Below are 72089 nucleotides of genomic sequence, written 5' to 3'. Positions count from 1 at the left end.
GATTTATGATTGGTGGATTAGAGGTTTCGAACCCAGGAGGGAAGCTTGGGCTGTCTTCCTCCATTTTTCCGTTGCTAGATTAGTTTTTGGAGTACGGATGGCGCCACTTGTTTAAGCAAGTTTATAAGCTTAAGTTCAAAGGGAGTTAATCTAGCTTAGGAAGGGTTGAAAGGTTGAATAAGGCTTGTTGGCGGTTCCCAACTAGTGTGAGATTAGTGAGATAATCGCACGCCACCAAGCTTATATGAGGGTGTTTGTGTGTGTTTCATTCTGCCTTGAATGAGATTCAAGGCGAGGTATTTATAGGGGTTTAAGGAAGGATCTAGACCTGGTCCCCAAAACCATGACGCCATAGCTGCAAGAATCCGTCGCTTAGTGTAACAAACTCTTGTCTTCATGTAGTCAGTGTAAGAGAAGTACGGAGTGTCAGATAGACGTCATGTTGTCCTAGCCTACGGTCTAAGTTCCTAGTCCGTAGCCTAAGAGAAGGTTGTTACTTAAATAGGTTGGTAGCCTAAGGATTAAGTTGCGTAAATCCTTAGCCTAAACGTATCCGTAGGTATACGTTATCATATATGTATTCATTACTATAAACTTTTAGAAGCGTTTGTTGTTTGACTTCAGGCAAATTTGAGTTTCACATGTCAAACATTTTAGCTAACATATATAGAAACACATCATTAATAGCAAAACCTAATCACAATAAGTGAAACCACACAATGCATAGAAGTAACTTGATCATGGTTTTTGCCTTTAAATAAATATATATTTGAAAAAACTCTATTAATGACATAATGATTTTTAATTAGATGGTAAAGATTTCAACACAGTTAAACTAGAATAATATAGTTATTTCAATAGGACGTTGAAGCAACGCGGGACCGAATTTGACTAGTTTCTTATGTAAGGGGAGTTTGATTTCACAAACAAGCTAGAATGACTATCTATATTGACATAGATGTTTAACAAAAGTTTGGCCACAAAATTACTTCATACTATCAGGTAACGAAAAACAATAACTTGAGCGGTTGTGCTCATTTACCTAAACAGGCTCTCCAATATGTTGATAACTGATATATTGATAATTGGTGTAAATGAGATATTGGTTACAGATTGTGATAACTGATATATTGATAATTGGTGTAAATGAGATAGAAGTAGTGTAATTATTTTAGAAGTTAAAAAATAAATAATATAAATATATAAAACCAAAATAGTTATATCCAGTAGAGACATTAAAACAAACCAACATATGCAACCAAAAACAACATAATAAGTAAAAGAGTAAAATACAACATTATATATATTTATACTATATTATAAAACAAACTACCACTCATCTCTTTTCAACTTTCGATCTTTGAAATACCTAAAATACCATTACTTTTCAACACGATCTCTACTCACACACTAAATTTTTCCAAAATATCCTTATAATTTTCCAACCATATTTATCCAAACTATCCCTACTTTATTCACTAATTTAAATATTTCCACAATATCTCTATAATACTCTTTATAAAATTATTTACAAAAGATACATATATTAACCATAAAATAACTATACTACCATTTACATCAATTACTTCTAAATTAATAACCACATCGTTACCACTACCACCACCAGTTACCGCCAATGTCGTCGCATTGCGCGAGTACCCATGTCATACCAACAAAATTAACTAAAAGAACAACCAAAATGGAAAACTTCATTAAACCATCATCAATTAATTACAACTTAAACCATAAAAAGCAAGTTAATTTTCTACAATTGGTCTCTATGCTTTCTTAACTTGTGGAATTGAGCCATTTGCTTCTTCAATTTCGACTCTAGCTAGTATTTTTTTCTTTCTACGGAACAAATTATACAATAGTTCAAAAACTCACCCTAATTCGATTAAGCATATCTAACTTCACAGGAAATAATGAAGATGGCTTTTATGTTTCAAAAGATCTTTTCACTTATCTAGAAAAAATAACAATATACTATATATATATGGGTGGGATAAATTGAGTCTAGTTAATTTGATTAAAAAAAAGTCCATGTAACTTACACATGTGTAAGTGAACTCCGGCCACCACCACCAATGCCATCATCATCTCCGGCCAACACCATAATCCTCCGGTGACGGCGACCATCTCTGGCGAGACTTACACATGTGTGTAAGTCAGCTTTCTGGTGATGATGGTGGCTGATGGTGGTTGTAAAAAATTATGATTCGGAGCGGGCTTCACCTTTAAAAATATTCATAAACCAAAGCTGGTGGGGGTGATAGGTCATTGAGGGTGATTGATCATAGTGTAATAGGTCATAGAGAGTGATAGGTCATAGGGGGAGATGAAAGAAAATCAATGGACTTTTTTTATACTCAAAATAAGCTGGACTCATTTTATCTATCCCCTATATAGGGGTGGGATAAATTGAGTATATATATATATATATATATATATATATATATATATATGGGAATATAAGGCTGTCAGGTATCTAAACTTAGGTGTAGAACACTCATATATTATTTTTTTAATCTATAAAAATCATGGGGACCCATGCATTTATTCATTAAAAAATAAATAATAAAATATTAGTATGTAAAGGGTTTCACATCTAAGCTTAGATGTCAGACAACCTTATATTCCCTTTTACCATATCTATATATATATATATATATATATATATATATAATAAACAAACTAAACCAGATCAGTTCTTAGTTGATGTATAAATATTTGAAATTTGACATTATAATTTTTCAAAGTTTGAGCTATTAGTGGAGTAACTGGAGTTTATTAAGCTTGAGCTCGGAGGCTAGTAACTCCAGTCTAGATTGAAATATTGTTAAATTGAAAAGGAATTCGCTGAACCTAATGCACAATTTTAAATTTTATTTGTAAACAGTGTATTCGATATTAAGGGATACCTCATCATACAATGATATAACCCTGCATATACTTTAGACTATGAGAAGAAAATCATAAATTGTTACAGGTGATTAAAAAGAAAAATCTTCAAGACGTGTCATTCTAGATAGTCGAACACACTAAAGCACATTTTTGAAATCTATTTTTATTTGATTCGAATAGAGTTATAGACCCTAACTGTTATGCTTGACTCAAAGAAACCTGTGCCGTTGTGAAAAACATAAAAGAAACCTGTGCCGTTGTGCGTCGACCAAAACCATCCGTTTTTAAGACTATCCGCATCAGTTCATGATATCCTTCTAACAAACATCCTAATCAACATGCTACGTCAGCTTTTCATTCATTCTTTCCACAAACACTTTTTACCCACAACAATAATATATCCATTCTTCTTACAAACAACCATTTCAAAGTAACTTTTGTCTTTTACCTTTATCTCTCATCATCCTTCCCCATCCTTCTCTACAAATAACCATGGATGGAATCCTTCATGTCACCACCCACATCAATAGTCTTCTTACAAACACCCTACATGTCACCACAAATTTCCTATGGACATCCTTGTTGTGGATGGTCTAACTTGCAAGTATAAGCTATTTGTTCGATAATTACCGACCGAGACTGTTCAATGTTTCTATTTGATTACGTCATATAAAGTAAAAATCTTGCACCTAACCTTATTGGCCTATTGGGTGATGTATCAAAATTTGTTGGCCCAAATCTTAGGGGTTGTTTAACAAATGCATAATAATGGGTTCTAAAAGAAAGCCCACAAGCTTCAACCTTTTATCAAGAGACAATACAATGTTTAGTTCCATAATTTCAGATCCAAATAAAATATGCATGAAATGATGAATTAGGGTTAGATCCAAGTCCAATGTAGTAAGTTTTCACTTTGACCGGCCAAAAGGACTTTTAAAACACTTGCTTATTGGCTTATTGTTTCAGCAACAGTCTATTCTTACTATTTTTCGAACGGCAATATGTATATGTATATATATACTAGAAGGAAGTAAAACGTAAGAGTACGAGTACAAGTACAAGTACAAAGAAATCTAGAATTACAACAAACACCCCATATTCTTCCCTAACCTTTAATTGGTAAGACTGTAAAATGGATACAAAAACTCACACCAATCTTTATATATAATAAAAGAAAATTGTATTACAAAACTATTTTTAGAAAACAACATTATGTGGCATGTTTATATTTTTTTTTAAAAATTTTATTTTATTTATGATGTCATATTTAATATTGAATATTTTTAAAGATAAATTGTTCATTAAATACTTATTTTAAGTTTCTATTTTTATTTAAAAATATTTTTATGTTTTGTTAATGCAATAGGTACCCATATATCTATAATCTCTTATAAAATATATTGGACTCCCTATTTTAAAAATTCAACAATCTATTCAATATCCTCATATTGTCCCTAATTCACACATTACCTCTAATTCTATATCTCTAAACACAATCAGATAAACACCTTACCAAGATCTAACACACAGTCACTTCTTTCTCTTCTTCCTACTTACACACACGCATATCGATTTCCTCACTGTTTTGTATTATTATCACTGTTTAACCATCGCAACGGGCGAACACCAACTTCTCGTATTTATATAAATTATGTTAGTCAATTTAATATCTCCAAACCAAGTTATAATATGTCAATAACAAAAATTACATATATTTTTTTTATAATTTTTTCGCTTTTAAAAGTTTTAGTTAAAATACCCGGGTTAAATCCGAATTTATTAGCTAGTTACAAATAAACTAAGATGTAAGAAAAATCCCCATGATCGTGGTATTTTTAATGCAGTCTCACACAAGGTCCGGGGTAACAGCGAAACCTACTAACAAAGAATCACAAAGATAAAACACAACATAGACATCAAAGTGAGAAACCAAAAGGCTCACGCTCCAACCAAAGCAAATATATTATTATTCTTTTAGCAAACGAAAAAATTTATTATCATACTGATTGAAAAGAATTCAATCAAAGAAAGAAAGAAACAAATTACACCTTTTTCTACCAAATGCCTCTAATATGCTTGTTTTAAGCAATAGTAACTATTGTTCTTGTTTTGTAACCATAAAAAAATATAGATTTTAACATATTTACTTATAATACTATATTATTGTAAATGGAGAAAGGTTAGGTAAAATATGCAGTATCTATTTTAGGTAAAGTAGGGGGACATTATGTAAAATTTAGGGGGATTATGTAAAATTCAAAGGGAGTTTTATATGTTTATTAAATTCAATGGTTTAATTTGTAATTTTTTTAACATGGCAGTACATAAGATAGGTAAAATGGTGCAGTACGGATCATTTTCCCATTGTAAATATGTATAAGATATATATATGTGTGTGTGTGTGTATTGTTATATACTTATATTGTATTTAATTGAGAAATGAGATCCACATTTACTAGTGAGATAGTTGAAATTTAGTAATGCATGATGTACAATAAATCTAAACCATATTAAATCAATAACTTGTACTACAACTACTTGCTGCCACCGGCGCCACCACTACCGTTCTAATTTTTCGAAAGAGGTGCACCCTGCTTGTCCCTCACTAATGAAGTACAACATCAATTCTGTAAAATTTTATAGTTAAAATCGTATTCGTTTTCTAGAAAGACAAATACGGAGTATACCTATATATATATATATATATATATAGAACCATAGTGAAAAGTTATTTTGAGAACCTTTTTTTTGCGAGAACCTTTGAAAACTTTTCAAATCAAGCCCAACCGATGATTATTCTTTACATGAAAATTGTTTTTTGATTGTTTTCTGAATACCTTATGTGTAATTTTGAAGTTTATAATTGTGTGGAGGCATAGATTATCATCCGTTATACAATTACGTGGAGATTTGGATTCTTGATCACATGTGCACGAATATTGCTATGATTACATGTTATCGACTTGCATAAATGTGAAGACAGTTAAAAAACATACATGGATTATCATCCGTTATACAATTACGTGGAGATTTGGATTCAGAAGACAGTCAAAAAACAATTTTCATATAAAGAACAATCATCGGTTGGGCTTAATTTGAAAAGTTTTCAAAAGTTCTCGCAGAAAAAAAGGGTCTCAAAATAACTTTACCCTAAAACCATAAATATTTATAGTTTTATCTACTAAATTGAGTTAGAGTATGATTATTAACAAACTATTGGTTTATGAGTTGTTTTAACGGTTTAATAAATGTCCCTCACTAATTAAGTACAACATCAATTCTGTAAAATTTTATTGTTAAAATTGTATTCGTTTTCTAGAAAGACAAATACCGAGTATACTTATATATATATATATATACCTATAGGGGAACAATCAAATAAGAAAAGTTTTAAAATAAGAACGATGAGAACACTTAAAAAACATAATTTTGATGCATTAAAAGTCCATAAAACTAACATCGTGCATAACAAATTATCATTATTTAAGTGTTTAACAATACATTGACCCGTCAAAATCGAAAAAATCACGTTTTTTGGTGGATGCATTGTTTTGAAGAATATGCATCCAAGATGGATGCACAAAACAAAAAACATGATTTTCTTGATTTTGACAAGCCAATGTGTTGTTAAACACTTAAATAATGATACTTAGTTATGCACTATATTACTTTTATGGACTTTTAATGCATCAAAACGATGTTTTTTAAGTGTTCTCAGCATTCTTATTTTAAGACTTTTGTCATCGGAGTGTTACCCTATACCTATATATATATATATATATATATATATATATATATATAGGAAAGTTATTTTTAGTACAAGGGTTTAAAAAAGTACAAAAAGTACAAGGTATTTCCTCCTTTTTCTTCATTCTTTCTTTATCTCCGACCACTACCATGATCCTCCGGCGACGACGAACATCTCCGGCGAGAGTTACACATGTGTAAGTAAAACTTTTTTTTAGCATTTTAGGGTCTAAAATTTCGAGGTTTTTTCCATCGCGAGATAACCACCACCAGCCACCATCATCTCCGACCACCCCAACCACGGCGCCGGCATCAAGGGCTTCGCCCGTACCGTAGCAAACCGTCACCATCTCTTGGATCGCCGCCCATCAAATCCATACGATTCCCATATGCGTCCCTTGACGGTCAGCTTAGAACGGATGAAGGCCTTTGGCCCGTACCGTATCCACCCGAAAACGAACCTGATTCTCGCCGGAAAGTTAAGTTACACATATGTAAGTTGTAGTTACACATCTGTCACTGTCGCCGGAGAATCATGGTGGTGGTCGGAGATGATCATGGTGGTGGTGGTGGTGGTCGGAGATGGAAGGAACAAGCATGTGTAAGTTAACTTAGACATGTACTTTTTGTACTTTTTTAAATGCTTGTACTATAAATAACCCATCCATATATATATATATAGAGAGAGAGAGGAAAGTTAGTTTGAGAACCATCAAAAAAAAAGAACGCGAGAACCAATCTTGACCATTGATTTTGATCTTGATGATATTTAATTTTTTCTCTCCTCATTTTCACCCAATTCATTCAAATGGTTTTATCTCACAAACCGTACATCGTTAAACGAAAAAAAAAAGCATGGGTAGTCTTAAAATTTCGTGCTCTTTCATTAGAGATGCGACTTGATATACTTTTGACAAACTTTTAAATTTCGATTTTTTTTTTAATTTGTTTTTTTAGCGATAATCCTACACATGTGCAGGACATGTGTAGGGTATACATCATACACATCCTACACATGTGCAAGTAAAAAAAAATTCAAAAAAAAAAAAATTCGAAATTTAAAAGTTTGTCAAAAGTATATCAAGTCGCATCTCTAATGAAAGAGGACGAAATTTTAAGACTACCCATGGTTTTTTTTTCGTCTAACGATGCACGGTTTGTGAGATAAAACGTTTTGAAAAATTTGGATGAAAGTGATGAGAGAGAAAAGAGGAGATGAGATGTGTGGCCCAGATTGGTTCTCGTGTTCTTTTTTTTTTTTTATGGTTCTCAAAATAACCCACCCCTATATATATAACCATAAATATTTATAGTTTTATTTACTAAATTGAGTTAGAGTATGATTATTAACAAACTATTGGTTTATGAGTTGTTTCAACGGTTTATAAATAAATCGTATATAAATTAGTCTTAGCAGGTTGATTTCATTATAACTTACGACAATGTGTTCACATAAAATATAGGAACGCACCCACCGGTTGGTTGGAAAAGCACAAAATAATGGGGACATTGGTATATAAGCTTTCTATTTGATATTGTAGCCATTAAAATATTAAAATCTATTACTCTTATAATAATATTGTTTTCAACATTCATACTCTAAGACATTGTCACTTTTGAGCCTAGGTATTTTGGCCTTGATCTTGAATTGTACAACATGCACTCTAACTCAAGTCAGAGCTTATATGATACTCGTAGTATTCAATTCATGCCTATATTTAATCGATATCCTTATGATTGCACTGGAGGGTTTTAATTAGTTGGGTCACTCGATTATTATATTCTATATCAAATTACCTCTTTTTTTTTTTTTTTTTAGTTTGAAAGTATTATTACCGCCAAGTTTAATGATATTTTTTAACTAGTAGCGTTGGGCTAAGCAATTGCTTTAGGCCCCACTATATTAGGCCCCCAAAATTTAAATATATTAAAGTATTAGACTGAAGATATACTAAATTATTTTTTTAAAACTTAGTTATTTGAAAACAACTAAAATAAAAGGTAAAATAACTGCTATTTATTTTTGATGCAACTGTAACTATTTATTTTTATGCACAAATGATTTCTTGAACCATGTAGTCACGACTCAAGTTTGAATTATATAAAAATTATTTTGACACTGAACCTTAAAAATTCTTACATTTATTTTATACATTAATAAATTGGATCCCTGAAGTTGATCTTATTTAAGATAAATAAATGTATCAAGCCAACTCTGATGATAATGTTTTAGTACATGAAATCTTACTTAGGTGATGTTATCGTGTTATTCTTAAACATCAATTATGGTTTCAAAGTTCTTTATCAAGATAACTCACTTTGATTTTGAATGTCTAAACCCGAGATTCTTAAACCTTAATAACCAACTCTAAATGACAACTCGACAAGCTTGGCTCTATTATACATTCAAAGGGGTCTAGTTGACCATTAATGAAATATAAGGGTATGAAATGTTGAGTTATCCATAATTGAAGAGTTTTCATATAATTAGTTTTACCAACTACTCATAATAAGGGTATGCTAACCACACTCTAAAATGTCCCCTCAAATGGTTGCTTTGATGTTTGTATGTGCCAATTAAAAATGGTCCCATTCTTCCTTGAGCCCCGTCCGTTCATCCAAATATAAAGTACAAAAAATTGGAAAAAATGATCAACACTTTTTAGTTTAATTTAATTAATTATTTGAAACAGTTTATTCACAAGAAAATATGTTCGAAATTTTCATACTTACAAGAAAAACTTCTCATGATTAAGAAAGAATCGATAAACGTAACTATGATGTATGTTAAGAAAAATCGTTAAACTTGATTTGAAAAAATTCAGTATCTCCCAATCTCATCTCATCACTTTTTTTTTCCTTCTAAAAATGAAGTTAAGAACCGCGAAAAAGTTTATCTTACCTTTGATTTCAATTTCAATATTACACAACTAAAAAATAGGTTAATTAGATAAAGTAAACTTGATATCAATATAACTAATACAATATAATAGTTTAGATAACATTTGAACGATATGTTGATTGTATGTTGTATTAATAGATTGTTAATTTTTGACCAATGGGGTATTAAAAGTGCATGTCATGATCCTGTAATGCGTGAAAGGAATTAGGAAAATGATAGAAGCGCCGTCGAGTGGATGCCCACCATGTGCTGTGTTTGTGTCCTCGAGTGATGTATTACCTATCTTTAAGAAGAATCATATATATATGCTTATGCTTAAATTTTCTTTTATATAGATATACACTTAATTAGTTTAGCTTTGTTTTTTTAGTTAAGATTCTAAATTCAAATTCGAACAATAAAGTAAACTCACTCGTTTAACAATTAATATGAAGAAAATTAACTATTGACGGAAGAAAATTAAATTCCAAGTTTGTCCATGAATTTCACTCATCGAGTCATTTCAATTATTCATTTCCTCATCTTCATCTCCAATATTATCATAGTTTTTGATTTTCTTTTTAGGCTTATAATAATTTTTGTTACATTTTTTTTTTTTTTTTATTGTCTCTAAACTTTTACTTAGTCAATCACTCAATATAGATTTATAGAATAGAATGTGGTGTGTGTCTATGTATTTATAATTGTTCTATCCAATCATAACTTAAGTTTTATTTTTTCCATATAAAGGTATAATAGCTTTTGGCTATGGATATGTTTTAAAATATTGAGCATTAGATTAATGATAAAATTTTATCTTTAGATCGAACAGTCTTCTTTAGTTTTTGTTCTTATTATTAATTAACTTACGTATTCTTGTGGAGAAACAATGGATGCTATTGGTATCATCAATCTTAGATACTTTCATATGTAAATGAAGGATTATATATATAAGTTTTTGATAAAATAAAATAAGTATTAAAGTAAAACAAATAAAATAATAGGTTTATTGTTAACTGATAATTAATATATACATCATGAAAATCATCGTACATTAATTATTTCGTGAATCTTCATGCATCAGTTTAACCATGATCTAAAGGTCAAGATCTTATTCTATTTGTTTTATTTTAACATTTGTTTTACAATACTCAACCCCTATATATATATATAGACGCTCTCAACGGCTAGGCGCTACTCTCTTTCTTAGTTATTCTAGCTTCTTCATGATTTCGTGTCGCGGTGAACAAACAAAACAAAAAAGAGGGCACAATCCAGACACAACGATGCAATTATCAAGGGCGCACTCTACCACTGAGCTAATAGCCCGTCGTGCGGGCCCCTACTGGGGGCCCACTATGCCAAAAGCGAGAGAAACCCCATCCCTCTTTCAATTCTCTTATGCCTGCTTGTAACACCCCGAGCTAGAGCTCGAAATATTACGGAAATCATATAGCACAAGGAGGGATTATCGTAGTCAACTAAATGAAATTAATGAATTCGGTGAATCCACAACAAGTCAAATATCAAACAATGCATAAGGAGCAAATGACCATCAAAGTTTACAAAAGAGAATTCTAGAAATGGCTATCGATCCTAAGCATTAATCAAAAGTGGGCGAATGAATCCTTGATCCATAAGTCCATGCCCGATTCCAAAAGCTACACTAGATCATGCATCACATCCTTGAACTACCTGATTACCTGAAAAGTATACTAACAAGTCAACACGGAGTTGGTGAGTTCGTACTGGTGGTCCAAGAGGAACCACCGACAATAACCACATATCATAAAGCAAGAACAATCATCGCATACAAGTAATCTTACACGTCATCCAACCAATGCATCACAATATAATATGCGTATAAGAATGACAAATGCAATGCCAATGCCATGATGCGAATGAAAAGCATGCCAACCCAAAATACGTATGATATGTGTAGCTATCATGCCATCTATGCAACGATACTCACATGTCATCACCATGACCAATGTGGCATCTCAAAAACGTCGGCGAATATATGTCTATAAACCCGGATGACCAACACCAGTGTATACGTCTATACCTGGATAAACACATTTGTCTCGACAGACAACCAAATCATCTCAAAGCAACCAACACAATGTAATCCCAACAATCCATCAACCCAACATCCAACAACCAACAATATGATCAAACTATACACACATACACTGGAGAGGGCTTGCTTTCAAAGAGTCTTCGATGTTTGTATACAAGGTGTACCAGCGGCTAACCCTCCACATCTCAAACCTTTTGAAAACGAAGTCGACTTCTATGTATGCACATCTAACCTAAGATATAACCTTTCTCAAACCAACTTACACGAAACAATTCAATTCAACCATCAATCATCAATCGATCAACAAACAACTAATGCAAACAATAAAACACACAATGTACGCTTTTCAGCCCGAATCTCAATAGAGTAGGGAGATACGAACTCACCTTGATCGGCTAAGAGAAGTTAATACAAGTTAAAATCAAATTAGAGTTGTCTTGCGATCACTTCACGTCCACCACCTATAATTATATCATCATCACATGTAATTATTAGCACAATTCATTTACGTCCTACTCATAACGAGTACAACCCTAGCTAGTTAACTATGAATGGTTACAACCCTAGCGACCCCGGAACATGATAAAGTTGTTAGAAAGTCTAGGTGAGGTCTAAATCAAGTTTAAGTCAAGCCACAACGTACTAATGTGCTAGCAACTTTCCCGAGTAAGGACTTAGACACAAAAGACTCGACCTTTTTAGAGATGGGGAAGGTTTCATCCCGAATGAGGGTTACTACAAGAAACTAGACTCTTAGACAAATCCAACGATAGGTCATGCATCTAAAACGGACTTACGGATCAAAAGATACATACATATATATGTATATCGTTGAGTTAATATCTCAAGTTTAGCTTCAAAAACAACTCACGACTTTGAACGAATGGTTTGTCTTGTGTAGGACACCAATAAGGTCATAAGAGGACATTCCGGAAAGGTCGGGACGATCCTAGGACATTAGAAGAGGAGCTAGGAAAGTATTTTGGCTGGAGGGGTCCCACTGTGTCGCATCTAGAAAACTGCGTCACAGTTTCCATTCCAAGGTTTCAGCTGCTTCGCAGCATATTCTTGCTGCATCGCAGTCCAAACAGCTCAGCCCACTGCGCCGCAGCTTAGCCACTGCGTCGCACTCTAGCCCAGATCAGTTCAGCAACAGATTTACGAGCCAAAACACACCCAAAACCCATATTTTGACTTTCAATTCGGCTAGGAAAGGCTTGAAACTTGTTTTAAAGCATACTTAAACATTATTGCACCTACTTACAACTTAACCCACACCACAATTTCGACCCATAACATCAAAATCACTTCCAAATCATTCCAAACTTGAGATATGATGGAGATAAAAGATAATGATGATGATTCTTGTATTAAATTAGCTTGAACCAACAATAAATGAAGATGAAAATCTAGAGATAGAGAGTTAAGAAGAAGAGTGTGTGTTCTTGAGAAGAATTAAAAGAGAGAGAGAGAGGGAGAGAGAGAAGAGAATGAGAGGTGAAAGGGATAAGGTGGGTGGGGGGTTGGGTTGACTAGATGGGTCATGGGTCAAGACCTTGATCCATGGGTCGACCCATCACTAACTAACTAATTCACAATCCACGACATATTACTTAGCATACCGACAATCGACCCAACGAGTACAAAGTTAGTCATTTAATCACAAAATAGACTCAACGATATCATTAATTTCATTAATTCATCAAATTACACATAGAGTCAACGGGTCAAGATTCACGGATGTTACACTGCTTTACCTCAAATTCCTTTTCTTTAGAATGATACCTTTGTCTATTGAATCCTCGGTCCTATCTTTCCTGTTTCAGATCCAAAGCTTGTACTTGTGAAGTGTTGTTGAGTCTATTTAAGGTAAAGTTATTTTGAGAACCTTTTTTTTGCGAGAACCTTTGAGAACTTTTCAAATCAAGCCCAACCGATGATTGTTCTTTACATGAAAATTATTTTCTGATTGTTTTCTGAATAACTTATGTGTAATTTTGAAGTTTATAATTGTGTGGAACATGGATTATCATCCGTCATACAATTATGTGGAGATTTGGATTCTTGATCACATATGCACGAATATTGCTATGATCACATGTATGCAAGTCAATCACATGTAATCATAGCAATATTCGTGCACATATGATCAAGAATCTAAATCTCCACATAATTGTATAACGGATGATAATCCATGCTTCCACACAATTATAAACTTCAAAATTACACATAAGTTATTCTGAAAAAAAATCAAAAAACAATTTTCATGTAAAGAATAATCATCGGTTGGACTTGATTTGAAAATTTCTCAAAGGTTCTCGCAAAAAAAATGGTTCTCAAAATAACTTTTCACTATGTATATATATATATATATATATATATATATTATATTACAAATTTAGCATAAAAACTAGAATAAGTTTTGTTTTAAATAATAATATCAATTAACATTAGGTTGCTAGTTTATGATTGTAACACTCCACCAGTGGCGGAAACATGAGATGCAAATGAATATTACTCAGAGAAACTGATTTCTCTTACACTTGAAAGATACTCAAAAACGTCAACACTAGGTTGGTGAGTTCGTAGAATCACATAACATATTCATACGATCAACGATTTACAACAACGATTCAACAATATACATACATACAGGGATATGTAAATAATAACGTCCACAATTCAATCATATCATGATCATAATTTCATAATCCAAACATTACACGATCATATATCCTTGGTTCGGTCATAACACGATCATATAAAGAATTTGTAACCTTGATTCAATACTTAAACGATCATATAACAAACTTGTAACCTTGATTCAATTATAAATGAACATATAACGAACTTTTAACCTTGATTCGATCATACACAATCATATAACGAACTTGTAACCTTGATTCGATCATATAATGAACTTGTAACCTTGATTCGATCATACACGATCATATAACGAACTTGTAACCTTGATTCGATCATACACGATCATATAACGAACTTGTAACCTTAATTCGATCATAAACGATCATATAACGAACATATAACCTCGATTTGATCAATAAACGATCATATAACCTTATTACATATAAACAACATTCATTCGTTCATAATACATCTATATAACATGGATTCAATAATCCGTACTGATTCCAATATACTGACAAATGTTTACAACAAGTATCATAGAATCCATTCTATTTAACTACATCACTGACGGGACCTAGCTTCTGATATGCCCTCAAAGTATTGACATGGTATGTATATAGGTGATACCGGATTACCAGCGGCTTTCCCTCCACCCGACCAACACCCATTAAGCATACCAAAACCTACAAATCTCTAATCAAGTACACACATCAATATCATATACCACATAAAGAGGTCATCCTATTATAGGCTACAATAATCTTATACAGGCAACTATATCCACACCGTTACCAATCACGATACATGTGTACCTATAACTTACACTAGCACGAAAACATATGCACGTAAGATTAACATAAGCTTAATCTACGGCATAACACATAACATATAATAGGGGCTACGAAACTCAGTTGACGCGGATCAAACAGTGACTGCCACTTCCAAAGATGTGTGAGCAAAGCCCAAAGCGCTACAACAATCACAACCTATTTAACAAGTATCGGTTGAACATATAATACCCAAAAAATAAGGCCTAGCTAGTGCAAGTCATGCCAAAACCCCACAGACGCTTTACCGGATTTCCCGAACAAAAACGAGGACACTTTAAACCAACATTTTTGAATATGAATTTGGATTCATCCCAAATGGATGAAGCCAAAAGAAAGTAGGCTCTCACATGATTCCAACGATAGCTCATTCGTTAAAAACGGACTTAAGGTTTAAAACTTATGATCGTTTCAAAAATTATTATGTTCTGCCTTTCGGATGCGACGTGACCATATGAGTCACGACATGCCTAATTTGGCTCTGAGCTACGGATGCGATGTGACCAACAATGGCCACGACATGACCATCACCAGATCAACTCAAAAACGAATTTTTACCTCAAAATCGACCAAGCTAAGCTCAAAATCAAAGCTTCACATTTTGACACAACCAAATACAGGTATAACCAAGCCATAAAAACATATCATTTCATAAACCCACTACTAAAATCAAAAACCCCTCTTTAAAAACCTAATTTTTAACATATATATTCAAAAACACCAATTTGGTTGTTTAAATAAGCTTTGGTCATATTATTTCAAATTTGAAAGAATTCATATTGTAGTTTATTGTTCAAGTGGGTTGTAGATAGATATTTGTTGGTTAATGACTTAATGTATATCTATGTAGTTCATTCTAATAAAGAATTATGTGAAAAATTATATTTGTGTGTTGAAGTTACTTTTTATTGCTTTACTGTTTTTATTTGTTTTTAAGAATGTGATTAGTGTACCGAAATGTATGTAATTAAGATCGAAAAGTTATAGTTGCAGGAACTATCAAAACCTCTATTGTATCCACGAACTTAGGAAAAATGTTTACATCGTGTAACATGATATACGTGACACCTCATATGAGAAATCACGTGCAAGTTTTTTATTGGTCGATTATAGTTAGTTACATCATATTGACATTTTTACAAAGTTCGTATATATAATAGAGGTTCTGATAGTTCGGACACACTATGAGGTTCTGATAGTTCGTATATATCAAATCCATTTCTTTCTAACTTTAAAAGTGGACACATCTAGTGGGACGGAAAGAGTATTTGCGTTCAAACAATCTAAACATAATATAATATAATATAATTATATATATTTGTAAATACGTGTTTTAATTCTCAATGACTACGAGCGAATGTAAAATATATCAAAGAAAATTCTTTAACGGATGTCATAATATCCAAATGAGCAAAACTATTTATAAGTATAACATTTTTAATAAAATTTCTTTTGATAAGTTTCACATTTGATGGATAACTTATCAATATCTAAATGAGTTATCCAGCAAAAACAATTGTGAAACTTACATATGAAATGATTTTGAAAAATGCCGCAATACCCAAATGAGCTGAACCATAGGTAAGTATTGATTAATGAATTTTTGAATGCATTTTTTGTACGAGTCTTTTTTATCTTTGTTGAGGTCACGGGTAGCATGTGACATCGCTTACACTCATTGTCTTGAATATCAGACCGGAATTGTCGGTCGGACAGTTCAATAACAAACCAGTGTCTTTGTTGGTTTATTGTAACCGATCTGGTTCAATTTAATCTGATAAATATTAAAATATGATTTAGGAGATAAAATCACACCCTTGATGTCCGACTTCAAGTTAGGGCAACATTGCCATCCTAACTACTATGTAGGTGTTATAAATCGATGTATTTCTTATTTAGGAGATGATATGTACTGTACCATATATATATATAAGGAAAAGGGAATATAAGGTTGTCCGGCACCTAAGCTTAGGTGTGGAACTCCTCACATACTAATATTTTATTATTTCTTGTTTAATGAATAAATGCATGGGCCCCCATTAATTTTATGGATTAAAAAAACAATATGTGGGTATTCCACACCTAAGCTTAGATACCCGACAACCTTATATTCCCATCCCCCATATATATATGTTACTATATTTGTTATATCTATACTATCTATTAAAGCAAACAATCTTTTCCCCACTTAAATTTTATGTCTTTGAAAAATCAAAAATACTATTTTCCTTTATTCACTAATTTAAACATCTCCATCTAATAACCCTAATATCCTTTAATGAAATAATTTACAGTATAGATTCCCAACACTTCAAATAATTACAATACCACCTTTAACATCAAATACATTTACATTCACCACCATCGGTACCCCATCACCGTCTCTCCACCGCCCCCACCACCGTCACCACCACCACCACCACCTCCGCCATCACTACCCCACCGCCGCCGTATTGCGCAGGCATAAGGCTAGTTTATATATTACTGCATTGAATAGTATGTTTTAAATGTGCATTGTGTGTGTTCTGAAATGTATATATGTTTGGGCTTTTAATAGTTTTGAGATGGCTTTTCCGGTTGAACTATTATTAGCTCCTTGATCCGGTCTATCCTGTAACCATTGATTTTTGATAAACAAGGTTTATTCGATATATAAAGTTCATACGATATGATTTATCAAGTACATAAGGTTTATTGGTACACAAGGTTCACCTAGTACATATTGTAAATTTGTAATTCACCCTATACATACATGCATTAATGTGGTACTTACAAATCTTCTTTGACATTTATCATATATCATCAGCAACTTATAAAATTTACAAAATGTAAATCATTTGGAAAATTTTTATGCATAGAAAAAGTTCGGCATGGCCTAATTGAAAAGATCATACAAATATATACATTAATTAGTTGACTAGTTATGAAAAAGATGTCTTCCAAACTTTACTGTGCGGGTAGGTTACGAAAAATGTAGACCTCAAGATTTAAGTTCCTACTTGACATGTTAGATTGTTAGTCCACCATGCATGCAATTGCACAATGCTTCCAACAAGAAATATATACACATTTACTACTCCATTAAAACAAATTAAAATGTGAACAAAAGTTAATGATAATATCGAGTGTTGACACATAAGAATAAACTTTAAATGTTTAATAAACAACAGTTATATTAGTACAACGTACAATTGATGCTAATGATAGACAAAACGAATTATGTATGTCATTTAGAATAAAGAAATAACTAATGTATATAATTTTTAATATTGTAGCAGGGGCGGACCGGCATACACCCGAGGGGTAGTCGGGGCTACCGGTTCGTCCGTGAAGTGTAAAATTTTTTAAATTTTTTTATGTTATATATTGGTGTTACGGGTCCAAAAGATATGGGATACCTGTCTTATAAGAAAACAATTATACTTTTACATGTTATTTAGGAAAAGAAGGTGGAAATCGATACCCATTTATTTAATTATAATCATTAAATAAAGAAAAAAAGAAAAAATTTTATCAGAATTTACCTTGTATGAAAATTTGGAGTTTAGTTAGAGTTTAATAGCTTCACATAGATTATCCAACTTTCGCTTCCTTTCTCCCGAATTCCAATCACATCATCAAGATTTTATTATTTTATTCTCATTAGTAAACTATATTGTTAGTATTGGAATCACTTGTGAGTGTTGATATCTCGGTTAGGAAGAAGGTTATGGACTTTTAGATAGAATAACTAAAATCTTAAAGGATTCGAGAAAATGGAGATTAGGATGAATTGATAAAATATCTATAATTGTGGAGCTAACTAAGTTTTAACTGTCATCTTTCCTTGCATGCCACGTACAAACTCTTTTAAATCATACTTATCCTTAATTAATTTATTAATTTATAAATACAAATAACATATACATAAATAATTTATTTATTTTTTATGTAATCATATAAATAAATCATTATTAATTATTATATTCTTCACCTTTTTAAATTACGGGTGTTACAAAAGACAACTCTATTTTGTATTCAAGTTATAAAACAAATTGAAAACAAAGTATATATTTTGTATATTTCATTCTTACTTTATGCAAATCTTCTATTTAATTAAGTCTTTATACGAGACAAGATACCAACACATTTTGTGTCGTGTTCAATTATGTGTAATGATTATTAATGATTTCTAAACATTTGTTGGTATTATCAAAAATGAATAGAAATTGTATAATTTGTAACAAGTCTAAATTTATTCCAAAACATAGCTAAATTTTGTATCATTCAAATTTGATTAATGTGGATGATTTAGCTAGATTCGCCATTGGTTAAAGAAATAGAGGACGTGACTTTAGTTTCGCACATGTTTTAGTAGTTTGTTTTACTCCGTAAAAATAGCATTTGCTTTTAGTTGTTTATGTACCCATTTATCATTAATTGAAAAATAGCTAATCAATTTAGGCATATGCCGGTCTCTACCTCGAAATCCCAAAAGGACCCCGATAATTGTCCCGAAACCCGACCCATGACCCGATACGCTTGCCCTGACCCAGCCCAAATTTTTCGGATGTCAGGTTTGCCTGTCATCCCTTAAAAAATTGTGTTACGGGTCCTTTAGGATCCTGGGTCCGCTATTGTATTGTAGTTAAAAATATCGTCGATCGGTATTCAAATAATGTTAACAAAATTTAGATAATTATTTTTTGTGTAGAAATAATAAAAAATCAATAGAACATCTCAATACATAACTTTTACATGTATTTGAGAAATAGTGTATTAAAATAGTAACCATAAAATTGTTCACATTGACATGTACGTATTTAAACACGACTAAAGTTAAACACTCGTATAAAGTTATTGAATAAGGTAAGTTATGAAATGGTTAATTAGTTTGGACATGGTAACACACTATCACTAGAAAAAGGTAACGAAAGTTTTATTTTGTATAGCTAAAACTTGCCAAGTCATTATAGATCAAATAATCCTGTCACCGTCTGAGTATCTGACCACATAGATCCGTAGAAACTCTGAAAATCACAAGTTCAAATATTATCAAAGGCAAAGGGGAATCTATATCTTGTGATCTATATGTTAGAATGATGAATCATCGGACATGAGTTATATACAATGTGCGTTTTAGGTTCCAAGACGGTACATAAGACAAAAAGGTTCTCACGTATTTAAAACTTGATGTCACCTTTCGTAATATCAAATGATTTATCCGCACAAAGTTTTAAAAACTATTGATGGTATAAATACAAACATTTTACATTAATGTTGTTTTGATAGATTGTACAACATGCACTAAATAGTGTATAGTAACAAGTTAAAAATAATTCTTACGTAAAATAAAAACTTAAATGCATTATAGGTAGTATCAAAAATAATTTTCCTCTAACATATAAATTTCATTATAATATTTTCGCATTATATATCACCAACGTTAAAGTTTACAAATGATATAGAAGTATGTCCAATCATTTGGAAATCTCTTTTATAACTATCTGGAAATTTCTTTAATGAGATTACTAAACGAACTTATAATTTGAAGAAAAAATGATGCAAATGTACCTTTGTTGACTAGTTGTATATGCATACACATATATGTCCTCTAACAAAAGAGATGTCTTCCAAACTTTCCTGTGCGGGTAGGTTACCAAAATGTAGACCTCAAGAAATTCCAACTTCATATGTTAGTGCAAATATGCATACATAATACCTCTAACAATAAGTATACATTTTTGTACTCCATTAAACACAAATTAAAATTAAATGTAAATATAACGATATTGCAAGAACCCTTAAGAAAGTATTTAGGTTAATTAGTGATTAAATTGCATGAACGTTTAAGAATATTCTTTAAATTAAAATTATTCACTACATAATTACTTATACTTGTTCATATAACTATATAATTTGTTACATCTGTTCCTAACACTATGTATGTATATTTAATCATTATATATATTCTCATGAAACATTTATTTAATATATACTTGCATACATATGCTCAATTTGTATACATATAGCCATATATATTCACTATTCATGCACATATATGTTTATAGAATCCATGTCTTCAACATAACTATATGGATGAAGATCCATGTCTTCACAACCGTAAAATTTAAAATTTCATCTAAATAACTCAAAAAAAAAAATCATCATGTAAATAATTATTAATAATATAGATTAATTCAGGAGTTTCTAAAGGTTTCTATAATTTTTTGGAGCCTAACCTAGCTTTTTGGCATAATATATAACATTTTTTCGTGCTCGTATCTTTCTTAGTGACGACATAACCCTACGGTGATTGTGGAATACATGGAGTTATGAGGCGTTTCCTTTTGACTTTGGTTGCATTGCCTAGCATTAGATAGAAAACAATTACACATTAAAGTAAAAATAATGCATATCGTGTTTAATTTATAGTGGGACTTCTTGTGGATATTTATAATTAAGATAGAAAAGATATAATCTTTTGGAACAATAATGGAGCATGATTGATTTCGCGGAAACTCCCGAGCCTAATTAATTATTGTTAATTATTGGTGCACTTTACCCTTTTATCTTTGTTTTCCCTTTTCTTATAGCATGGATATATTTGACTGTTATATGTGTTTTTTAATCCAACAAATGAAATTGAACTATAACGGACGTATTTCTTAGAATACTTATATTATTGTAAATAATCTTAACTATGTACATTCTGTTAAAGATTGAGTTTTGGACTTACAGAGGCAAGAATAATCTCTATTGATTAAATAAACTAACTAGATATTTACTAATGAAACTATATATTTACGAATGAAACTGAAGATGAAGCTTGATGTTGCATGAGTTGATATTGTACCATGAAAGAGTTTTGTCTAGAGAATAATAACTGATAGAAATATCAATTAAAAGAACTGTTATAATGAGTTTATATTTACAAACGTTCAATTTTTGGGCTTGAAATAATATACGATACCCATCTAAAGAATTTAGGGGAAAAAACCATGTCGAATCTAAAACCTGTTGATAAAAGCAATTCTTAGGTTTGACAACTCGTGAACAAATAGCAAATTAAACTAAATGAAGTCTTTAAATGAGATACTTCCTCCGTCCCACTAAAATTGTCCACTTTTAAATTTTTAAAGTCAAACTTTACGAATTTTGACCATAAATATTTTTATTTTTGTTATATAATATTTTATGAAAGTTATATGAATTGATTGTGTTTTTCATTGGTATAATTTTTATCAACTATCATATAACACAACTAAAAATATATATGGTCAAAGCTCGTAGAGTTTGACTTTGAAAATTCAAAAATATACAACTTTATTGGGATAGAGAGAGTAATAAATACGAATAAAAATTTATTTGTTTATTTCTGATGATAGATTTCATGTAAAAAGAGTTATGCGTTTGTAATATATACAAATTGATAGGCCAACACTATGATCCTTTGCGGGTGGAACATGTGATTACCAATACGTACGGTACCGTCCCGAGGATTAAAACTTTAAAAGGGGGTACCAAATGAAAGTACAAGGATACTTTTTGACTGATACAAGTCAACGGGAGGCAGCTTTGCCGTCGGCATATAATTAAAGGGTGTCCAATGAATATATGTATATGTATATATCCAATCCATAATATGAGCGTGCCTTTGTATAAACATTTTGTCAATTGATTTAGGGGACCGCTTTATGCATTTGCTATCAATCAAATCTAGGACCCAGGATGTATTTTATATAAGGTTGTCTACTAAATATTTTTTGGATAAAAATGTTAACATGACCTGGTTATTGGTTGTTCAAATGGCTTGGATTGAAACAGGTGATTATTTTATTTGTCGGTTTAGACACTTTAGTTGAATTGAATCGATGTGAGCTGAATTGCAAATATCTTCTTGCGTAATTAACATTATCACCAATGTAAAAAATGACGAAATTTACAAAACGTAAGAAGTGACGAAAAAGGTTAGCATCTGTCCAGTCAGACTCCTTAATCAACAATTTATCACGATTTGCTTGCATCCCTTGTAAGCAGATAGAATGGACTATAAAGTATATTTAAGATGATCGGACGAAATGGCCGAGTCAGAAAGGCTTTGATGACTCAAAGTTCATATTAGGGAAAGGAGAATGAGGGGAAGAGGGAGATAACATAATTTCTGTTAAAATCATCATATAAAATAAACTGAAAATAATTAATCAACCTAACTCATATGCCTAAAAGTCAACCTAAAACCTTGAGAATTTGACATTTGTATTTCACTATTTTTCTTTCCTAATCTTGCCCCTGATTTTTTCACATGTCAATATCTTACTATTAGGCATATCTTTAGGCACACCAATTAGGTTGATTTATCATTATCCAAAATAAACTCACTTATTTTCTTGCACAAGCACAACTAACACTAAAGCGCGCTGTCCACCACAGTGGCTTTCGCCACCGTACGCCCCCGCCCATACTTAAAGGCCGTACGTGTAACTTCTGTAATCACCGACATTAAAAGGTTTTATCTGAAGAAAGTAAAATGTTAAATAAAGCCTTTAAGGTTTTATTGTGCATAAAAAGACTGTACATATTCATAATAAAAGTCCACCTTCTGAATTTGTGGTAAGTGTACAACTATTTAATATATCTTAATAAAAACCCTCAAGGCTTCATTTAACGAAACTAAAAAAAAATAAAAAATTATTAACATATTAGTTTAATAGATTAAATTAGGTTTGAGTCGAGTCTATAGTGCTAGTAAAGTTTAATTAAAAACCACTATAGTGCTAGTAGAATTCTATTAAAACCAATTACAATGTTAAATTGAAACGACTCAACTCAATTTAAGAGATAAGAGATTTGAAATGACACAAACCCAAACCGAACAAACGACAAAAGTTATTTTTTTATACTGGCAGTAAGTTTACGGTGACTGCCGTAAAATTTTGGGCGTAAAATGCGTCTAGGTTTTTTTACACTCTGATCTGAGACCTTGTAAAATTTGTATTGACCATATTAGGCTTGAGTTTTTTTTGGTTAGGGTACCGAGGTATTTTCGAATGCTTTTATGATCGAAAAATCTTAAGCAATCGATTTCAGAGGTATTTCCGACGAAATATAATTTTGACATTAATCTTTCGATATTTTGTCGCCAATGTGTGTATTTTAAAGTCGAATTTCCGACGAAATTTAGCTTTTTGCAAATTCGTAGGAAATTTGTCACAAATGAGAGAGTATTCTGTTCATGTTCTTTTTGTTTAAAATTAGTCCGTAAATCCTGGGAAGTGTCCAATCAAAAAATTCATCGGAAATTTCGTCGGTCATGCCTAGTTTTGTAATAGTGCGAAAAGTTTAGAAGTAGAGGTATAATAGATTTGTCGTTAAAAAATAATAAAAAAAAAGTCATGGTTACATTTATTATGTTTTTTTTCCCCAATATTTCATTTTCATTTTTAATCGAAAATGATGATATTAAAAAAAATATATTTAAATATGTCTCCTATTTTTCATTTCTTATTTTAATTGTTATGGATTACACTCTAATGTTTTATGTTTTACGGTAAGAGATTGAGATATATAAATGAAATGAAGAATGGTCTTATGTTAACTTAATGAATAGAATCCAAAAAAATAAATAAATATCTAACAACCATGCATGTTTAAGTGATTATTGATCAAGTCTTATCCATCCATCCATCCACCAAATTATTCGTTAATATAAAGCTCCATCAAAAGCACTTAAAGAGTGCTTTGTAGACAAGACAACTCAACTCCCTCCCACTTTCTCTCTAAACACACACACACACACGCTATCTATCTTTAGATTTAGCATTGTTTTTTAATTTGAATGTAAATTAAGTAAACCTTGTTAATGGGCAAGCAGAATACTAATACAAGAAATTATGAAACAGTGGTGCAGCTACTTGTTCTTGCAGTTGCAATTTTAGCCCCATATTTTGCTTTCAACTTAATGGATTTGGAGCTTTTTTGTGTCTCCAAAACCATGTTTATTACCTTATGGTCATCAATCAAACCATGGTTATGTCCTCCATATGTCTATCTTCTCATCAACTTTATCATCTTTATTATCTTTGCATCATCTTTTATTAATTACAATACTATCTTTTTCAACCCTTCATCAAATGATCATAACCAATTACTCACAAACTCATTCGTCGAATCCTCCTCTCTTGTTAATCCTCAAAATCTTGAAATCGGGTCCTTTTTGGATGATGATCAATTAAAGTTTCATACATTGGAGGCAGACACATTTGAAGATTGTAAGGAGGAAGAAGATATAAAGTTTTCTAAATTAGAAAATTCAAGAAGTGATCATGATTTAAAGTGTAATAATAATTCGGATGACACTTTTGAAGATTTGATTGATTATGAAGTGGGAAATAGATTCAAAAAGGTGGTGCCCGATAGTGTGGTTCATGATAAGAGGGAGTTAAGGAAATCAAAGACGTTTCATGAGGGTGGATCAAGGCTTATAGGTCGGACCGAGAGGTACGTTAGGATACTAAGTCAAGACGAGTTGGATCGACAAGTTGAAGCCTTCATTCAAAAATGTAAAAACGTTCAAAAATCCGAATCAAATATGGGTTTGGAGCTTGGTAGTGTTTACTAGCTAAATTACCAACTATTCCATTGGTGGTTTACAAAATGGTTTTCTAATTTTTGGTACTTATTATAAGCTAATAAATATTCTATTTGATAAAGTATGAAGAATATTATAATCGTTATAGAGAGAAGCTTTAGAACTATATATATTAGTTCAAGTAATTCACTCTGGCATATGATTGTAGTATTTGTTTAATATTTTAACAAATACAATTATTAGCATGTAATAAACTATAAAACTATGGTTAGTTTGTGTTTTATGTGTTGTAGGATATAATCTAGAGCAATAGTGAGTTCATGTGTTTTTTTTGTTTGTTCTCATGAAGCTATTATAATTGTAATTGCCATTTTCATAATTTTGTATGTTTTGGAAATTTCAAATTTGTTTACAAGCATGGCCGGTATGAGTTTGTAATTTTTTATGGGCTTTTTAACCCAACAAAATGTGTCATGTTACAGAGCTATATTTTTTAAAGGACCAGTATATGTATGATAATGCGACTATGTGAGGCTTATTTAAGCCCAATTAAGTCCCTCTTCAGGAAAGCTATATTACATGTACTGTGTATACATGTTGCTAGTCCGAGTATAAAGGGATAAACTTATGGTCACAAAAAAGTAAAATAACAACTAGTTCTGTCTTTTTATGAGTTAGAGAGAGGTGAGTTATATACGGACTTACTCCTATCCGTAGGTAAAGGTTGTTTTCAGAAAGACATCCGACCATTTTGTAGGAAGTGATAACCGAATACCTGACCTTTATCTTCAAAGGTAAGAAATTTTTCACTTTATTTAACCCTACTTGTTTATGGTCACAAAATAGATGAAAGTTAAATTGCAATCTTATTATATATTTTAAATTACTGTACATTATAAATGCAAAATGCAAAATAATGTAAAGTAGCTTGTAATTGTGTTTAGTTATCTCAAAATAAACGAAAGACATTAGCGGCAATGTTACTAAACTGAGTTTATGACTTTATGTGTCATTTGTATGAGGTAAGCAGGATGGATCCAGGCCAAAAAGTAGCATGAGTTCACTTTTGAAGGCGAAGTGTGCCCAAAAAGCCCAATAGTCTCCCAAGGGCCATGCAACAACTACATTAAGATTATTAGAATGAAATCGACAGTCGTAGGGCTCTAAATGAACCGAATGAACACGAACGGAGCTTGTTAATGTTTGTTTGTTTAACTTAACGAACAGTTTATGAACGGATAAATGAATGTTGTGTTCACCAGATAAACGAACATAATGGCTTATTCATGTTCGTTCATTTGTGTTCATGAACGAATATTCACGAACACAAACAAACACTAATGAATAAACATATAACTAAAAATATTTACAAACATATAATTATAAATATTAGACTCATATTCTAGGTTACAGATCATTGATCGGCTAAAAAGTTTATAAAACTTTCCTACTTTAAAAAGTGGAAATCACTTACGGTTTGATATAAAATGAGTATTTATCTTTATAATTTGTATTTAATTTTCTTTTTAAGTATATAAATGATTATATATTAATGTTAATATATATATATAGCAAAATGATATGTTCGGAAACATAAATGAATGGTGTTCATGAACATAAATGAACGGATGTTCACGAACATATTAACGAACGTTCACGAACATAAGTGAACGAACGGGAGCTGTGTTCATGTTCGTTCGTTTAACTAAACGAAATAATTTTTGTTCATGTTCGTTCATTTAACTAAACGAACGAACACGAACGAATTTCCCGCTGAACAGTTCATGAACTGTTTGGTTCATTTACAGCCCTACATAGTCGTATCATTGATTAGTATTAAATCTTTCCCATAATAAAACAAACTAAAAAAAGTCTGATTTATTTGTATATGACTTTGACATATTTTAGTTTCTTACCTTGTAATAATGATTTGCGGATTCATCAAAGCTTAGCTAATACTAATTTGACAAAGTCGAACATTTTTCATTAGAAAACCAGAACCTAATCATATAACTTTACAAACTAAAATATGTCATATCATATAGCAGTATTTGGCTAACCAAACTTTATTGTTATTTCTCGATTTCAAAAATACAATTAGAACTTAATAAAAGAGTGATAATTTTACGATAAATTTTAGCTATCAACAACAATACATCTTTTATAAAATTTATACATTATGCAATAAAACATGTTCATTCATTTTGGGGAGCTTTTCTATAGAACGACAACTAATAGATGTTGGGTATTCCGTACGTAGCGGCTAAATGGCTAAAGGTACGCATTAGGGCCGACCCTGGTGCCGGGCTAAAGGGGCGAAGCCCATGGCATAAAATATAACCGGGCAACAAAACGCCAGTCTAAGTTATGCATGTTATACTATGGTTATTAGACTTCAAATCCTTGTTATATAATATTGAAAATAAAAAATTGCCATTTTAATGGTGAGCGGCGGCGAGGAAGAAAAAGCCACTATGATGCCTTTTTATTTCAATTTTTTACTTACATCCCATTGTTTTTAAAATCTTCAAAACGTAAAAGCTTTACCATCATAACCTCAATGCTATATGTTATATGTATTTAAGTTAACTTTAACACATGTCGTTACTATAAAATTGCATTACATTTGTAAATTGTGATATATGTTTATGATAGATGCAAAATTTATCACTTTGTTAATTATGTTTTCAATTTTTTGTCTAGCCACATTTTTTTGTAACAATATATTATGTTATTAATACGAATGACCGCTATTGATGCTCAGTCCAACTAATCAAAGAGACTTCTAAGTTTTACAAAAGGTTTTGAGTTCAATTATTAGGAACGACAAGTCTTATGTTACTATCAAATTTATGTTTGTATTTCTAACTTGACTAATTCATATTGTCCATTTTAGTTTCATACGAGGTGAGTTGATGGATATTCAATAGTAGTAACGGGGTTAGAGTTCCCCACATTACCTTTATATTAAGTCTTATTTACGAAGTACAATGAGTCAAGAGTGGTTATGAGTTAGCAGTTTTAACTTTTAAATATTATAATTAGTTTATATACATATACATATATATATATATATAATGTAGATCATGACGAAATATTTGATGTTTTTGCAACAAAAATTGCACGTAGACGTCATTTTACATGATTTATATGTTGTAATTTCAATTAAAGGTTTATATCCTCAATTTGTAAATTCATAGCTTCGTATTTATTGGATAAACCTAACCAAACTTTATTGTTATTTCTCGATTTCAAAAATACAATTAGAACTTGATAAAAGCGTGATAATTTTACGATAAATTTTAGCTATCAACAATAATACATCTTTTATAAAAATTTATACATAATGCAATAAAATATGTTCATTCATTTTGGGGAGTTTTTCTATAGAATGACAACTAATAGATGCTGGGTATTCCGTACGTAGCGGCTAAATGGCTAAAGGTACGCATTAAGGCCGACCCTGGTGCCGGACAAAATGGGCGAAGCCCATGGCATAAAATATAACCGGGCAACAAAACGCCAGTCCAAGTTATGCATGTTATACTATGGTCATTAGACTTCAAATCCTTGTTATATAATATTGAGAATAAAAAATTGCCATTTTAATGGTGAGCGGCGGCGCCGGCTAGTATGAGGAAGAAAAAGCGCCTTTTTATTTCAATTTTTTACTTACATCCCATTATTTTTAAAATCTTCAAAACGTAAAAGCTTTACCATCATAACCTCAATGCTATATGTTATATGTATTTAAGTTAACTTTAACACATGTCGTTACTATGAAATTGCATTACGTTTGTAAATTGTGATATATGTTTATGATAGATGCAACATTTATCACTTTGTTAATTATGTTTTCAATTTTTTGTCTAGCCACATTTTTTTGTAACAATATATTATGTTATTAATACGAATGACCGCTATCGATGCTCAGTCCAACTAATCAAAGAGACTTCTAAGTTTTATAAAAGGTTTTGAGTTCAATTATTAGGAACGACAAGTCTTATGTTACTATCAAATTTATGTTTGTATTTCTAACTTGACTAATTCATATTGTCCATTTTAGTTTCATACGAGGTGAGTTGATGGATATTCAATTGTAGTAACAGGGTTAGGGTTCCCCACATTACCTTTATATTAAGTCTTATTTACGAAGTACAATGAGTCAAGAGTAGTTATGAGTTAGTAGTTTTAACTTTTAAATATTATAATTAGTTTATATATATATATATAATGTAGATCTTGACGAAATAATTGATGTTTTTGCAACAACAATTGCACGTAGACGTCATTTTACATGATTTATATGTTGTAATTTCAATTAAAGGTTTATATCCTCAATTTGTAAATTCATAGCTTCGTATTAATAGGATAAACTTAACGTGGAGATAAGTCGTCTAGTTTTGGATTGTATAAAGTTTTTAATATGGGGCATATGTTTGATCATCTCGCCTTCAGCATTGGGATCCTCAGGACCGGCCCTAGTACACATCAACTGGTAAAACGCACCAAGCCCCTTAGATACGACAACGAACTAATAGTAAACAAAGTTGTCGACTCGTGGTTTTCGATTCGAATCGAATCAAAATCCTGATTTTTAACTCGTGACTCGAAACGTGACTCGAATCGTAAGAGTCAGGATATTTGATAATATATTTTTATAATTATATACAAGTAATTATTGTAAAAATTAAGTATTATATTTATATATTAAGTTAAAGATAAATTTTTAAAAAATAAAAAATATAATAAATTATTTTGTGACTCGTGACTCGGAACACGACTCGGACCACAAACACCGAGTCATGCTACGAGTTAGGAGCAAATCTGAGTCATCATCCGAGTTGGTTCGTTTTTACTTTATTTTGACTTGATTCGTACAAGTCGATTCGTGACTCGTTCGAGTTTAACAACTATGACAGTAAACCTTGATATAAGTCATGTAACTTTATAATTATACCGTGGCCGGTCTACCGAAGCCAAAGTTTTATGGCATGACCTATTGAATTGGCCGGTGCTGTAAATTTATCCCGAAACCAAACTAAAACATTAGAAAAAGAAAAAAAAAAAAAAAAAAAAAGTAACAACTGACGAGTATAACGGTGTTGAAGTGAAGTACGCGGGGTAGCCAAAATCGATTGATCGATCGATCGATCATCACCAAGGAAGGAAGTCGTGTTTTGCTTCTTCTTTTTATGAAAAATGTTTATTGAAATAAAACTCTCCCGTTCCAATCGAACTTATCGCCCAGATGTGCGTTTAACTCTTAAACCTAATCTAATCTTCTTTTTTCTTGTATGATTATTAATTGATTAGTTGTTTTCAGGAAGCAATTGAGGGAAAAATAATCACCAAATTCCCTTCTTCTGTTTCCCACCGTGGTATTCATCTTACTGCTAATGCTTCTGTTAATTTGCAGGTACTTCTTTTAATTATTTTTTTTAAGAAATAATTTCTACTAGTATATATATATGCAAAATATCTGATTTTATATAATGGTGGTGAGAGGAGATAGGTTCGTGGAGGTTCAGCTGGAATTATTGAATCAATTTATGGTGTTCTTAAGCCTATTCCTATTCTGTATGTCTCTCTCTATCTCTTTATATATATATATATAGAGTGATCAAATACCTATAGACACTTATATATATTGTATATATGTATATGTTTTTCTTGTACTCAATGTTCAATGTAATATACAAATACTTTTTTATCTCACACACCAAATACCTTTTATATCACACATCAAACTTCTCCCATCGAAATTCAAATATGACGACTGAAAAGTTAGGCGGGTGGTGCATATTAGAACAATATTTGAAAATTTTATGTGAAATAGAAAAGGGGCGTTGTTCATCTGTGCACATTACGCTGATATTTTATAACTTAGACCGTTATCGTAATGCAAAAAGTTGTAGTCAATGTAGAACTGTTGTACTTGATCAGGCTATTTTTGGTTATCACTTCTGCATGTCTTTTTAATGTTGAAAAAGTTGGTCGTATTAATTTTCTTCAGGAAGAGGAGCATGGAGGTTCAACCTTCGGGAAAGATCAGTGCAGGCACTTCTCAGGTATATAGTTTCAAAACAGCTTATACTTCAAAGATTAAAATAGAAATTTCGTATTTTCCTGATGTCTGTTATAAGTCATATTTCCATTTTGTTAAAAGTAAAAAATAATTTCATTTGGTAGCATTTTTTCCATTTGATACCATTTTTTGCATTTCTACACCTACCATGACGACCAAACTCTATGAAAACAAAATTGAGAAAGGGTTTTAGCCGCTTATTAACTTTCATTTAAGTGTTTAACCTGTCGATTTCATTGTAATATGTGAGTTTAAATTCTAGGAAATATCGGATTTTAAATTTGACAGATACCATTTTCTATGATTCTTAAAAATGGAGAAACAGAAGAGAAATTCTACGATACTTTCCATGGAGCAAACATTAGCATCCAGGTATGCATTCTTCAAAAGTTGATCTCCATTCCACATTTCACCACTTATGCGTACTTATAACTATTGGATTTCTACCATACTTGTGATAGTATCTGCTAAATGTAGATGTTGTGAGAGGATATCTACATAAAACATTGTCTGCTACGGTGGAGTTTATAATTGAAAGTGAATTAGGTAATTAGTTGCAGTCTCTCTGTATGAGTTATTTAGAAATAAAGACTTGCGTTTCTTAAATGTTTTTTTCTCTCTTAACAGCTGGTCTACCCGAGAAGCCCATTTCCCCCGAAATGGTCTTCTTTTATATCACTCAAGACACACAAAGGCACGCATTGCTTCCTGAACTGAGATCAGGTCTTTTCATGATTACTACTTTTCATGGAAGACCGTTGCACGCTACATTTGAACTTAATATGGATGTACTTTTTGTAATTGAGGGTTACAATATGTGACGTTCCACCAAAAATATCACTTTGGTCCATCCTTGTAAAATGCAAGAGATATATGTAGTTAAAGGACCCCAAGTGGTCAATTTCGGTGGGATCCCAATGGGATCTCTGTTTTCGGTCATTAACTGGGATCGCAGTCCAAATTTTGTTCCAAAATTTTCAGTAATATTTTGGTCCAAGTTCCGAAATTCAACTGATTACAGTCCAAAATTTCGGTGGGATTTCGGTTTTCCCAGTTCTTTTTTTTTTCTTAAATTTTTTATTGGTCCAAACTTAAACACAACATAATAAGCAATAACTTTAACAAGTATTATCACTAATCTATCAAATATTGACACTTTTAAGCTTGACTTTTGATATTTCTACCAAGTAAATGTTCTATTTTCTGAATATTAAATTTACCGAAATCCCCTGACAAAACCGATTTTTCATATCCCGGTCCTTGAATGAAACACTCAAATTTCGGTCCTTAACCACATAGAAAGGACCTTATAGAGCATAATGGACTCTAGTCATTGGGTAAAGGACACATGTTAGTATTTACTCTTGTAAATTAAACTTAGTTACTATACAGAGTAAGTTTAATGGGTGTAAATAAGTCACTTATATCACTTAGATTTATTGCACTTGTAATTTTGTTGTTAAGTTAATTATGATATTGTTATACCTGACATATTTTACTTTACGTAGGTGGCTTTAAGGTATCCGGTAGAATTTGTACTCAGTGCCTTCTATCAGATTCTTTAGTGGGAGAGCTAACAGTTGAAGCATCTGCAGTTCCTATTTACTCCATTGAAATTCACCTGCTCCGTGTAGAGTCAATTATGGTTGGGGAAAAGATAGCGACAGAAACATCTACAGTTCAGACTACTCAGGCACATACCTTTTTTCTTAATTAACTTATCATACATCATGTACCTTATGAATTTAGAAGTGACAAATCTTCACCTTTTCATAGATAGCAGATGGAGATGTCTGCCGTAATTTGTCTCTGCCTATTTATGTCATGCTTCCCCGACTTTTGACATGCCCAACTGTATTTGCTGGGTAAGTTGATAATATTCAGTGAAATTATTAACATGATAAGCCTTGATCTTTTCAGTATTAAGTAATTGACTCCATGAGTTCAGTGCCATAGTCTATTAAAAAAGTGTAAAACTAGAGGTGGCAGAGTGGCAGGCAACCTGGGCAGGTTGGATGGGTAACTTTTGGTACTCGTGAAACAGGCCATGTGACTAAAACTTTTTGGCTATTTTTTAAAGCTTCTTTGTATAACTGATTGGTGTGTTAATAATGCACAAACTATATAATATTACTCCAAAGTTTTTTACCGACAGCCAACAACTAGTGGTGCCCAGGGTGGTTCAACTCCCATTAGGAAAATGAGGTGGATATCGTGTGTATGTAATCTCTGTGGTTTTAAAAAATTTTCTACCAAGTTTTACAAATAGATATTTTGGAGGCTGTATGCATTATTAAGGCATCTGATGCGGCACTCACCATGGTGCATGGTTCACCTCCATGCTGTGATGCCATACCATTACCACCATGGTCTTGGCGTGGTGGAGGGAAGTAGGGAACCATGCTGTTCTTCTTGCCGTATATGTGTGTATGTGCAATTGTGCATTCGTAAATATCAGCGTCTTTTGGGTAAAAAGTGGTTCAGTGGGCTGCCCTTAATAGTTGATACACTTTTAGGCACTTTTTGAACCATTTGTTTTGTCTTCCTAACTAAATCTTTTGATTAGCCCATTGTGCCTTTTAGAGTTAGAAACAAAGCCAAAATGAGCCTTAGGTGAATTTAGGCACTATTTGACTTGCCTTAACTAAATCTTAAGACCAGCCCGTTGGATCATTTAGTGATAAATAACAAAGCTATAGTGAGCATTAGGTGAATGGGTTGAAATTGCCAGCACTTTAATATTAAGATTTCAGTGAAAGATAAAAGATGTTATCGAGTCGATAAAACTTTAAGTAGTATTTTGATGATGTATCTTAGACACGACAGACTTGTGCATTGGGTAACATAAAGTCTGTTATTAATTGTGACATACACAGTTCGTTCCTTATGAAATCATGGATTGTTCTTAGATGTTTATCTGAATTAAGATTATTGCGACCATCTTCATAGCTGATAAATTAACAACATATAAGAAATTTAGACCCTTGTATCCATGAATTGTTACTTAATGCTCCATATCTTTACTGCTACATACCTGTCTAGTCTTTGAAGCTATGCGTCATCTAAATGTTTGAAATTATCGGCATTGGGAATGGTGAAATGAGTAACTGTCTTCATTGAAAAGGTTATCTTTTTTGGGGAGTAAGTCAGGAAAACCCACTCGAGCCAACTTTGTTGACCTAGCAGGCAAACCCAGGGTTCCACTAGCACCCAGTAAAGCTGCGGAACCGGGAAACCAACCGCCATCAATGAATATGGCTTATTAGGCTGGGGTGGGGTGGCCATAATAAAAGCACTAACAAGTAAATGGCCAAATGGAATGAACCGGTTAAACTTGTTAAAAGTTATTTAAAGCACATCGCCCAAAAGAATATCCCAAGTGGCGTTCTTAGAATAGGTTAGACTATTTTGTTCTGCTATAGTTTAGATAGCTTACTGCACCATTCCTTTAAAGCACTAGTGATCTCAATATACTGCCGGAAAGGTTGATTGTTTCCCTCTGACTTTGTAATTGTCGCTTTTGAACTACACCCACATGGGATTTTATATCTATTTGTTTCCAGTCATTTCATAGTATCTCTCATGTACCTTGGTGACGCTAAAATGTATGTCATGCTTTGCAACCTTTTGTGCAGACCATTCTCAATTGAGTTCAAGGTCACCATCCTTATTACATTTCAGACTGAATTGTACAACGTGCAGCAAAAATCTGATCCAAAAGCTTTTAGAAAATGGGTACGTGTTGGTTTGTAAGTTTTCATCATTCACTATCTATTCTAAATTCTGAATAATTTGTTTGTTATTAAACTTTCAGGTTGCAATGGAAAGCCTTCCGTTGGAGCTGATTTAATCAACGGAAATGAATTTGTAATATCATAACTTACAATGTTGAGTTTTATATGGAAAATTTTATCGGAACAAATCAAACGGCTGCTGGTGAGGAGTGACCAAAATGGCGTTGTTTGTAATATTATAACTTACAATGTTCAGTTTTAGGGTTGTAGTGTAATTCAGCAAAACAGATGCACATATATCACACTGACGTCTTATCTGCATAGGTCATGTACAACAATTGTGTTTTTGAATCTTCTATTTTGTGTAAGTATTGTTCGGAAGGGTATCACTTTTATGAATGAAATAAAATTTGAGTTCAAGTGAAATGTACTCGTTGGTGTGTAAAAGTAATTGCGAAGAAATAACATGCACATTTCGCTTTGTTTCATAAATGTAGGTATTATAAGTTAATCAACCAGGAATTAAATTGCGTAGTAATCTACTAATCTTGTAACTTTGTGGCTAGAACATTTATCGTGTATGACTATATGGGCTCAAAGAAAAAAGACATAATTAAATTGGCATGTTTAGACATAGTGAATTGTTACTCCTTTAATTAATGTGTTCTAACTTATGTGTTACTCCTACATCTTATAAAATTAAAAATCTTTATTATAAGTGTCATTTTTGTGACACCCCAACTAAGACATAAACTCGAGGTATAATGATAAATACGCGTACCTATGGATATTACATGGGTATAACCTAAATGATTCCAATAAAACTATAAAGATAAATGATTCCAATAAAACTATAAAGATAAATAAATTATCATGAATTCAAAGAGCATAGGTCAAAGTGGTCAACCATCACATAATGAATAAAGAAAAGAGTTAAATGCAAGAATGGTCCATGCGGTTTGTCTTTTGTTGCAAATGTAGTCCCTGTCTTGAATTTTTAGCAACGATGGTCCCTGAAGACATGTTTCAGTTGCAACGGCAGTTCCTCTCTAACAGAACCGTTAAATAATGTCGTTAAGTTTTTCATGTGAGTAGCACGTGATGGGTATTAATGTCTTTCCACCTACACAAACCTAGGGATATTCAAAACTATCCATATGCGAACTTGTTATTTAAAAATCTGATCAGATTTTCTTCTTATAGCCGGATATCCTATATTTCAGAATTAAATTCGGATATTGACTTTTGAAAAAGTTTAAGAATTTCAATATTTTTTTTCTTAAATCCGAAAATGTCAAAAAAATATCGAAAAGAATTATTTTCAATATCCGAAAATATTTTAAACTTTATGAAAATATCTAAAACATAGTCTCAATACCAAAATATCTAGGATATTTTTTTTTTCTAAAATTCGAATACTTTGGATATCCGAAAACTTCGAATATCCAAAATTTTGATATGTTCGGATATTGAAATCCTTTGTCAGAAATGTTCAATATCCTAAATTTTTGGGGGACACCTCTGTATCGACTGAATCACTCTAAGGGTCTAATCGGTGGAACCGGTGAACCACGCAAACTGGTTATATGCGTGGGGCAGAGGGCTCGTAGTACCCCCTTTTCTTGATCCAGCCTTTTCTTATTTCTTGACTCCCGTTTACTACCTATTTCTACTGCCTTATACCCCTCACATGCTTTCCTTACCCGTTGAAATTGGTTTTGGTTGTCTCATGACCTCATTCACAAGTGTTCTTAATCCTAACTCTCTCTAGATGGAAAAGTTCAAAGTGGAATTGATCTGCACATCCCTCCATTCCAATAGAAAATGTTAGCCTTCATCCATGAGAGAGGGCTATCACTACCAGTGGGGCCCGCTTCCCTAATAGACTTTGAAACCTTTCGATGTCCGATCCCAACATTCAAGACTTGAAACCTTCACTTCAATCAAGTGAGGCTTGAAGACCTGTTATGAATCTGTTGATGCCTGTTGGGTAAAAAGACTTGTTCTCTCAGAAACACCTGTAATATCCTCTCCCGATAGACTTCAGTCCACTTTTAAGGAATAGGTAAATCCCCACTAACTTACAAAGAAAACTACCTGAAAGGGGTATGTAAAAAAATATACTTCTATATTCACGACTTGTCTCAAACAAGAGAGTTCAATTATTCGATTTTTTGAAATTTGAACTTTCACATAGTGAATTTTAATATCCAAACTTTTCGGATATTCTTGGATATTTTCGAATGCAGTAGATTTTCAAAAATCATTACCCGGATCCAAAATTTAGGATATCCGAAGTTCAAATATCCGAATTTTCAGATAAAATCAAATCGGATTTTCATTTTATAGGGTCGGATACAAATACTTTTGAAAACCTTATGTTTGTGTAGGTGAAAGGACATTAATACCCCTCACGTGCTACTCACATGTAAAACTTAACGACACTAATTAACGGCTCCATTTGAGAGGGACTGTCGTTGCAACTGAAACATGCCTTTATGGACCACCGTTGCTAAAAAATCATAAGAGGGACTGCCGTTGAAAAAACGACAAACCACGGGGACCGTTTTCGTATATAACTCTAATAAAAAAGAATACTTTTTGTGAGTCATGTTTGATGTGTTAAGTCAACATAAAAAGATGGGATTTTTCAAAGCTTGTTTTGACCATAAATCTTTATAAAACATATTGTTGTGCAAACAGTGATTAAATATAATTCGGATCATTGGCACTGAATTAAACAATCGAACTTATAACTCATTTACAAGTCTCATTCGGCCCAAACAGCCGATCTGTCCATAAGTGCAATATATATAGTAAACGTACAAGTGAAAGTACTTATATATTAGATATAAAGTTAACATTTAATGACATAACTAGTATTTCTACCCGGGCGTTGCCCCGGGAGAAAAATATAATTCTGGTGATAAAAGTTATAAAAACATTAAGCCGAAAAACAAAATTACTCGGGCGGTGCTCCGGGAGAAAAAAAAATTCTCGTGATAAAAGTTAAAAATCATTAAGCTGAAAACTAAATATTTGTGCAAAAAGTTAAGAAAATCAAAGTTGTAAGAAAAAATAAAGAAAATGAAACTTTGGTAACAAAAGTTTAAAACCAAAATCTGTGCGGTAAAAAGAAGAACAAAAAGAAAACTTTCATAGCGAGACTTTAAAAAATGAAAGTTACAGTGAAAAAAATACAAAAAAAATTAAAAGTTTTGTAGCAAAAGTTAAGAAAACCGGTTATACGTTAAAAACCAAAGAACATGAAACTTTGGTTGATAAAGTTAAAAAACTCGAAGTTATGTGAAAAGAAGTAGCGAAGATGAAACTTTTGAGGAAAAAGTTTAAAAACCAAAAGTTATGTGAAAAAAACAAAAGAAAAGAACAAAAACTTTAAAACAAAGCTTTCGTGACAAAATTTAAAAACTCAAAAGTTATGTGGCAAAAAGTAAAACGGAGAAAAGTAAGAAACAACGTTTCCGTGACGAAACTTTAAAAAATAAAAGTTACGTGGTAAAAATAACAAAGAAAAACACTTTTTTTGCAATATATTTGCTTTAGATGGGTTGTACCTAATGTTTAAGGAGTTGTAATTTAAATATGAAAGTTGATAGATGTTAAAAAAATGACCTGATTTGTTGTATCTTTTATGAGTATACTTAACGATCGTTAAACCTATTAATTGTTTTTGTTTTATGTATGCTTTGTGGTGGTTGTACCTTGTGTTGGACCACTTGTACTTTTAGCTACAGTAACTTTCCTCTCACAAAAGAAAGTTACTTTTTAGTATATATATATAATTTAAATATAAAAGTTGACAGACGTTAAAAAAAGGACCTGATTTGTTGTATTTTTTATGAGTATACTTAACGATCGTTAAACATATTAATTGTTTTTGTTTTATGTATGCTTTGGGGTGGTTGTAACTTGTGTTGGACCACTTGTACTTTTAGCTACAATAACTTTCCTCTCACAAAGGAAAGTTACTTTTTAGTATATTTATATAATATAATATATAATGACATTTCTAAAGAGCCATATGATGTTAAACTTAGGACTATCTACTACCAGACTCGAACCTTATGGTCGTGTGTATGATTAGGTTATTCGTTCGTGGACGTTGATTGTTTAGTTCTTGCTTAAGTTCTCTTTGGTACTTGGATGTACTTATGGTCTATCGTTGTAACAACCGCAATCCTTGACTCTTTGACTTGTGAAAAATTTAACTAACTACTAAGTTAACCAATATAGTTCAAGTGCAATTTGAGGTTCAATGGGGTGCAATGCGTTTATATGGGTCAATGTATTATTAAATTGATGGTTTATGTGTTAGTCGAGGTCATTAGTGGTGCTAATCGATTTTCATTTGGATGACATTTAACTAGTAAAATGAATGTGGATCCTACCCATGGGTCTAACCCTAACCCGTGACCCAACTCTTATTCCCCCCATTCCACCACCACCCTCTCATTCTTCATCTCTTTTCTCTCTCTAAACTCTCAAGAACACACACTTACACTCATATCCCTCTCTCTCTAGAAATTCATCACCATTATTGTCTTTTAAAGCAAGAATTATACAAGAAACATTATCATCTTCATTTTGTCTATAACATATCAAAAATTTGGGTTTCATAGTGCAAGAACACCTCTCATTTGGGTCAATTTTGAGTTTGAACACTTGTTGAAGGTTTTGGTAAGCTAAACTCATCCCAAAATCATCATTTATGTTTATTAACTTGTTTCTAGTTGATTTCAAGCAAATTTGGGTCATAAATTGGGTCAAAAGGGCATTTAGGGTTTCCTAGGGTTTCAAATGGGTCAAAACAATTTCTAACCTTGATTTGATGTTATGAATCAAAATTATGATATGGGTTATGTTCAGTGATGTTAAAATATGGTAATTTATGCATAAAAATGTGTCTTGGAGCTTCCTTAGTCGATCTTGAAGTCAAGAATCTGCCCAGTCGGAGCACGGCCGCTCAGACAGACGCACCGTGCTTGTGGCCGTGCTATGTGCCTAGTTCTTCCCGTACTGCAGACGCTCACACGGCCGACCGTGCGAGCGACCGCAGTATTTCTGTTCCTTCCCCAACTTTTTCGTTCGGTTATCGGTCGACTTTTAATGATCCAAAACTTGTTTATTGGTCTTATATTAACATACTAAGGTTAACAAAATTGGTTAAACACAATTCTAAACACTTTGATTTTCAAGTGGAATTTTGGTGCTAAGTCATTGAACCGTGTCTAACCAAAACTCTTCATTTGTCATTTAAACATTCTCGAATGACTTATAAAACATCTTTAGGGGAAATTGTGGTATAGTATAACTAGTATTGACCATGTCTTGTATTGTGACATATATTGTTAGGTTGTGGACTTTTGACGACCATTGGGCATTCGTAGCTTGATATTAACTTGCTATTGCCGATCAAGGTGAGTTCGTAGCTCCCTACTCGTTTGAGATTCGGGCTGAAAAGTGTACAACCTTTGTGGGATTACTTGTTTGTTTGTACAATTATGTGTTGCCTTGATTGATGACATAGTTCAATTGTGCATACGTTTGATTTCCTTGATGATGACATGACTTGATTGTGCATATGTTGAGTGTCTTGAGTGATGACATTATTTGATTGATGGAATTGTTAAAGTGTAAATACGTGGTTATTATATGATTATTGTATGTGCATGTTTGGTTGATTATCAGGTTAGTCGTGCATATATGGAAGACGGTAATACTTTCGAAAGGTTGGAGATGTGGTGGGAAGGCTGCGGGTGACCCTATATATAAGCATCAAAGGCCTTTCAAAAGTAGTATCGTACGAAGTATATACACATAGTGTTTGTTCCTGGGTGGGCATTGATGGTCATGGTGCAATTCAGTACAATGAAGTACATTACGCACAATTGAGTACAATGAAGTACATTACGCACAATTGAGTACAATCAGGTACATTACGTGTAGTTGAGTGCAATTGAGGGACGTTGATAGACATGTTGGGCGTTATAGAACTTGTTAGATACTTCTTGATATCATTATTACTTGTTCTTGTTTACTATGCGTATTCTAAATACCTTGCGTAGTTCATTATGTGAGTACATATGTGAGGGTCATTGATGGACATTGATTGATTATGTATTGTTTGAGTATGATTGATTTATTTATGATTAGGGTAGTTATACATACATGGAAGACGATGATACATTTAATGAGTTGGAGATGTGGTGGGAAGGCTACGGGTGACCCTGTATACAAACATCTAAGATTCCTTAAATGTAAAGTCGTATGAAATGTATGTGCGTTGTGCATGGTTGAGTTGATGGACATGATGACATTAACCGGGTACTTACGTATTCGATGACAATAAACGGGTACTTACGTACTTGATGACATTAAACGGGTACTTATGTACTTGATGACATTAAACGGGTACTTATGTACTTGATGACAATATCGATGACAATAGAGGGACAATGTGTGCATGTACAAATAAACGGGTACTTACGTACTTGACGACATTAAACGGGTACTTATGTACTTGATGACATTAAACGGGTACTTATGTACTTGATGACAATATCGATGACAATAGAGGGACAATGTGTGCATGTGCAATAAACGTGTGCTATACGTACTTGATGACAATTAGATGACATGAGAACAATTGAGGGACATTGATGGACATGTTTGACATTTTAGAACTTGATGGATATTTGTTGATGTCGACATTCTGTGTTCTTGTGCATCAGGTGTGTTCTAGCTATGGTATGATTGTGCAATGGATACATGTGGGTCCAGGTTGCGCTACGAGCCAACCTATATTAAGTACTCGTGCCTTTTAAGGGCTTACTGTAAGTGTGTTCCTTGTTCGTTAGCTTAGTTCATATTGTGAATGGCTTTGGCATTAGATCTTCGTCATTCGCCCCCACGAACTCACCAACCTAGTGTTGACCTTGTTTAGTACACTTTTCAGGTAACCTTGTGAATCCAAGACGTGATGGTTGATGGATGCTTGCGCTAGAGTTTGGGCTTAGTCTTACATGGATCAAGGATTCATTTGCCTCTATTTTCATTATGCTTTATGTATTTGTTTGTTAATGATGGATTCACCGAATCCCTTTATTTTCATATAGTTCATGTCCTACGATAATCCCATGCATACGCTATATCTTTTCGGTAGTATTTCGAGCCTAGCTCGGGGTGTTACAATCGTGCTATATTCTAGTACTTGGATGTACTTATGGTCTACCGTGCTATATTCTAGTACTTGGATGTACTTATGGTCTATCGTGCTATATTCTAAGGTGAATTCGCTGCCCCCAGCTATTTGTTTTATGTGGGGCTGGAATGCATGCATGAAATGACTGTTTTGATTAAACAAACTATTTTGAATTATTTCGAACGTATGAACTATTTTGTGAGCTATATTATGATCTTAATTATCCTTATTGTATGCATGTGAGTACTATCGCAAGTCTTTTCACTATTATTAATTCAATCCCACAGTCGTGAACGAATCGATAGAAGATAATTACATATAGCACTATATATTTAGGGTAGGCCAGCCCTCACTCGAGCCTCTGTCCTTCTCGAGTGCAAGTTACTTAATGATAGAGTATGGCTTTGTGGTTTTGTAGTTTGGGACTTTGGGTCGTAAGGTTTAGTAGTGGAAGCTGAGCACAAGCAATATATAAGTATATAAAACGTACTTTTGATAGACTTGTTTTAAAAAAAAGCGGTCAATGTTATGTAGATCATATCTGTTTAGGCCTTGTATGGGAAGGGGTTAAACAGATTTACATAAGATTACTCGGTTGGGTGTTACGTACTTAAGAACTAATGAACTTTTAATGAACTACGCACTATGATATAAACTATCTGTGAACTCACCAACTACTTTTGTAGTTGACTTTTCGAACTCACATGCTTTTCAGGTTGACAGTAATATGGTTAAGTGTTCTGAAGATCTACTTAGCGTTTTGTAGATCTTGAGTCGTATTGTTGTTCGTGCTATCGAAGGATGTACTAGTTGTTAGTTCTTGAAGAAAGGAGCGTACGTACCTTTCGGTTCATATGCACTTGTATAAGGGAATCTTCCTTGTTATAAAAGTCCTTATCCTTTGTTTGTTATTTGGGATTATTACAAGTGGATGTAATTAACTATGCAAAAATATCTATGTTATGTAAAGATCTTGTAAAATATTTATGTTATGTAATAAACTTTCAAATTCTAGTTATCGGATGTACTCGACCAACAAAAAACTTGCAAGTGACAACTTATATGGCTGCAACATATACCCGGGTATATCCAATAACCAAGATTTGAAAGTTCATTGCATAATATAGACATTTTACAAGATTTTTACATAACATGGACATTTGGTCATTGTTAATTACATCTCTAAATAATAATTCATTGTTAACCATATAATTTATATATTCATTTCTTAAAGATATCTATGTTATTTAAGAAGTATCATGAGTCAATAACGGTTTAATTGGTTAGCAATTTTTAAGTATTGAAAGTAAGTTTTTAGCTAATGTACATTATGACAAAATAATTGAAGATTTTACATCAATATATGCGCGTAGACATCATTTTAGGTGATTTGTATGTTGTAATTTCAATTCAAAGTTTAACTGTAACACCCCGAGCTAGGGCTCGAAATATTACGGAAATTATATAGCACACGGTGGAATTATCGTAGAACATAAACTACATGAAAATAAAGGATTCGGTGAATCCAAGCCAACATTTAAGGTGCAAGATACAAAGTAAACAAGAAGTCATTACAACTAATTTCATAAATACTAAACAAGAACCCTAAATGGACAACGGATCATGGATCCATGGGAGTCCCAATCCAAGCTCTAGCAGAAACGACAAGTAGCCAATCAATACTCCAACTTCACATAAATACCTGAAAAGTGCACTAAACAAAGTCAACACTAGGTTGGTGAGTTCGTAGTGATGGATCACAAGGAGCCATCGACAATAATCACAATACATATAAGGAAGATCAAGCATACAAGTAGCCTTCACGTACCACACTATCAACCCATCATGATTTCACAATATAAACAAGCGTGTGATGGTAAACACATAATATGCCAATGCCAAATAGGAATCGTATGCAAGTCAAAGTCATAATGCGTATGATATGCATGCCAATGTCGTGATGCGTATGATATGTATGGCCATCTATGCAACGATACCCACATGTCATCATGACCAATGTGGCATCTCAAAAATGCTTCGGCGTATATATGTCTATATACCCGATCAACACCGGTGCATACGTCTATACCCCCGGATAAACATTTGTCTTAACATACAATCATCTCATCAAATGCATGCTTACGTACCCCGGGGAGCGAACGGCCCCGCACACGATTCCCCGCAGGGGTGCGAACGTTCTCGCTAACGTTTCCCATTAGCGTGGGGCTACGTACATCTCAACAATAACCAACCAATGCAATCCCAAATGCATTTCCCCGAACAGCCCCAAGCCTTAGTTTACCACAAAGACCAACAAACTAGCCAATATCCATACCAAAACTTAAGTGTGTTGCCTCTATCACAATTCCATCAATAATCATCCATCAATCCAACCAACCGAAACCATGTGTACATACACTTAGGAGGATTCTACTTCCAACAAGTTCTCGATGCTTATATATAGGGTCACCCGCAGCCTTCCTACCACATACCAAACTCTTTGAAAGTATAATCGACATCCATGTATGCACAACTATCCTAATAACTACTATAATCCAATCATATGCATACTCAATCAATCAATTCATCAAACAATCCATAATTCAATCCACAATTCAATCAACATTTAATCACACAATATTTAATCATAACAAGTGCAAATAAATTAATTAGAACCATCAAACCATTTATAAATCAATCAAACAAACAAACATGTATGGGTGCACTTTCCAGCCCAAATCTCAAGCGAGTAGGGAACTACGGAACTCACCTTGGTTTCCAAGCTACGATAAAGAGTTAACAAAGAGTTATAAACGCTCAACGACCGCTACAAGTCCGTAGCCTAGCAATAAATATCATATTATCATCAAAGTCAACTTCTATAATCCTAAACAAGTTGGTTTGGTAAGATTAAGGTCGAGTCACAACTCTTAGACGTCTAACCGTTTTCCCGCGTAAGTACAAGACACATTCGACTCGACATTTTTAAAAATAGAGAAAGATTCATGAAAAATGAATGTTACAACAAGATAGACTCTTATAAGATTCCAACGATAGGTCATATGACTCGATTGGACTTACGGATCAAAAGTTACAAGCGTTTGAAGTTTACAAAGAGTTTTTCGAATCCGCAGCTTTTCACTGCGCCGCAGTGGGGTCTGGCACCTCCCAATGCGCCGCAGTCAGCCATTTCTGCTGCAAAAACTTAGCCAAACACGAACCCAAAACACCCCAAAACCCCATTTTTGACCCAAGATCGACCCAAGGACCTTTCCAACTCGTTTTTAAGCATAAATACACATATATAAACATAAACCAACATAACCCATCTCATAATCTTCTCCCAAAACATCAAATCTTTGCTTTTAACCCATTTCAAACCCTAATTGAACCCTAATTCGATTTTGCCCGATTTGTGACCCGAATTCGTTTGCAATCAACTAGAAACATGTAAATAAACATGAAATTATAATTATGGGATGAATTTAACTTACCTAAACCTTCACCAAATGCTCAAACCCGAATTTGACCCGAATGGGAGAATCCTTGGACTTCAAAACCCAAATTTTTGATATGATGAAGATGAGATGATGATGAAACTTAATCTTGCATTAATCTAGCTTGAGATACACTAATTGATGAAGATAATTTAGAGAGAGAGTGAGATTGTGTGTGTGTGTTCTTCGGAGAAAGATAGAGAGAGAAAGAGATGGGGAAATGAAAGGGGTGGTGGAGGTTGGAGGGGGATAAGGGGGATGGGGTTGGGTCATGGGTTGACCCGCTTCACACACTACTAGCTCAAATAAATCTTCGTCGTAAGTCATCTAATACCGTATTGTCCAACAAGTAGTCACGTGACCCGTTAAGCGTTTTGCCCATCATTTAATCTCAAAGGAGCTAAATCATTCATTAATTGAATTTAATAAGCATTTTTCATAGAAGTCAAAGGGTCAAAATTCGAGGATGTTACGTTAACTCCTCAGATTTTAAACTTTAAAATTTTATTTTAATTTTAATTAAATCAATGTGACGAGCCGCTAGCTAGCTTGTTAGGTTCCACACCAATAAAATATTTATGGTGTATTATGATATGAGAATATTTTCTACAATCTAGACATGAGCATCCAAGTCCAGGCCTTTTCATACCATAACTTTTTTTTGAATCCATAAATATCCTATTAAACAACCACATGCTTAAAAATATAGCTCTATTTATTTAATAGACAAACTACAACATAAAACATATATTGAGATAAAAAAAAAAAAGAAGGGATAGTTGTGAATCCAAATACCTCATTAGAAAAACTTCTTCTTTAATCGAGCAAAAGCCACTATAATGGAAACCATTAAAAACACGTAAACATTCTCTATCATTTCAAAGTAAGTTATCCTCCAAATCATAATATATTTCAAGCTAACAATAAGTCCCATGAAACCAACAACAAATCCTGAGACCACACCAGCATAAAATGGCGAGAAATCTTGTGAACCGTTTTCACCTTCATAATCACCAACACGAGTGTATGATAACATATTTCCTTTGCAACTCAATAATGGGAACCCACATAATCGATTGTTCCCTTCATATATAGCGGGATTATCAAAAGTCTTGAAATGACTTCCAACTGGTAGTGGACCGGATAATTTATTGAATGATAGGTTCAAATAGCCTAGAGAGTTCAAGCTAGCTAAACTTGGAGGAATAAAACCAAACAACTTGTTAGCTGACAAATCTAAAGATTCCATTGACTTTAGAGTTCCGATCATTGTAGGAATATGTCCACTTAACTGGTTTCTAGAAAGATTCAAATTAGTCAATGCTTCCAAGCTCATCAACACATCAGGTATTTCACCAATAAGTTTGTTGCTTGAAAGATTTAAGGATATAAGAAACCGAATTGTGCTGGTGTACTTTAGTTCAATACCTTTTATGCGAGCTTCAATATTTTCTTCATATATAGAAATTTTGTTTTCCAACTTGTGGTCACTCTTTATCATACCGGTTAAATTACCAAAGCACCGAGGAATGTTTCCAGTTATGCTATTACTTGCCAAGTTTAAATATTGGAAAGTTTCGATTTGACATAGTTCAAGTGGAATGTTACCCACAAACATATTTGATTGGAGATTCAAGATTTCAAGGTTTGATAGCTTTTTTCCATTCCATAAAGGGATCTTACCTCTCAATAAATTGTTTCCCAAATCCATAGTCACCAAGCTTCTCAAGTTGTGTAAAGACATTGGGAGACTACCCTCAAATTTTTTGTTATGCAAGTGCAATGACTGGAGTTTCAATAGAGAACTAAGTGAATTTGGAATTTAGCCTGTTATGGTGTTACTTGTAAGGTCCATCACTTGCAATTGAATCAAGTTCCCCAAGCACTCGGGAAGAATTCCAAAAAAACTATTATGCGATAAATCTAACACTTTTATACTATGTAACTCGCATAAGTTTGTTGGAACGCTTCCAGTGAAATGGTTTTTTCCAAGAGCAACAACTTCAAGACCTACATTGGATTTTAAAAGCCATTAGTCCAGTTAAAAGTTATATAACAAGTTGGGTTGGATTAGTTTGGGTATATTGTTAGTCCACTCAAAATTTATATACAAAGGCGAACTCTAGTCCCACAAATCTCATAATATAACTACTACCAACAAAAAATATATATTATATAAAAAACATAAACAAATATCTTTTTTACTTTCAATGATGGCATAAAAAACTCAAACCGACTGCCTCTACCTTTGGCTGTGTTCAGTCAAAATTTTAAAATTATTCTAAAATTAAATGTGTTCAATCAAAATTTTAAATTTATTGTAAAATTAAAAATTTAAACTTTAAAGTTGAGTTTTATGTATTTAAAATTCGATTTTGTCCAGTGTTAAATACACGAGAAGTTAACGACTTTTTTAAAACAAGTAAATTATCAAATAAATGTAAATAAAAAACTTTGTAAATTCAAATTATCAAATAAATGTAAATAAAAAACTTTTCAGAGACATTATTATTACAATCCTTATTATTACCATATCATTTGGTCTAGGTATACATGAGAAATGATTTTCATTAAATAATGCATCCCTTGAATCAATTATAAAATTAATTGATAAAAATTCAATAGGTTCTATAACATAAACCTATATTACTTGGCATGTTCAACATATCCAATAACATGCAATCTATATCTCTTTCACCAAAATTTATCTTCTTGGGATTAAGCGGTTTTACAACAACATTACAATCTGAAACCCAGAGATAATTCAAATTTTGTTTCATTTTATTCCAAACTTCATAAGGTATAATCTTGTTCCTTTTATTGGGAACTCTATTAAGCAACTAAGAAGCTCTAAACACAGCTTCCCACCAAAATCCTTTACTCAAACCTTAACATAATAACATGGATAATTCCAACGGATTGGAAATATATTTGATAAATATAATCACCTCTCTTAAAGTCTTTTGTTGCAATTCTACTTCAGTTTTAAATATTTAAATTTATCCAATGTTTCACCCTTAATATGTAACAAATAAACATAGTAAAATCTAGAAGCATCATTAATAAATTTCTCAAAATATTTATTATTCATTAAAGTAGAAGTATGCAAATCACATAAATCACTATACATAATTCTAAGATTTCAAAATCATGTTTCATATTTCGAAATGGTCCATTTCCTTAGTGATCTTTGTCAACATACAAGTTTTACACCTTTTCATTATTCAAGTCAAAGCCCATTATTAATTCATCTTTAACATTTCTTGCATTCTTATAAAGTGTACATGTCCTAGTCTAGCATGCCAAAGAGTAAAATCATTTATGCTAGAACTTGACATAAAAACAAAGTTGACATTCATGTGAATAATATTAAGTCTAAACATTATGGTAACGAAAGCCAACTAGTATGCCATGTTTTGACTAAAAACAAACTTATCAAATTCAATAACTTGTTTATAACCACAATTATCCAAAATACGTGAAATCAAGTTTTACGAATTTGTTGTGCATGCAAAACATTATATATATAAGCAAATTTCTAGAACTAAAATTTAAATCCATACTTCCATGTCTATGAACAGAGCAGTTGACTCAGTTCTCATACAAAGAACGTATCCATTAGTCATCGACTTATAAGTCGTTAACCAACATCTATCCTTACACACATGGGTACTTCTACCTGAGTCAACACATCAAGCAACATCATCATCTAGCACAAAGTAAACCTCAAATATATATGAAGCATAATAATTCTAAACCGAATCATTATATATAATTATATATACACCTACTTTTCAAGTCTTGGTTATTTTAACCATTTCCTGATCCGCTTGTGCCAAATCCATTGATATTTTTATTATCAATATTAACTCTGCATTTCCGTTTCAAGTGTCCAGTTTTACCACACTTCTAATAAGTCCCTTTAGACTTATTAATGGGACCAGCTTTGTTAATTCCTTGATGTTTACTTTTCTATCATTATATTAGATGGACTTTTATGTTCCACCATATTGACAAAAGACAATACCAACAATTAACATTGTTGCTATTTGTCTTGTCAATATTTGCGCCCTGAGAGATTTCTCACTACGCAAATGACTGCTCAACTCAACAAGAGTTAACTCCTCATTATTGTTTTTCAAAGAATACTTAAATTCTTTCCAATAGGTTGGGAGTTATATCAATGACAATAGAGACTTCAATAGTCTCGTCCATGTTCATTTTATACGGTGTGAATTTACCATGTATCCAAAAAACTCATCCATGACGTACAGGTCTAGAATAGACCATCTTATAATTATTAAATTAACCACAAGGAATCTTTTACTAGAGTAATCCTAGGATATATAATTAGTCTCCAAATAGTCCCTAGTTCTTTAGCATATTCATGGTATTGATAAATATCAAAAGAGAATTAGTTATACCATTGAGGATTAAACCACGTTTATGTTGGCGAGGAACAAAAGCATCTTCTTCTGCCATCTACGAAAATCCATTCCTCCAAACTTGATAAGTTTGGAGAAATTAGTTGTCATATGCTTCATCGTAGCCGCCATTGATTTCACAAAATTGTTGTTTTCGATTGTTGGGGATACCTGATCTATTCCTCCTTCTTGTGTCTGTGATCCTTTAGAGGAAACCTGTAACAAGGGTTAGAATAAATCACCGTGTAACACGGGTAAGAAACCAATGACCGGATATCTCTTTGTATCGTGATATCACTTTCCGAAAACAACAATTCGACCATATCTGCCTGGGTTACACGAATTTTGTTTTGAGATAATAACAAAGAGTAATATTATAGATTTTGGCAGAAATCTAAAACCCGTTCGCTAGAGAGTATTTTATGTTTTGTATATATTTTCTCATATATCTCCTTATTTTAAAGACACCCAAAGATTGTAATAATAATAGAGAACTCAACTACGTATGCTCTATTTTTATTCTCCTTATGCATATGTGCATGGAGATACATATAGGGGTAGTCATCATAAAGTTAGATAGCAAAGAAATATATTAAAATCATAAACGTGATTTTTCCATGTGAATTGGCAAAATGAAAATGACTTTTGGTTATTTTACTATCGTGTGAATTAAACATGCATGTGCAAACATATTTTGTCAAAACAAGGCTCAGTTGTTTTCATAGACATGTTCTATGTTTTATGCAAATATTTCTTCTTTATTTTCAAAATGTATGTACGCAGCCACATATCAAGTTTCCTTTTCAAACTTGTCTATATGTAAATATCATGCTTCTCACTAACTCATGCCATCAAAAGTAAATTACTTAAACGTGAAAAATTATTATGAATCTTTTGGGTACGGGATGTCATTCACTTAATGGGTGTACGTTCTGTACCTCCAAACCCATATCCAAGTGACATAATCATATCCCTGAATTACACTAAATTAATAACAACATGAAGTCAGTGTTATGAAAATACGGAATTTCGACCCACTTGAGATCTTTACCGCCTGTCTCGTCTTTGAAGCTACATCAGCTAAATGTTTGAAATTATTGCCATTAAAAAGGTTATCCTTTTTGGGGGGAGCAAGTCCGGACCCAGCATAGGGCTCCACTAATACTCCACAAAGCTGTGGAACGAACACCATCTACGAATCTCGATTTTCAGGATGGGGCGGGGTGGCCTTGATAAAGGCACTAATAAGTAAATCGACCAAATGGAATGAATTGCTCGAAGTGGTTTAAAGTTATCTAAAGAGTATTCACATGCCCAAAAGAATATCCTAATGGCTCACTGCACTATTCCTTCAAAGCACTAGCAATTCTCAATAAACTGCCGCAAAAGATAGATATTGTATGTGTCCCTTTTGAACTGCATCCACCTGGAATCTTTTTGTGCAGACCAAGGTTACCATCCTTATTACATTTTAGACTTAATTATACAACGTGCAGTAAAAATCTGATCCAAAAGCTTTTAGAAATTGGGTACATGTTGGTTTCTAAGTTTTCATCATTTACTATCTATTCCATATAGTTTGTCAAATTTTAGTAGGTTTTGGTTTAGGTGGGTTTGAAAGTGCTCAATCTGTACATGAAGCTATGTCAAGTTTAACTGCAATTATAGTTGTTCATAAAAGTGGTCATGGATTATAATTACTTGTCGCAACATATATATATACAGTATTTCTATTGAATTGGCCGCCTGTTAATGTATGCTTCATTGTCATGTCCCTCCTATAATTGAGGATTGCATTAATTTATGAATTTCAACTGATGAAACTGTTGGCACATGACATGCATTTGGAATAATCTGATGTTATTTAGGGGTGAGATAATGGCCCGGTTGAGGCGGTTTTGTAATGTGTCAAAAGGAGTTCATTTCAGAATGGTTGTGTAAGTCTAGTTTTCTGTTTCTTATGACTTGCATATATAGGTCAATGTCTCAATGATTATGATTACAAGAACCTATTTATTGTGAATATAACTTTGATATTTGAATAACCAATTACTCACCGAACTCATTCAAACTCGTTCGTCGAATCTCACTTCTGTTAATCCTCAAAATCTTGAAATCGGGTCCTTTTTGAGATGATGATCAATTAAAGTTTCATACATTGGAGGACACATTTAAAGATTGCAAGGAGGAGGATGATATAAAGTTTTCTAAATAGAAAACACAAGTAGTAATGATCATAATTTAAAGTGTCATAGTAACATTAACCAAAAATAAAAAAAAATGTCATAATAATAATAACTAAATTATTGTCCCATATCATATATAATTAATAACTTAACATGTTATTATTTTAAGAAAAATTTCATATATGCCATTATTAAACTTCAAAATATTATATATAACCAACTAAATTTTTAAATATCACAAATGCCATTACTAAGTTACAAATATATCAAAAATGCCCAAATCAATAAAATTTAATCAAAATACAACTTTAAAGTTCTTTAAAATTATAAACCAAGACTCTCAACAACCAAACAATTGTGTTTCTCCAATGCAAACTATACACTCATATTAATTCATTATCTAGGGATTGGATATTTTAAAACAAGTTTAAAGTAAAATAAATAAAACAAGATTTTTACCTTTGGATCATGGTTAAATTGATGCACGAAGGTTCACGAAACAATTAATACACGATTATTTTCAAGATGCACGGTGATTTTCAGTAAAAAGAAACCTATTGTTTTATTTGTTTTACCTTAATACTTGTTTTATTTTACCTAAAACCCCATTATCTATATACATGCATTTACTACATGGAATTTGTATTTTCTTTTGCATTAGACAAACTTTTAATATCTGAAAATTATTAACATCTAAATAGATATTTACATATTTTAATTTTGAACAACAATTATAATACCATATTCATTGTCTAAGGGAAAATGTTAACAAATTATGTTTTCAACCATAAATAAAACTAAATTATATACATGAATATTAAAGAGATATTTTTATTAACACTAAGTTGTAACTATACATCTAATCTTATCAAGGATATTTTTATTAACACTAAGCAGTCAACAGGTCAATGTAAAAGTGGTGACCGACTAACTTCTTACCCGGTAACTTTTGTTTACTATGGTACTCTTGAACAAGTTTCCTGAATACAATAAAGCCGACTTAGAGTTTGTGCACACAATAATTTTTCAGGATAGTTAACTGCATTCTGGCGCACTTAGCTCTATAATATATATCTTCCTGAATATGGTTGGTTTATTGATTAATTGTATAATGCGAATATGATTACTTATAGTCTCATGATTCTTAATTTTAAATTGCAGTTCTTTGTTCGAGCTCTCAAGATGCGGGCCACAGCGGGTAGGGTTCGTATGTCAGCCAACAATCGCGTGCACAGTAGTGCTGCCTTGCAAACCCATCCTATTTGGCAAAGTGCGATTGGATATGACCCTTATGCTCCTAACAAAAAAGATAACAGGGTTAATTACACGGATGGTACCTGAGTTGTGTTCGAAATTGCATTTTTCATACCTTAAAGAATTTAATTACGCGAGACATACCCAGAGTTGGCAAAAATGCACACCCACCATACCTCCGGCTAACGGACTCAAACGGATCGTTAATTTTAGACACGTACCGATTATGTGCGAGGGTATAAACGTAATTGACCACCCAGGTACCATCGTCCTTTGTTTTTTCCCCCTTGTTATACCCAATAAACCTAAAATATATTCATTTCATACATAATCTTAAAAAAAACCCCTAAAATTGCTCCCTCTCTTTTCCATCTCCATGCGGGCTCCGGTTGGGTAATCCAGCCAAATGATGCCGATGATTATGATCTTGCTACATTATATGGTAAGAAACCCAGATTTAATTTTGTTTTTTTTTCTCTGAACCCTAATTAATAAAAATAATTATTAATACTTTTAATTATTTTTTTAGAGGGGAAACCTACAATGCTGTCGTTGAAGTTTTATCATGGGGGTCAAATGAAAGTTGAAGATGGTCGAACCTTTTATGCTGGTGAGAAAACTTATGTTGACCACGTGGACTGCAAAACTTTTTCATTGCTTGAACTGCAACCCATTATGACACAATTAGGTTACACTGAAGCTAGTATTAAGTCTATTGAATTTGGGAGGCCTTACTGTTCTTATCAGTTAGGAGCCATTTCGGTTTCTACCGATGAAGATGTAGACAAGTTGTTTATGTATACTAATGGTGCTTCTAAATTCCTGAATGTATATGTTGAGCATAACCTTGATGCACTTAGGTCACCCAAAATACTAAGCATACTGCCAGGAAATTTGTAAGGGCCATTAACAAGGATTTAGCTAGGAAATCATTCACTGAGGGTAATGTGGAAACCACTAATAATGTTGTGAATGATGTTCAAGATAATATGGAAACCACTGATAATGTTGTGAATGATTTTGATGATAATAATGAAACCACTGATTATGTTGAGGTTAATGAAGAGCAAGATAAACTAGATGATGGGGTGGAATTGCTAGACGAGGATAATGTTGTGAATGATGTTCAAGTTGACATGGGTGATTATTCACTAAATTTTGATAACCAGATAAACAATGCTTTAAACATGTTGAATAATCAGATCAATAATGGTGAGGATGATGAGTTAGAAGTGATTGACAATGACTACTTTTATAGTGGAAGTGATTCTGGTGGTTATGAGAAAGAGAGAATGGAGGCTAGGAGGTTGAGGAAGTTTAGAAAGCAGCAACAAACAAGTGCTGCAGATAATGCTCCATCTATTTAACTCAAACATTTGGGGATTCTTCAGAAGTTAAACAATTATTAAGGAATTATGCATTTGAAAGTAGAAGGAAAATTAAGTTGATATTCAATGATCAAAGGAGGGTAAGGGCAATATGTGAAGGAGTTGTACCATCTGCAACTTTTGGGCCTAATGAAGTTGGGCCTAATGAAGTTAGGCCTACTGAAGTTGGGCCTACTGATAAAGGGAAAAGGGCTACTGGCCTACTGATAAAGGGAAAAGGCCTGTTGATCCATGTGACCAGGAAAACCCTAAGGCATCCACTTGCAATAAACAAGTGTATCCTTGGGTGTTGCATCGCAGTAAATTACCAGACCAAAAAACATGGATGGTCAAGACTTTCAAGAAGATACATACATGTTTACAATCCAGGGAGATAAAGGCATGTACATCAACTTATATGGCAAGACAGATTAGAGAGCAAATCAGTAGAAATCCAGGGATCCCAACCAAGGCGTTGCAAGAAGAATTAGAACAAAAGTTGCAGATTTCAATTTCTTGGATGAAAGCATTTAGAGCAAAAACACAAGCAAGCACTGATAACAAAGGGGACTTCCATACACAGTTTTCATTACTTAGGGATTACTGTGAGGAGTTGAAGCTTCAAAAACTAGGTACAACTATTAAAATAGAGGTTGAAAGATCATGTAATCCATAAGCCACAACTAGACAATTCAAGAGGATATATGTTTGTATTGGTGCACTGAAGGAGGGATGGAAGACATGCATGAGGGATTTGATTGGATTAGATGGTGCATTCATGAGAGGGCCTTACCCTGGTCAAGTTTTGACTGCTGTAGGGGTTGACTCAAACAATGGCATCTATCCAGTGGCATTTGCAGTGGTTGAAGCTGAAACCAGAGACTCTTGGACATGGTTTCTTGAATGACTTGGCCCAGATTTGGAGTTAGAGTCCCATTACAACTTTACTTTCATATCAGACAGACAAAAGGTACATTTATGTATGTATAATTCATATAATTTCACAATCTGTCAAATACATTTAAGTATAACACTGTTATTAAGTATAATTTCAATTTTAGTATAGATTCCAATGTTTGAGTCAATTTGTGTTATTAAGTATAATTTTATGCTAATTTAAGTAAAAATGCATATAATGTTGTAAATGCAGGGTCTTATCCAAGCTATTGGCAATGTCTTCCCTTATGCTGAACACAGGTATTGTGTCAAGCACATACATGAAAACATGAAACACCATTGGAGAGGTAAGCTTTACAAGGATATTTTTTGGAGGTGTGCAACTGCAACCACAGTACCAGTTTTTGAAGCAACCATGGCACAGATGAAAAGGCTTAATGTGGATGCATATAATTGGTTAAGAAAAATTGATCCACGGCACTAGTCAAGGTCACATTTCTCAGGTAGGTGCAAGTCTGACATGCTTCTGAATAATTTGTGTGAGTGTTTAAATGGTCAAATAGTTCTAGCTAGAGAGAAGCCCATCATAAGATGTCTTGATTTCATTAGAGAGTATTTAATGAAAAGAATTGTCTTAGTCCAAAAGGTAATTGATAAGTCTAAAGGTCCATTGACCCCAGCTGCAATGGACCTAATGAAGGTCATAGAAAAGAAAGCCAATGAGTGTAAGGTGACTTGGAATGGTGGTGTGAAATACCAGGTCAATGCCCCATGGGGTGACCAACACATTGTAGACACTGATCAAATGAGTTGCACTTGTAGAAAATGGGAATTGAGTGAGCTTCCTTGTAAGCATGCTTATGCAGTCAATTGGGACATGAATAAATTTGGCAGAAAAGTGGGTAAAATTGAAAGTTGGGCTCATAGGTGTTACTGGTTAGACACATGGAGGTAAGCATACAGTTTCAAATTCAACCCAGTGACTGGTACAACCACTTGCCAAAACCAACTTGCCCAATAGGATTGACTCCTCCAATACACCACACTCCAGTAGGCAGGCCAAAAAAGAAGAGGAAGAGAGGTTTATATTGTAACACCACGAGCTAAGGCTCGAAATATTACGGAAATCATATAGCATAAGGAGGGATTATCGTAGGCAACTAAATGACATTAATGAATTCGGTGAATCCACAACAAGTCAAATATTCAAACAATGCACAAGGAGCAAATGACCATCAAAGTTTACAAAAGAGAATTCTAGAGATGGCTATCGATCCTAAGCATTAATCCAAAAGTGGGCGAATGAATCCTTGATCCATAAAGTCCATGCCCGAATCCAAAAGCTACACCAGATCATACATCACATCCTTGAACCACCTGATTACCTGAAAAGTTTTCTACAAGTCAACACGAGGTTGGTGAGTTCGTAGTGGTGGCCCAAGATGAACCACCGACCATAACCACATATCATAAAAACAAGAACAATCATCACATACAAGTAGTCTTACACGTCATCCAAACAATGCATCACTATATAACAAACGTATAAGAACAATCAATGCAATGTCAATGCCATGATGTGAATGATATGCATGCCAAACCAAAATACATATAATATGTATGGCCATCATGCCATCTATGCAACGATACTCACAGGTCTTCACCATGACCATTGTGGCATCTCAAAAACGTCGGCGAATATACGTCTATAAACCCGGATGACCAACACCAGTGTATACGTCTATACCTGGATAAACACATTTGTCTCAACAGATAACCAAATCATCTCAAACAACCAACACAATGCAAGCCCAACAATCCATCAATCCAACATCCAATAACCAACAATATGATCAAACTATACATACATACACTTGAGAGGGCTTGCTTTCAAAGAGTCCTCGATGTTTGTATACAGGGTGTACCAGCGGCTAACCCTCCACATCTCAAACCTTTTGAACGCGAAGTCGACTTCCATGTATGTACATCTAATCTAAATATAACCTTTCTCAATACCAACATACACAAAACATTTCAATAATTCATCCATCGATCATCATTCAATCAACAAACAACTAATTCAAACAAATAAACACACAATATACACTTTTCAGCCCGAATCTCAATAGAGTAGGGAGATACGAACTCACCTTGATTGGCAAAAGAGGCTAATATCGAATTAAGATGAGATTATAAGTGATTATAGTGCTCCACGTGTCCACAACCTAGTAATGTATACAAGACATGCATTATTCACCAAAGACGATTCTCTAACTAGGTTTTAGCTTTGGTTTATGGCTTTGAAAGACTTTCGGGACCCAATATGGTCGTTAGGGAGGCCATGTAATAGTTTGTAACCAAAATGAAGTCGCCCCAAGGTCGCCTCATTCTCAAACATAAGTTATATGTTTATTTAGTTTATGTTAATGTCTTGAATTAGGTTCCAAAGAGGTCACCTAACTTTAAACGACTCGTTTGTCATGTGTAGGGCACCAATAAGGTCATAAGAGTACATTCCGGAAAGGTCGGGACGATCCTAGGATGTTAGAACTAAAGCTAGGAAAAAGTTAAGTGATTGAAGCCCCCAACTGCGTCGCAACTTATCGCTGCGCCGCAGCTGAAAAACAGACTCGTGAAGCTGCGGGGCAGCTTAACTAGCTGCGCAGCAGCTGAAAAACAGAATTGTGAAGCTGCGGGGCAGCTTAACTAGCTGCGCAGCAGCTTACCTAGTTCAGCACCAGCAACCCATTTCGACCTAAACACACCAAAACTAACCCATAACTCATTTTTGACACCCAAAATCGATTTGTGATGCATCAAAACTCAATATGAAGCATAATTAAGCATGTTTACACATGAATAACCCAAACCCACTTCAAAATCTTTCTTCAAAACACCCAAACTCAAGTTCAAATTCGGTTTAACCCATTACTAACCCTAGACAAACCCTAATTCGACTTTTGGCCCGATTTGTGACCCGAAAATGTTTTGGCACAACTAGAGATACATTTACTAACATGAAGTGAAGGTCATAGAGTAGAATTTACTTACCAAAAGCTTCACAAATCCTCAAACCCGAATTTTGACTCAAATGAGGTCATTTCTTACACTTTGGAACCCAAGGTTTTTTTTTTTTGATATGAAGTTAAAATGGTGATAAGATTTATTATTCTTGCATTAACTAAGCTTGAATTTCCATGAACTATGAATTAAATTAGAGAGAAAGAGTGAAAGGAGAGTGTGTTCTTGGGAGTAAAGAAGAGAGAGAGATAAGAAGAATAAGGGAAGGAAAGGATAAGGTGGGTGGGGGTTGGGTTGACTAAGGTGGGTCATGGGTCAAGACTTTGATCCATGGGTTGACCCGTCAACATAACTAATTAGTTCAAAACCCACGACATTACATCTAGCACACCGTCAACCGGCTCATTGAGTATACAATTAGTCATTTAACTACTATAATTCATAACATGACACTTAAAGTCAACAGGTCAAAATTCATAGATGTTACATATATGAGGATGAGCCATTATCAAAAGAGGGTAAGTTGTCAAGGAAGATTCATTTTGGCAGATGAACCCAATGTGGCAACAAAGGTCACGATGCTAGAACATGTAAAGGTCAACCAGGGGTAACCAATGCAGGTGTAAACAACAACAATCAACAAGCTAGGAGTGAAGCAGGTGTCAATTTGTGTTATTAAATATAATTTTAAGCTACTTTAAGTATAATATCAATTTCATTATAATTTTATGTTAACTTAAGTAGGTGCCAATGAACCTATGGGAAGTCAAGCAGGTGCAAGTCATCATGTGGGAACTCAAGCAAGTGCCGGTCAAGGTGTTGGAAGCCAAGCAGGTGCCACTCAAGGTGTTGGAAGTCAAGCAGGTGCAAGTCATCATGTGGGAACTCAAGCAGGTGCAAGTCCAACTATGGGTAGTCAAGCATTTAGGAGTCAAGGTGTTCGAAGTCAACCAGATGGCAGTCAAGCAAGAAAAGTCAAGCAGGTGGCAGTCAAGCAACAAAAAGTCAAGCAGGTGGTAGTCAGACAGGTGGCAGTCAATCTGGTGGGAAGAGGCTTGTTAAGAAGGTGAGAGGCAAGAGTACTAGAATTGCAAGACAAAAGCTTGCTGCAGTTGTGCTTGGACCAGGATTGCACCAAGATGATGCTTTAGTAATTGAGTAGTATTGTGTGTCTTGAAACTTTAATCTACTTAAGACTCTATTTTAATGTTGGTTTTTGTATCCTCTTTTGATGTAACTTGAATTTGTTAAGACTTCGAATTATGGCGTGTAATGCAATGTAACTTTGAACTTATGCTGCTTAATCTGCTCTTTTGGTTAATCTGCTACTTTTGTTAATAACTCAAACATATATTCTGCTATTTTGTTAATAACTCAAACATATGTTCTGTATTTTGTTAATAACTCAAACATATATTCTGCTATTTTGTTAATAACTCAAACATATATTTTGTTATTTTGTTAATAACTCAAACATATATTCTGCTATTTTGTTAATACAACAAACTTATATTCCAATGCTAATTCATACTTCATTACACTTGTTACCAATTTCACAAAATACAACCATACCCAAATACATTGTCAAGTGGAACTATTTAACACAAGGATAACAAAAACGAAAAAAACCCAACTCATAACCAAAAACATCTTTAATCTTCTAGCTTCTCTCTGACTAGATTTTAGCTTGGAATCGACCAGATTCTTGGACCTCAATAAACCAGGTATGATGTCAACAGAACGAGGACACATTGCGGGATCAACCCAACCTATAAACCTACAATTTGAACCCTATATACAACAACACAAACTTCAATCGGTTAAAAAATAATAATAATAAGAAAAGAACCAAAAAAAAAACCAACCTTTTGTGGACAACAATAAAAACGATGACCTGGGTTAATATCAGTCCACGAAGTTCGAACTATGGCCTTTCTTCCACACCAACATAGCACCATTTTGTGGGATCGATTTTTATTAGGTAAACCCTAATTTTGGTTTGATTTGCAGGAAAAGGGGGAAGAAATAAAGAAAGAAATAAAGAAAAAAGACGTTGGGGATTAATAAATAAGGAGGAACGGGGTAAAAGAGTAATTTACCCTCGCACATGATCGGCACATGTCTAAAAATAACGATCCGTTTGAGTCCGTTAGCCGAAGGTATGGTGGGTGTGCATTTTTGCCAACTCTGGGTATGTCTCGCGTAATTAAATTCTTTGAGGTATGAAAAACGCAATTTCGAACACAACTCAGGTACCATCCGTGTAATTAACCCAAGATAACAAGAAGTCTGTCCAGCTTCAGGCTTCCAATGCAGACCCTGAGGGAAAAAACACTTATGATTGTTTTCAGGGGTTGCTTGCACTTGCTCGTGTTACTAGGCCCAATGCTGATGGGGCTCGTGGGTCATAGACATTCCAATAGAGTGTTACCCTATATATATATATATATATATATATAATTTAATATAGAATAACTACCCACTTTAATAATTGAAATATAAAAATAAATATCTTAATATAATTTTTTATTAGAGTAAATTACACAGATGATATCTGAAGTATACGCGAAATTACGATTTTGATACCTCACATGCAAGGCACGTGACTTGACTTAACGGTCAAATAGACGACCGTCACGTATGGTCAGTGTAAGTTTTTGACAACGATAGGTATGTCTCGCGTAATTTTTAAATTGTAGGTATGACCAGTGTAGTTTCGAACAAACCTCATGTATGATTTTTATTGGCACTAAGTTGTAACTATACATCTACTATTATCAACGATATCAAAGATGTTATTTTAAAGCAATCACATCAGAAAATAATGTAATATAAAGATCATTTTTAAAAATATTAATGTCGTTGAAATAAAAACGTTATTAATGGAAATAAAATGTAATTGAAAATTCTCGTAACAATATAATATTTTGAATGTTTTATTATAGTTAAACACTAAAAAGGTAAAAAATTGAAAAAAAAAAATCATACAAGTAAGATTTTTTACCAAAAGATAATTAGTGAAGTAAATAGTATAGGTTATCAACAAATAAATAAATATATAGTAAATTTATCAAAAGTTTTTATCAAACTTAAATATCATATTCAATTTATCAACCCATTTTAAATTGAAATTTTGTCAAGTACTTAACCCATTTTTAGTATCGTTGAAATACAAATATACAATATATAAAACTTTGTATGCATGAAAATATAATATATACTATATAAATAAATGATTTTTTTAAAGTTATATTATTAAAAAAATAATAAGGAGTATCATTATTATAAAGATTTGGTTAATAAAGTTATTGAATGGTATTTAATTAAGCTATTACTAAACTAAAATAAATAAAAGTAAATTGTAATAAGTAAAGTATGAAGACTAAAAATGTTATTGACCAATTCTTGAATCAATGATGATGTCATCAAGAAAATCTAATAGTGAAAAATAAAAGGTAAAGTGTAATCAATAGCTCACACTTTTTTAAATTTGAATTAAAGGTTTTTTTTAATCTATATATAATATAAAAGTTGAGTTTTGAAATCAATTCTAAAACTTTAACTTCTCTCTTCATTATGATCATTAATTCACATAAATATTAAAGTTGATTATAAGTATACTAAATAATAGTTATGTATTTTGTTTAGTTTATGCATATATGTAAGTAATATAGTGTAATGCATTAACATCTTTTGGAATGCCATGGGTCACCATATCAAATGACTTAAATTAAAACATTTGCATTCAAATAAATCAAAAAAAGGCATTTATGATGGTTTAATTCTACAAATCTCTCTATATCAATATATCTATGTAAAAGTTGAGCTTTGAAATCAATTATAAAACTACACTATCTCTCTTAATAATTGTAACGTTAAAAGCCACTTATGTTAATTAAGTTTGAAAAGCCTATTATGTGTACAATAAAGTTAATTAGTTGTAATCTCTCATGTTAAATGAGTTTTTAGAGTTTTGAAAGCTGTTTTGAAAAACCAAGAGTATTAATCTTTCCTTTTAAATCTTAAAAGTCAATTATGTGTTGAAGGAAGTTAATTACCTATACCCATGGAAGCTAATTACTTGCAATTAACTTCCAATGCAAAGGAAAATTATGTGTGTAGGAAAGTTAATGACTTGCAAAAGCTGTTTTGGAAAACCAAGAGTATTAATTTTCATTACTAAATATTTCTTCCTAATTACACATATACAAATTAATTTGTTAAACAATTTTCGAGAATTAGTCAGTGTATAAATAGACAATATATATCAAAAAATAAATTAATTTGAATATATTCAAGGTCATATCATATTATACTTTTTTTTTGAAATTCAATAGGTCCTATTATTCTATACTTTATTTATTATCAGATACATAATAATCGTGTTTGCATGTTATATTTTAATTAGTTGAAAATCATTAATAGAAAAGGTGTTTGGGTTGCTTAACTGTTGGATGAAACGTGAGTGAGTTATTGATTATATAAAAAAAAAAACTTTTTAATGAAAATTGATGATCATAATAGTTTTGAAATGCTTTCAGTTGTACGTCCTAAGATTTGTGTATTTGATGGAGTCTACAAAATAGGCCAACACACCAAATTTTTTTCCACCATTACCCTGCAATGTCCATAGTTTCTCAGTCTTGAAAAAACTAACTTCATCAATGGAAAAGGTAGTAGAAGTTACAGGAAAGTATGGTGCATCTGTGTTTTTGGACATGTTCCTGTTTAGTAGACAAACTAAACATCTACTCGATATAATTTAACTGTTTAACAAAACCAACCAATTCAACCATGAAAACAACTTCCTTCCATCCTGCCGTCCATCGGACGGGTTTTAAAACCTCGTATATATTAAAGATTGAATCGTACAAAGCTATACACTCATCATTAATTAATTATCTGGCATTTACAATTTATCTAGATGTATCATGTATGTAGATATGATAAATAACATTTGCAATGTAAATGTCCATTAAAACTTCATTTTGATTATTTAATTTTGTATACCGAGTGAAAACTTTTCCTAAACTCCTAAGATTGCTATCTCATATGATAATTCTATGAACTAGCACTTGTTTCCGATGTTTATCCTTGCGAATGCACTTCACAGTAACTAATGAAATATCGGCTGAATGATTTGTCTTTAAGATTTTAAAAAAAGTGGGTATAATCGTAAATTGCAAATTATTTTTTTTATAGTTTTAATGAATTTTAAAGTTTGTATTTGAATAAATATATTGACTTGGACATTTTTGATATGTTACTACTTTAACAATGGTAATTTTGATATTTAAAACTTTAATAGAGCATATATGATATTTTGAAGTTTAACAATGACATATATGAAAATTTTCCATCATTTAATGATATCATAAATTGATAAATATAGATTAAAGATATTGAATATATATTAATTAGTATCATGATACAAAATATGTCAAGTTAATTTGTATCATGCTAAAATGATTTAATGTACAAATGAACATTTTTTCATTGAGCACTATGATATTTATAATCAAATCAAAATTAAGAATAAACTAACACTACAAAATATATAGGAAAACAAAAAGAAATCTTTAAATAAAACCCAAAATTCCTTAAACTCATCCAACCCCCATTCATATTAGCCCTATAAATATAGTAATTGAGACACCAATGTTGGTGAAATCTTTAAAGGTCAAAGACTTACCCATAAACAATCAAACTTAATTAAATTATCATTGTCAATCAACAACTAATATTCAATGATGAAATATTAAATTAAATATAATATATCTATATCTATATTTTTTATAATAATTATCAACCCTCTATTTTTAAAAAGAGTTAAAAATGGTTAGATGCAAAAATACTAAATTACCTTTAATAAACACTCTTATAGAAAAGGGTTATTAGAAACTACCAAATTTCCTTTTAATGAATTAAGTTACACTTTAAACCCTTATTCTGCTAATTTACTCTCTAAGTCCTTAACTTTTAAAATATTTTCACTATCACCATTACATTAACTTACATGGTTAGATTTTCAATTGTCGATGTCATCACCACTCGTCACCGACACAACTAAATCTCCGTCGCCGTCACCACCACTGCATTGCGCGAGTACCATGCTAATATAACTCTAGACATATTAGAATTAAAGGTGTTTTTATATGTTTTTTATAATAATAGAAAAACATTGTTAGATTTTTAAATTTTCCCCGTAAATAAAAAGCCCAAAAACATGAATATCCGACCCAGCCCAAACTAAATTCCTATATATAATCCACTTTTTACGATTTCCCTTCTCAATTTTCCCGCAAACTTCAAATTGAGCGGTCACATAAACCTAATTACAGGTATGATTCTATATAACAATATATATGTGTATGTATGTCTCTATATCATTGTTTTCTTCCCGCAAACATTATTTTTTTTTTCAATGAAGGGAAGATACATGCGTAAGATTTTTTTTTAAGGGTATTTTTAGAATTTTAGGAATAAAGTGTTTGATGGTAGTATAGATTAATTAAAAAAGTAAATTAGAGATTTTAAAGGTAGAGTGTTAAATTTTAGGGGGTAGTTTGTTTATATAGATGGTATGATTTGGCGAAGTTTTGAAGGTTCAAAAAGGCAAGTACATCAGATACTATATAATTTCTATATACATAAGTATAAACAATTACATTCCAAAAAGATAAAAACGACCCACCAAGTTTTCATATTGCATTCCCAAGTTTCCATCCTGCGGGTATAATTAATAGCCATGAACCATTAAATATAGAAAACTTATATTTTAGTCATAACCCCAAGCATACTAAGTAACACGAGAGCAAGTATCCGCGCGTTGTGACGGTGAGATGGTGAGAGTGATAGGTCATAGGAGGTGATATGTCATAGAGTGTCATAGCCAAATGTCTTAGCCGTACGGGCTCCGCCCCCGGATTTAAAAATTCGTCGAAAGTATATCGAATGACATCTTTAATGAAAGAGCATGAAATTTTAAAAACAACCATATAATTTTTATAATTTATCGATATACGGTTTTTGAGATAAAAGATTTTGAAAGAATTAGTGGAATAAAATGATTTATGGGGGGAGAGAAAATCGTAGGCATTGATGTATTGTACATTATGTATTATCATATATACATTGTTGAAATTGAAAGTTGAAACCCTATTTGCTTTATAATATAGTATAGATATACATGTACATGGTGATAGGTGATGTCTCAAGAATGGTAGGGGATGGCTATTTTAAAAAAAAAAAAAATTTAGCTTCTTAAAAGTTTTCGAATGGGTTCATTTTTCTCCTTTTTTTGATACTTTTGTTGAAAGAGTTGATATATTTTTTTGTTGAGACCTTATATTTAAAAAGAAAAATCTCCAAATAATTTTGGGTTGAAGATGGAGTACTATGTACGATACAATATGATGTTAAAAAATAACAAACTAAAATGTACGATACTTGGTAGATTGTGGGGTTAAAAACCCGAATTGCCAATGTATTTTTTTGTTAAGCCATAGATTAATTTCAAAAAGGTTCTTATTTACAATTTAAGAATAAAATTGGCATTTCGACTTTCATTTTTTCTTTTCTTTTCTTAGCTTACAATACAATAAGTTGCTTCTCAGAAGTTTGCCGAGTTAGTTTACTACGAATCGCGTCTACTCGTAAGGTTTCTAATAGCTTGTCGATAATTCAAATACTAATAGATTAAATTAAATTAAGATTATAAAATTTGTAAACCGGTTCGGGTTACGGTGTTATAATCTATTTTATAAATGAAAATGTTTGAGTGTAGATGATAATATATAAAACAATTTGTTGTTAAAAGAGCTCTATACGAGAAAACCACAATCAAAAATGTTTTGACAAGGTTGGCGACATCTTAGAGACGCTTTCGCTCATTGAAAGTTCATCATGAAGGGTAAACGCATCCCACCAATATTTTTATCATACATTTAAATTGAACAATTTCAAACGTGTGTATCTCTTACTAATAAATATTTCAATATAGATCTTGTTTCATCTCTAAGGGTCAGATAAAAAAGTTATCGTAGTTATTTTAATTTCTCTGCTTGATTCAAGTATAAATTGCATGTTCAATATTTAAGGGAATGTTCTTTATATACCTTATATTATTTAGCCCGTCAATCTTTGATACCTTACTCGAAGACATATAATGAGAATACAAACAATATTTGACAAACTTTACTTAATATGAGATAATACACGACCTATGTTCTCTAAACAATACTGAAATATTTTTCCTTTTTTAGTTTTGAAGCAACTTCATATTGTCGCTTGGTGACAAGAATGCCCTTATCAGAGTTTCGTTCCTATAAATTTCTTTGAATCAATAAATATCATACTAAACAATCACACGCTTAAAAATATATCTTTATTCATTTAATAGTCAAACCACAACATGAAACATATATTTAGATAAATTAAAAAAAATATGTTGTTTGTGAATCAAAATACCTCACTGGAAACACCTCCTCCTTAGTCGAGCAAAAGTCACTACAATTGAAACAATTAGAAAAACACAAACATTTTCTATCATTTCAAAGTAAGTTTCCCTCCAAACTTTAATATATAGCAAGCTAACAATAAGTCCCATGAAACCCACAACAAATCCTGAAACGATACCAACATAAAACCACGAGAAACCTTGTGAGCTATTGACAACTTTATCATCACCAACGTGAGTGTATGGTAAATTGCCTTTGCAACTTAGAAGTGGGAATCCACATAGTCTATTGTTCCCTTCATATATAGATGGATTATCAAAAGTCTGAAAATGATTTCCGATTGGTAATGGACCGGATAATTTATTGAATGATAGATTCAAATAGCCTAGAGTATTCACACTAGCTAAACTTGGAGGAACCCGACCAGACAGGTTGTTCATCGACAAATCTAAAGATTCCATTGACTTTAGATTTCCGATAATTGTAGGAATGTGTCCACTTAGTTCGTTTCTCGAAAGATTCAAATTTGTCAATGCTTCAAGGTTCATCAACACATCAGGAATTTCACCAACAATTTTGTTGCTTGAAAGGTCTAAGGATATAAGATACGGAAGTGTGCTGGTGTACTTTTGTTGAATGCCCTTTATGCAAGCTTCAATACTTTCTGTATAGATATAGCCATAACTATTGTAGTCTAACTTGGCGTCACGCTTGATCATACCAGTTAAATTACAAAGGCAACGAGGGATATTTCCGGTTATCTTATTATCTGCCAGGTTTAAATGTTGAAGGGTTTTAATTTGACATAGTTCCGGTGGAAACATACCCATGAACATATTTGATTGGAGATTCAAGATTTTAAGCTTTGATAGCTTTTTTCCAATCCAAAAAGGGATATTACCCGTCAAATAATTGTTTCCCAAATCCATTGTCACCAAGTTTTTCAACTTTTGTAAAGACACTGGGAGACCACCCTCAAATTTGTTGTCATGGAGGTGCAATAACTCAAGTTTTGATAGAGAACCTAATGAATTTGGAATATCACCTATTATACTGTTACTTGTAAGATCCATCACTCGTAATTGAATTAAGCTCCCTAAGCACCCGGGAAGATCTCCAAAAAAACTATTATGCGACAAATCCAACACTTGTATACTATATAACTTGCATAAGTTTCTTGGGACGCTTCCAGTGAGAAGGTTTTTGCTAAGAGCAATAACTTCAAGACCTAAGTTGGATTTTGGAAGCACAAGTCTAGTTAAAAGATATAAGACAAATTGGGTTGGATTAGCTTGGGACTTATCGCTAGTCCACTAAAAAATTAAATACAAACACAAATTCTAGTCCAACAGCTTTCATAATATGACTACTAAAAAAAAAAAAAAATTCTGAAACGAGTAAAAAATATTACTATATAGAAAGCATAAACAATTATCTTTAACTTTCAATGATGAGAGTTAGTGGAACCGGCTGTCACTTTTAGTTATTTGTTTAATTAAAATTATAAGTTAAACTTTAAAATTGAATTGTATACCTTTAGATTATCCACGATGGTGTCATGTGAATAAAACATTGGTTTTTATAAATAAAAAAACACATATTTATTGATAAGGAAATAGATATATGCAAAAAAACTCTAGATATTCAACTCATAATAAATTTAACAAGATGCTTAAATAAAAACAAAATAATAAAAAAATGCTCATATCAGTTCTATGAAAAACACTAAACTGAAGTTCTTGTAAGATATTAATATTACATAATATGGATTAGTGGTTGGAGCTCATGCCTCTGGAAACAGAGGTCATAAGTTCGATCCTCATGTCTAACAAGGCTGGAGGTCCTTTTCTACCTATGGTAGAACCTGGAATCAGCCTCTCTACCTTTGGTAGGGTAAGGCTGTCTACATATGAATCTCTCCCATACACTGTCAAAGACGGTATTGGTACCCAAAACCCATGAAAGACGGCATTGATAGTTACTTATCCTATCCTTATCTTATATTGACAAATTGTAAATAAAAAGTATTCCAAAACAATAATGCTATATTTGTTTAAATATAATTAAATTAGTTATAATATATGTAAAAAAATAATTGTATGATGTAGATATAAAAAAAAAACAAAAATTCTATTGATGAGTTATCCACATACTTAGTGTTCATATTACATTTGTATCATTTTATTACTAAACAATGTTAAATGAAATATGTTGAAAAATGATGATGTTGTCATTTTTTTTTTATATTTTTTGATTATCCTAGAAACCATATACATATCAGAATTATTTTTTGTTAAAATATTATAAGATATTAACGATTTTAATTTAAATAGTTATAAAAATAAAGTTGATTTGATGAAACCTTATCAAATTGCATTTGTAAAATACGAAGTGTGTATGATGCGCCCAACATTACTACCTATTTAAAAACTTTTTGCGTGAACAGTAATTTTATATAGATTTTACCGCTTAATATATATATGAGATTTAGCAAGGTTAAAACAAACTTTCAAAGTTTCAATTGGAAAGAGTGGCAAAAGTCTCTTCCTTTCATAGCCAAAACCTGGGTTTGACTCCCAACGGATACTTTTGTTTTTAAAAAGATTTATTTAGAATTTAGGTGGGCATCAGGAAGTGGGATTGGTTGGTGACCCCATTACTTTTTTTTATTTGAATGTTTACCTTAAAGTTCATTTATAATATGTAAAATTTTTGTTTTTGAGTTTTTTTTTTCTCTCACGATTTTAGCTAATTCATTTCATTTTTTTTAATCTGAATTAGAAACAAATTTGATATTATAAATAGTAAATTTTATCATTGTTTAGTGTTTTTTTTCCTTCATATTTTTATGTTTTTTTTCCCACATGATTTTAGCTAACCTTTGCATTTTATTAGCTTTTTGATTTGAACAATATGTTTCACTTATGATACATAATGACTTTTTTGTATATTAGTATCTAAAAGTTTCTTAAGCGGTTTATCTATATAAGAAAACATCTAATATTTCTTATCTTCGGTCAATTGCGTCAGGTTCTTACATTTATTAGTACAAAAAATTCGCAAGAAAACAGTTAATGTTTGTTGTCCCCGGCCATTGGCCGGGTATAATACTAGTTTGCACAATGACTAAATTAATTAAATTAAATGAAGTAATGAAAGAAAGCTGAAAGACAGGATTCAATAGGCAAACGATTTGAGGTTATATGATAAAACATTTATACAGTCATAATTTGTTAACCAAAAAAAATATCAAAAAGGTGATTTAGAAAACAATAAAGTTTAGAAATTATTTTTCATATTTATATCATTAAATTAATTATTTTATATAATTATTAGATGTAGAAAAATAACCATATTAAATTTAATTATATCATTAGTTAATTACTTTCTATATTTATTAAATGTAGAAAATTAATTTCCATATTTAATAACCATATTTAAATTTATCTATACTATATATTAAAAATTATAGCCCCTTGTTGAAAGTTACATTAGGGAAAATGTCAGAAATGCCCTCACACAAATTAAAGAAAACAAAATACCATGTAAACTAATGTCTATTTTCTCTTACATTCTTATCAAATTATTATCCATATATGGTAATTATTTTTTTTAATTGATTTTCAATTCCTTAATTCCCCAAAATCTTGCTTCTTTCATATAATCATGTAAATACAATCATTTTTTGCAACAATATATGAACGACTAAATTTTTTAAAAATATATTTTCATTGTTTTGATAGTCACTTGAGAAATCTGACAGTAATTACCATAAACAAAATATACATTATTGTATGATGTTGCGTAATTAATTGTCCACGCCTAAGTTTTTTGGTAATCGCGACATGAGAAGCCTGAACCATGGTATCCGCCGCAACGCGCGGGTACCATGCTAGGTATATTAAAGTTAAATATAAAAAAATTATAAAAGATATATGACATTAGCGTTTTAATCTAATGGTTCTGATTAAAAGTTAAGCTTCATCTAAAGGTCTAAACTTTTCTATTATAGAATTAAGGTTTCTGTTTTATATATATTTAGAGATATTGAAGAATATAAAAAATAACATAGTGTTGACTCTTGACTTTTATATTGACACAAACTAATTTCAGTCCCGTCTGATAGACGGATAGACTCAAAACATATGTCTTGTATATTTCTTTTCAATATGTTCTGAGATTTTATGATAAATTGTAGAATTTCGCCTAAATAAATAAACAGATAACATATAAACAAGTATATAATATCATGTTTAAAAATATTCAATATCATCATACAATG

General features: G+C 32.4%; 4 protein-coding genes across 4 annotated transcripts; 2 read left to right on the top strand and 2 right to left on the bottom strand.

Moving 5' to 3' along the window:
• Nucleotides 1-24929: 24929 nt before the first annotated feature.
• LOC122587030 lies at nucleotides 24930-25688 on the top strand. The gene has a single exon (XM_043759100.1). It carries the CDS (start codon nucleotides 24930-24932, stop codon nucleotides 25686-25688), a length of 759 nt encoding a protein of 252 aa, XP_043615035.1.
• A 5032-nt stretch (nucleotides 25689-30720) lies between these two features.
• On the top strand, nucleotides 30721-35972 carry LOC122586116 (vacuolar protein sorting-associated protein 26C). Its single transcript, XM_043758225.1, has 11 exons — nucleotides 30721-30911; nucleotides 30985-31077; nucleotides 31174-31238; nucleotides 31675-31729; nucleotides 32035-32118; nucleotides 32208-32292; nucleotides 32374-32469; nucleotides 33255-33439; nucleotides 33523-33611; nucleotides 35382-35481; nucleotides 35561-35972. Exons 1-11 carry the CDS (start codon nucleotides 30861-30863, stop codon nucleotides 35594-35596), a joined length of 939 nt encoding a protein of 312 aa, XP_043614160.1. The 5' UTR covers nucleotides 30721-30860; the 3' UTR covers nucleotides 35597-35972.
• An 11026-nt stretch (nucleotides 35973-46998) lies between these two features.
• Nucleotides 46999-47910, bottom strand: LOC122587023 (receptor-like protein EIX2). Its single transcript, XM_043759086.1, has one exon. The coding sequence runs from the start codon at nucleotides 47908-47910 to the stop codon at nucleotides 46999-47001; it is 912 nt and encodes a 303-aa protein (XP_043615021.1).
• Nucleotides 47911-67818: 19908 nt separating this feature from the next.
• LOC122587014 (receptor-like protein EIX2) lies at nucleotides 67819-68880 on the bottom strand. The gene has a single exon (XM_043759075.1). It carries the CDS (start codon nucleotides 68878-68880, stop codon nucleotides 67819-67821), a length of 1062 nt encoding a protein of 353 aa, XP_043615010.1.
• Between the last annotated feature and the right edge of the window lie 3209 nt (nucleotides 68881-72089).

This window comes from Erigeron canadensis, chromosome 1 (assembly GCF_010389155.1).
Source record: "Erigeron canadensis isolate Cc75 chromosome 1, C_canadensis_v1, whole genome shotgun sequence".
NCBI lineage: Eukaryota > Viridiplantae > Streptophyta > Magnoliopsida > Asterales > Asteraceae > Erigeron > Erigeron canadensis.
Note: the sequence above shows the minus strand (reverse complement) of the source record. Positions and strands in the feature narration are given on the sequence as shown.

Coding starts and splice junctions, on each gene's coding strand:
- LOC122587030 (XM_043759100.1), top strand. CDS start 24,930: ATGGGCAAGCAGAATACTAATACAAGAAATTATGAAACAGTGGTGCAG.
- LOC122586116 (XM_043758225.1), top strand. CDS start 30,861: ATGTTTATTGAAATAAAACTCTCCCGTTCCAATCGAACTTATCGCCCA. Junction 30,912..30,984: donor ATCGAACTTATCGCCCAGAT/GTGCGTTTAACT, acceptor AGTTGTTTTCAG/GAAGCAATTGAGGGAAAAAT. Junction 32,119..32,207: donor GAGCAAACATTAGCATCCAG/GTATGCATTCTT, acceptor TACTTGTGATAG/TATCTGCTAAATGTAGATGT.
- LOC122587023 (XM_043759086.1), bottom strand. CDS start 47,910: ATGGATTTGGGAAACAATTTATTGAGAGGTAAGATCCCTTTATGGAAT.
- LOC122587014 (XM_043759075.1), bottom strand. CDS start 68,880: ATGGATCTTACAAGTAACAGTATAATAGGTGATATTCCAAATTCATTA.